General features: G+C 39.8%; 1 protein-coding gene across 5 annotated transcripts; it reads right to left on the bottom strand.

Moving 5' to 3' along the window:
* Window positions 1-22,955: 22,955 nt before the first annotated feature.
* Window positions 22,956-64,070, bottom strand: gabra1 (gamma-aminobutyric acid type A receptor subunit alpha1). Of its 5 annotated transcripts, none has more exons than XM_082141361.1 (10): window positions 63,932-64,070; window positions 61,011-61,111; window positions 58,073-58,179; window positions 45,165-45,232; window positions 41,103-41,323; window positions 40,451-40,533; window positions 39,867-40,010; window positions 36,090-36,242; window positions 30,890-31,092; window positions 22,956-25,137 (listed from the first exon to the last, which is right to left on the bottom strand). In XM_082141361.1, the coding sequence occupies exons 2-10, from the start codon at window positions 61,088-61,090 to the stop codon at window positions 24,820-24,822; spliced, it is 1,377 nt and encodes a 458-aa protein (XP_081997487.1). In that variant the 5' UTR covers window positions 61,091-61,111; window positions 63,932-64,070; the 3' UTR covers window positions 22,956-24,819. The 5 variants fall into 5 exon arrangements, with proteins under 5 accessions (XP_081997487.1, XP_081997483.1, XP_081997485.1 ...); XM_082141357.1 differs by lacking the exon at window positions 63,932-64,070 and adding an exon at window positions 63,345-63,906; XM_082141359.1 differs by lacking the exon at window positions 63,932-64,070 and adding an exon at window positions 62,603-63,088.
* Between the last annotated feature and the right edge of the window lie 8,019 nt (window positions 64,071-72,089).

The following is a 72,089-nucleotide window of genomic DNA, read 5'->3' as shown; positions in this document are numbered from 1 at the left end:
CATCGCCGCAGATGAGCGATCTATTCATCAAGCCGACATGCAAATCAAAGTGCAATTAAGTCGCAGACTCAACACACAATCATCTTCATTAAAAGTAAAGAAACAAAATGATCTTACCAGAGCTGTTGCCGCTTTCTCCTATTGTGGTCATGATTTTGAAATTAGATGATGATCAATAAATTGCAGTTTATATCTGTTGCTTTCTGTGATGTGAACTCCATTAAATCTGCATATAGCGCGGGAAATGAAGATTGGATTTATATCCGCTTTGCGAAAACACTTTTATGTGACCAGTTGTAAATATAATCATTTTGATAAATCAGATAGCTATCTGATCAGTAAAAAGACATGAAGTGACCAGGTGTAAACAGGCTCATAGGCGTTTATCCACATATAAACATTGATCAGCGAATATAAACAGAAGCTCAACCGGACCTGCGTGACGCATGAGAACAAACCTCTTGGCTCAATCTCTCTGGCTCAAAGGGCCTGTGTAACACACAAGAATGAACTTCATTAGTTCTCGCACGTCGAGTGAACATGCTTGAGCTTCTGTTTACCACAACTGATGTGTGAGTTGATGAATGTTTATGTGAATGTTTATATCCAGCTCTCTATGGAGGGACAGAAAGCTCATTTTTATTTCATCAAAAAGATCTTCATTTGTGTTCTGAAGAAGAACGAAAATCTTATGGGTTTGGAATGATATGAGGGTGAGTAATCAATGACAGAATTTTTGTGAGTACTATCTGAACCGCTAAGTTATCACAGAAATAGATTCCAGAGTCTCTTCATTTGTCTGGTGTACTGCTCTCACAGTGTTGATTTGACACCAATTAAGTCAAATTCTGCAGAGCCATTCTCGTCCAAAAAGTGGTGCTGCATCACCTTTTACTATATACAGGGGTTTTTGTTTTCTATAAACGTTTTGTATGTTTAACTTAACGCGCACTTTGATGACACCCTCTGCAGAAATCACTTTGCTTGTGTATGTCTTAAGGACAGTACTTGTGTTGCACAATCGAATATGGCTCAGTTAAAGGGTCATGACACCCTAAACCAACATTTCTGAGATTTTAACAGAGGTATGTGTGTTGAACACCATCGAAGACAATGTTAGCATCTGTTAGATTTAATAGTAGGGGGAAAATGGTTAAATTTGAGTTTTTATACGCTATTTTCGTCTTCCGGGTTTAAAATCTTCATCGTGTCCACGTCACAGGCTGTGACGTGGCAGAGCACAATAGTACTTTGATGACTCATCGGTGTCTCATAATTATTAATGAGACTGAGTTTTTTTATCCAATGAGAAGACACTGCCTCTTAATTATTCATGACACCACATGGATCTTTCCAATGACAGACATGTCAAACTGTGATATCGCGTAGTAGATGAGAGAGGTAATGATGGGACCGCGATGCTGCCAGGACTAGACTCCAGCCATCAACCACAGACACATCTAAACAATGTGTGTGTAGCAACCACTCAACTGGAGAGTGGTGGACTTCGGCCTTGTACAGCAATGCAGGTTTCGTCTTGCGAGTGATGCGGTCCCGAGGACTTTTCTATCGCTTCAGAGGTGTGTGTGTGTGTCTAAAATGTAACCCTGACCGTTTTACTTGCCTTTTGTTAAATAATCACTCGTTATTAAAATGTAGATATTTCAATAATACCTCAATTGTACGGAACGTATGCTTAATTTGTGCACATTTCTATGTCACTGTCCATCTTTATTATGTGGGTTTAGGGGGCCCTATGTACGGAACGTATTTTTTTTTTTTTTTTTTTGAATAATCTTCAAATATGTGACCCTGGACCACAAAACCAGTCTTATGGGTAATTTTGTTTAAATTGAGATTTATACATCATCTGAAAGCTGAATGCATAATATTTCCATTGATGTATGGTTTGTTAGGATAGGACAATATTTGGCCGAAATACAACTATTGAAAATCTGGAATCTGAGGGTACAGAAAAATCGAAATATTGAGAAAATCGCCTTTAAAGTTGTCCATTTCTATTGGCGATTGTGCTGCATCCATTCACAAAAATAAATATTTTATATATTTACGGTAGGAAATTTACAAAATATCTTCATGGAACATGATCTTTACTTAATATCCTAATGATTTTTGGCATAAAAGAAAAATCTATAATTTTGACCCATACAATGTTTTGTTGGCTATTGCCACAAATATACCCGTGCAACATAAGACTGGTTTTGTGATCCAGGGTCACATATATGCATTTATAGTGTGTATATAAACAAATATATATTTTATAATGACATAATTATACATATACATGTGCATTTATATGTTTTAAATAAAATTATAATTACTGTAGGCTAATATACAGTATGTAGCAGGGCATTCAGTTACTTTTGAAAGGACAAAAATAAGGTGTCAGTGTATTTCATTAGACTTTAACTTTGCCAGCTATAAAAAAATCTAGCATTTCCTCACGTTTTACCACTGATTTTTAGTGACAGTCGATATGCATGCATGGGCCACTGGCGACGACAGTTTCCACCCTCCCCTCTCCCCTGCCGTGCCATACCACACCCACTCCCCTCCCTTCTTCTCACAGCCACCACGCCCAATTAAGTTGCATTTTTCAAAAAGATTGTGAGCTAGACTTGAGCTGAAAGAGGGGGGGGGGGTGTCATGACCCTTTAAGCTCTGTACAGTTCTCTCGAAATGAGGGAAACCGCTGCTCCCTTTTCCACTCCCATGTCTCGCCAGCCCTTCAATTTTAGGTTTCACTTTCATCACTGATGACATTTAACTAGTTTAGTTTTGCATTATACTCACTCGTGTAGTACCATTAAGCTGGCCCGGATCTACCATACGGGCAATCTGGGCACGTGCCCAGGGGCCCTTGCACAGAGAGGGGCCCTCCGTGATGGGAGTTTTTGTTTTTTATATATATAAAAATAAGTTATTTTCATTCACCTTTATATATAAAGGTACGTTCAAAGTCGGGGGTCCCATCGAACGGCTATCCGGTAGGGGTTCCCCATGGGAACTCCTCACCCGAATTTTAGCTCTCTGGGTCTTTGCGTTGCCAAGATACGAGCGATTTTCTTCTGAGATCGTGACGTCACCGACATCCCGCTGGCGGCCGCCATTTTGAAGCGTGCCCGATGGTTTTCTCCTTGAAAACACCTCCACAAATTCTGAAGTTCTGGTGCCTCCTTTGGAGGGTGTGGTGTCAGGTAGGGGAGGGAGGCCCATGAGCTTCAGTGCCCAGGGGCCCCTGGGGGTACTAATCCAGCCTTACCATTAAGTACCGCAGTAAATTTTTGCAGTGTCAACACAGTATAAGTATCTGAGGTTGTGTCATCGTCACTTCTTTCTGCATTAAAGCAACAATAAATAACTTTTCCTCTTCCTACAGGTTGGAAGCGGAATTGTCCATTACCGCTCTTGTAAATAATTTAGCTTACCACAGCCTACTGTCGCACGCACGCTCGCTGTTTATCCAGCAGCACTGGCTTTGGAATGAACAATGTCCACAGACAAGGTAGAGTATGTTGCATGATTTTATGAAAGTATGATGTATTGCGACATCAGAAATGAAGAAAAACAAAATGATGACTATTGTGTACAGAAACACTACCTTATTTGGCGAACTTGCATAGTGCAATTACAGCAGATATAGGGCCGCAAAGCGAATGTAGAAGTGCCTTTCACCCTGTTACGACTTGATTAACCCCTGAAACGATTTTGGAAAGGTACATTTTAAGGTAAAAAAGTTCTTTAGTGTTCCTTTAACATCCACCTTATGAATTCGACTTTTCTTCATGGTCCTTATTTATCATGAATTTCCCCTTGACTGCTGGTTTGGATACTTTGTCACCAGTTTTCTTACTTTTACACATCTGTGAAATGTCCTCTCCTGCTACAATTGTGACAATGTGGCTCCATATAAAAACTTTCAATGTGGTAACAAAACTTACGTGGGACAGAGGTAAGTCTGCTGTGTATATACCTCCTGTCAGGCTAACTGAGTTGATTAACTGAACGTGCTCCTCCCATACTTTGTCAATAAAACATCAAACATTTTTAGCGTCTGAAAAACAACATTCAGCTTGGAGTGCCCTCCAGTGGCAAACAGGGAAGGTTGAATTATCCCAGAAACATGACATATTCATACATAAATAAGTTAAAGTAACAGTGTTTTAAAATATGAGATAATGTTTTCATGATGTTAGCAAACATTATCCTGATATCCATCTGATATATTGCGTCGCTGCTAACTGGGTACCTGTTCATGCATGTTACTTTCATGCAATAAATTAGAGAAGAATATATATAAACCGTCTAGATTCATCATTTCGTATTGACGGTAAAAGAATTGACTGTCTTACTGTAAGAAATTGTGGAATTCACAGTAATAAACTGGCAGCAAGTGACAAGTAACTTTCTGAAAAAAAAAAAAAACAAAAAAAAAAAAACAGTAACTAACTGGCAGCAAGTGACCAGTAACTTACTGTAAAATAAAAACACACTTATAAACTAGCAGCTATTGACAAGTAACTTACTGTAAAATATTCACAGTATTTAACTGGCAACAATTGTCAAGTAACTCACTGTAGAAGTAATAACCATAATTTTGCTGTTTTCATTTACAGTAACAACCATGTTACTGTAAAGTAAAACATACTAATTTGCAAGTACTGCTTTTTTAACGTTAATGGTGTTTTCCCTGTAAAATAAAACAGTAATTTCCAAATAGTGTATTTTTGGTTACAGTAGTAGTGTTCTAACTTTAAAATAAAATAGTTATTTCTGCTTTACTGTAAACAATTTTTTACTGTAAACTAGAAAGTTTAATTCTGTATTTTTAAGTTACAGTGCCAGTAATGTAACGCCTCAGTTACAACTGTAACCTTGGTTCCCAAAAGGGGGAACGAGATGCTGCGTGATTGACGCTGTGGGAAAGCTTTGCGTGATTTCACATGTGAAGCACATGTGAAATCAGTCCAATGGTGTGACGAAACGTCAGAGGCGGGTGACGTCACTAACTAGGACACTAAAAAGCCTGCCCAAACAATGTAACACTAGCTTCTAATAGGCTGACACTTTCAAGGGAACTCGCACTGCGTCGATTGACACTGTAGGAATGTATATACCCTCGCTGCCATAATTACCAGTTTCTGTCTAGTGTGAATTGTGAAGAAAGCACTAAGACGAGAGCACCTGAGCCTCAGGTGTAAAGCTCAAGTCCAGGTCATAAAAACTCACAAATGTGTGGCGTGAGGACCAGCCTGCCGCATCACAAACTTCTTGAAGTGAAATTCCTTACTCTAGAGCTTTAGTGGCTTACCATTTTCCTAGTTGAATGGGCCCGGACTGCCAAGGGGTAGGTAATCTGGCCGACTTCATAAGCAAGAGAGTTAGCCTTGACTATCCATTTGCTCATCCTCTTCTTAGATGCTGGGGACCCTTAGTTAAGGGATCCAAAACACACAAACAGTTGTTCAGATCTACACCTAAGGCAGCTCTGTGGACATAGGCATCTAATGCCATAACTGGACAAAGCAGATTATTTATTTCCTGCTCAGAATCCTGGAATGGAGGAGGACAGAAGGCCTCTAAACAATAGATCTAGACACCTTAGAGGGGACCTTAGGAATGTACCCTGGTCTAGGGTGAAGCAACGCCTTTACCATGCTGGGTGCAAAATCCAAGCACGAAGGGGCAAATGACAGAGCTTGCAAATCTCCTGGCCTTTCAAGAGATGTGATAGCTAGGAGGAACGTCTCGAGAGTCAGAAACTTGACTGGAACCTCTTCAATAGGCAAAAGGGAGCCAGGGATAGGTATTGGAGCACCATGGGCAAATACCATGCTGGTACCCTAGTGCTAACTGCAAGCCTCAGCCTCAAATTGCCACGGTGGAAACGTGTTACCAAGGGGTCTCTCCCTGAAGCCATACCACCCAAAGGAATGTGGTAAGCCGCTATGGCCGCCACATAAACCTTTAAATTGGACAGGGAGAACCCTGCAGCAATAACGACATCTTGATGCCGAAACGCTAGCTGATGCGACTGCACTAAAATCAACCAATCATCGATGTAGTTCAGAATGCGGATGCCTTGCAGACGCAGTGGTGCTAGTGCTGCATCCACACATTTGGTGAAAGTGCGAGGTGATGAAGCTTGGCCAATTGAAAGAACCCGATACTGGTATGCTTCGCCCCCGAATGTGAACCTCAGGAACTTCCTGTGTTTTGGAAGGATGGATACATGGTAGTCATGATAGTCATGATAGTCAAGATGGCGGCACGATAGCAGTTTCATGTGTGTCTTTGTTTTTTGGGAGTCCTGTCTTGGGTCTTATCTCAAGTGCTAAGCAGCTTTTAAATGTTCCTAAGTTCTGAGGGTTTTCTACAGAGATGGCGAATTGTAGTTTTTATTGATGTCTAGCAGTCGGGCAGCTTTACGGAGTAATTTCACCAGTTGAAGGATCGGCCAGGGCGACAACGTCAGGGCGACTGACTGGGCTCTTGAGGCTGGCCTCTGGTGTTTTTCGAGCAACCAATTCGGTGCCCTGAAGTGGCGCACCGGCAGGGAACAACCGAACTGGTAGCTCTTGGACCCTCCTCGGAGGGGGCAAGCATCCCAGTGCCACTACGTTTCCGGGCGGACAATGAGATCTGGGCTTGCCAGAGACCACTGCGCCCTGAAGCATCGAAGGGAAATGGGAATGTATACTGAGGTGTTGACCACTTCCCTCTAGAGGGGACTTCCCTCAGAGGTCTGGCGCCATAGGCATCAGGACTTATATCCAACGCGGCTCTGCAACTGCGTCAGGGCCAATTCCCCCGTCCTCAATCAGGTCTCCGAACACATCTGCCTGGTAGGCCTGCAGCACGCCCATAGTATGCAAATATGCTGCTGCCTGACCAGACGTAGAATATGCTTTGCCCACCAAAGCCGAAGTGATTCTGACCAGCTTGGTGGGCAGTGTCGGGGCCTTTAGGGACAATGCAGACTGAGGGGAGAGATAGCTGGCTAGCGTCTAGCATCGCCCCATAACCATGTTCTTTACGGGCAACTATAGAGGAGTAGTGTGATGTCTGTGCACTGTGTACTCTATAGGAGACTGGTTTCTTCCACAATCTCGACACCTCTGTGTGGAGATCGGGAAAAAACAGAAGGCCCCGATGCGGAGGTTGTGCTTGTGAAGGCAGGCAGCGATCATCTAATTTACTTTTGGGACGAACGTCCTACTTCTCAGCTGGCCAGTCAATGTTTAATCTGGCGACAACGCGAGACACAACCTCCACTTGTTCCTCATACGCTGAAGAGTGAGGTAGTGAGTCCTCAGCCTCTCCTGTGTCAATGCTTTCAATATCCAACTGCTCAGAGCTGGATATATGAAGCACAGGTGCCTCACCCAGTGTGGGAACTGCAGCGCATGCTTCCTGACACTGGGAAAAGGCACTGGATCAATCAGGTGAGGGCTGAGATAAGGCTGGGCCTGTGTCGAACCCCTCTAAAAGATCCATTTGTGATCCCCATGATCAGAACTGTGGGGAATGTGAGTCTGAGCGCTTTCCTCAAAGAGCGCCAGGCGCAAGCGGAGCATCCTTAGTGGAAGCTGTTCACAGTCTGCACAGCCAGCACCCTCCGGCTCTGACTGTGCATTCTCCACTCCCAAACAAAACAACAACTGCAGAAAGGGAGCAAACAATACTATTTATTCTTAATTGTTGAACATTAGCAAGCAAACATTTTTCTTGTCCTTAATGGGTGAGCATACCATGGCAACCACACACAGTATGATGATAGGAGATACACTTTGTGACACGCCTCCAGTGCAAAGAGAGGTTTTAAGCTGCCTCAAAACAAGATCACTAGAGATGGTGGAATATGGTTAACAAAAATATTTAATTTAAACAAAAAACATGAGAAGGAAGGAAATCTTGAACCGAGGTTCTTCCCGGTCTTCCTTCCACATGCCTAAACCAAAACTATGCCACCCTTCAAAAGTAAAGATAAGACTTTACAGAAGAGTTAGCAGGGATTACTTAGGCTTCACTCTCTTCAGCCAGTCACACTCTGGGCCATCCTCATCTTCAGCACCTAATCCTAGGCAATCTGTACCCAGAACAAACCAAACTTGAGTGCAACAGGGTTCCTGGTTTTATTGTGATGTCCATAGGCTATCATTGGCCACGTTTCGGAGGGTGAGCAGGTGGAAGTACTCATGATTTATATTTTCTCCTAGCCGAGACCTACTCCTATGCAGGCTATAGAAGTTTATGAATAAAATGTAACACTTTGTGTTGCAGAAGAGCACGGAAGAAGCGTTATGGTTTCTCATTTAGCTGCTGTAGGACATTGTTAAACATATGTAATGGGCACATACTACTGGTTACATTTGTGATTACTTATGTTTATTCAAACTAAAAACTGTCTAATATCAAAGCACCACAATCCAAAGTGTAATCTGTCAGCTTGGATTTGAAAATTCAGTTCAGCCAAAATCTCTGCCCCTCACTATTTGTGAAGTTATAGGCAAGACTATATTTCATATCTACAGAGCCCCACACATAACATGCAGGAAAAAAAATAGTAAGCTAATTCGTGTACACGATTTACTAATTTCTTCCCTCAATTTAGAAATCGTGCCTTATTTCTATATTGGTATATTCTTGATCACTCGAGCCTCACTTTACTGCATGATCAGCTGCGCTCAAATTATCTGCCCTTATATTGTTAAAGTTTGGTTATTTAAGAAATATCCCTCTTGATATGTGTGATTATATAATTTATTTAAACTGCAAAGTTAAAGCATAAATTAAAATTATTGTGACATGTGAAGGGGGAGGAGAATTTATACGTATGTCAGGTTTCTCAACAAGAAAGACTTCTGCATAGGATACACCTGCTCATAACTCCTCTGGAAGCTTCTGCATAGGATACACCCACTCATAACTCCTCTGGAAGCTTCTGCATAGGATACACCTGCTCATAACTCCTCTGGAAGCTTCTGCATAGGATACACCCAGTCATAACTCCTCTGGAAGCTTCTGCATAGAATACACCTGCTCATAACTCCTCTGGAAGCTTCTGCATAGGATACACCCACTCATAACTCCTCTGGAAGCTTCCTCACTCCTCGTTCCTCGCGGTGCAATTAAAGAATTGAGATGTCCTTCAAGATGGCTGAGCTCAATCGGTTTCTGGGTCATAGGATGGATGACGGAGGAGCGAGGAAACGAGGAGGGATATTGAGAAGCACCCCAAGTATAAATATCAGAGCATTAGCTAACTGTAGCCTCAGCTTGTTCCTCTCACACAGATTTGTTGGTAGCATTAGCAAGCCTCTCTACTACATTATATAGTAGGCGAAAAACAGTGACAAAAGAAGTATGTCCGAATTCACACTACTCATAAAAGAGTAGGCAAAAAGTACTCAAATGACCTACTTCCGGTGAGATTCTGAAGTGTGCATATGATGGACACTTTACTATCCCACAAGGCCACGGGAGAGGATTTGTGAATGGCAGTGAAGTGACGTAACTTACGCTGGTAGGTCACATGATAAGGGCAACATGACGAATATAGTACGTCCAGATTACATTCATACTACACACACACTCATACTTTATTGAACATACTTTTTTAACCGGTAGTGAAGTAATTGCTTATTCAAAATAAGGTATACTCAAGAGAGTATGTCATTTCGGACGCAGCTCTAGTTTCCTAATGTGTGCTTGTTTGTTCCCTCAGTTGCACTAACTTGGATTGGTTAAATGCAGAGGACAAATTCCGAGTATGGGTTGTTACTATACTTGGCCTTCACATGCCACTTTCATTTACACTTTACTGATTATCCTCACCTGTGTTTAATTGAGTTTGCTTGTGTATAACCCTGGTCCTGTTCAGATCTATGACGGTTCAAAACGGAATAGATTTTCTGACATGCGCACATTGCATGAATATACAGAGTTTCCCGCTGTTTGCGCATACTAACCATTCTCCTACATTGGTTCTTTATTCGTTTTAAACAGCAGACTTAATATTTATCTATTTCTGGTCATAATTGTGAGAGAATGAGCATATGAACCGTTGTGCTGTGCTACTTATATTTATCACGCAGTAAAAATGCCCCTCCCCACGCCCAAAACCGGTCTGTGGATGAGAATCTGAAACAAGGACTGGTGGGACGTTGTCCTGCTCCACTTCACAGAAGCTGAGTAAAAGGAGAATTTTAGAATGACGGGACACTCATTTTATATGACACTTTATTCAACAGGAAGAACAGCTCAATCCACGTGACATACATCATTGCACATGCACAGTGCTTTCAGTTTCGGTTTTCAATCCGATCAAGTGTTTACATGTTCTCTCGATCGGATTAGCAAAGGAATAAACCACCCCTATTTCATTCGGATCGAGCTCAGTCGCATTGATTAAGGTGTTTACATGAGGGCTTTTCAGTCCGATTGAGCCATCAATCCGATTACTAACGGATTATTTGTTTGTTTTTTTACATTGCTGATTACTGTGACTATCAAAGTCTTTCATTACTGCAATTTTGGACTAAATACACAGTATTCTACTGTGAACTTGTATACAGTAATTTCCTGTGCACAAACGGGTAGTTTTAATGTGAAACAAATGCAGCATTTCTCCGTTAGAAGTGAAAAAAATAAGAAAAAAGGAATCAGCCATTTTACAAAGGAGAGAGCTTTTGATTTAAAGCCTAAACATTTTAAAAGAGAGTAATAGAGTGAAAATAAAGAGTTTTAAGTTCTTTTCCAATCAAATCTGGGTGATATACTGTTAAAATAAAAGAATCAGAGTATTGATGACATGTATGTATGTATGACATACAGTTGTTTTATTTTGTGTTTGAAGCATACAATAATAATATAAGATATAATGTTTAATGTTAACTTATGTATAACTTATTCTACAAAGAAAATCTTTTACAAAGATTTTCTTTGTAAAATAAGTTAAGCAGTTGAAGAAAGAAAAGAGAAAGAGATCTGAAATGTCACAATGATTATATCTGTTGTCAAATCAGATAATGTGAATGAATGATAAGTTCTCTCCATTATGCAGTTTTTTTTTTTTCTTTTTTCTTTTTTTTTCTGTTGATGCATACTTCTTGAGTCGACCTTGGACTAGTGAACGGTGAGCCAACAGTGTCTAATTGATGTCGCAACGTGTCTTTCTCTGGAGCTAATTCAGTAGCCTTAATCTGTCTTCAATCCCTGGAGACAGATAAGAGAATACAACACCATACACTTCGGATGCCTTAAGTGAAACAGTTTTAAGGGTAGTAAATCTTTCTTCGGTCATGTGACTACTTCTACTTCTTCTATTTTTCTATTTTTTTATATATATATATATATATATATATTTTTTTTTTTTTTTTTTTTTTTAAGTTGTAGTGAAATTGCTGTCTCAAATCCTCCTTACGAACTTAGACGTTCAGTATAGTGTCATTCTACTGTACCCATTCAACCTGATCTGTTCATTTAGAACCCCAGTGTTAAAACGGATTTCATGGGGGTTTTTTTGCAGTGTATTTACTAATAACTATAAATAGCCCTAAACCAAACCCTATACCTACCCGGACCATATAGTAAGTACATGTAGTTAATCAATATTACTCAGTACTTAAATGTATAATCACACTGTGGGGACACATTAAAATAAAGTGTTAACCACTTTCAGAATGTCATTTATAAAGGGCATTAACTTTTATGTTGTGAGCAGTTAGACATGGCAGAGCTGAGGAAATATTGGTTTGTGATGTTAATTGAGAATTGTGGACTGGATGGGTACATTTTTTTTATTTTTTTTATTTTTTTATGTAACACTTTTATATTCTATCACACTCAAGGAGTCCAAAGCCATCCTTGGAGGTGATCTGCAGCCTGTATTTAGGTGGCAAAAAAGGAGGTTTGAAGAAATCTCTCAGGTAAAACCATATATTTGGGAATCAGACGGTTAAAAATAGCATGCTATAATGACACTAGGTAAACTTATGCTGTATTTTTTCCACAAAGAGGAAGAACCTTTCCATTACATACAGGTAACATGTACACGTCTGTGTAGTAGCTCATCAGGAAAAGTGACAGTTACCTCAAAAAAGGTAGTACTAAAGGTAACAGGCTCAAACTGAAAATTCATAAATGTTTTTTTAGGCAGATGAAACAAATATTTCACCCCTGGAGCTTGCACTGGAGAAGGCAGTGGTTCAGTGGTTCACAAAAAGTAGGTTTTGTTTGAGATGGTTGCTGCATCAGGCCAAGTAACATTTGATTTGTTTTGTGCTTTTTAATATTTATGATATTTCATTTGTGTTGTCATTATTGTTGAGCATATTTTTATTTATCCTCTTTTGTATTGTGTTATTTTTTATGTGTGTGATGTATCTGAAAGAAGTTCAGGTTTCTTGTGTCCTTTGCATGGAGAATGAAGAAGCTGCTGAGGCTCTGGAACAGTTATGCAGAGTTCAGAGAGCATGATGCTGTAGAGCCACTGATGTTTGTTTTTACATTTATGCAGGACATGCATATGTAGCAGGGTGGAATAACTCCACCTATTGGGAGATCGTGCGCATGCGTGTGGCTTATTGGCTGCCCTTGTATGGAGTATAAAAGAAGTGGGTTTTGGCGACCGGATATGCGTCTTGGTATTGCCGTGATGTCATGTCATCTGTTGCCGCCGAAGGTTTAGGCTGTGTCCTTGTCTTCCTGTCTGCCGTGCGCTCGCTGCCTACTTATCACAGGTATGTTCATTCAGCCTTATTATAACAGGTATGTTCATTCAGCCTTATTATAAACAAGTGTTGACTGTGTTTAGCTGCTATCTGTTCTATTTCCAGTAAATATTTATAGCATGTTATTTACAGCGGTATGTTTCGGATCGAGCGGCTGTATGTATTCCCACATGGTGTGCGATCATGAATGGTTTGTTTACGTTGACCATCCCGCAGTATGTATAATTATAGCTTTGTTGTTTAGTAATCTGTTACTCTCTTTTACATATTGTTGTTATGCTCTGCAGATCTGCGGGTCCTCCCTGCCTACTCAATGGGATTGAGCGTCAATATTAAATCGTGAAGCGTCTAAAGGCTGATTTATACTTCTGCGTCGGACCTACGCCGGAGCCTTTACGCTGTAGGCAACGCGTTGGTTTTCATTTATACTTCTGCGTCGTTGTCCGCGTTGACGCGCAATTACACTTGCAGAGGGAGCATGTGAAACCCGAGGGTGCGGTCCTAGCAGACCAATCACAGCGCTTGCGTCCGCGTAGAGTTGACGCGTTGTTAAATTTTTGGAGAGGTGCACGTCAGGGTACGCCGAAGGGTACGCGCGCTACACACAGCCTACGACGTAGCTACGGCGTGAGTTCGACGCAGAAGTAAAAATTGTATAATTTTATAATAATATATAATAATAATAAAATGTATAAAAGTATAATTGTGACTACGTTGCTGTTTTGCCTCTACGTCTAGTTTATAGTAACTGTGCGCACGTTGTTGCGGTGTCGTTATGCGCCTCGGTCGGGGCTGGTGCGGCTTGCTGGCTGGTCTGTCTTCACCAGCTGCCACCTGCTTGATCAATTACAATATCCTTATACAGATATATATATATATATATATATATATAATATTATATTAATAATATTATATTAACATAAATATAATATATTATTATACAAATATTTGTTGTCGTTACTGTGAATATATTTAAGAAAGCACTCCATGTTAATCATGCTACTTATTAAGGTTATTAATGGTGATATACTTTGAACAGTGCACATGTAGACATTTTATTTCATAAAAAAAAAAAAAAACTAATTTATCTTGAATGTAGTTACATAACCCTTTCATATTTTCAAGCGGAAGTTGTCATAGTTGGGTAAACTTCTATAGTGGTGAATGAGAGACTACATTAAATATATGTTTTGTCACAATAGTGTTTACACAAGAGGGAAAAAATAGAAAGAATTTGATACGATTACGATGCTGACCATTAATCAATTTCGATCTCTTGATTCACTATCAATTCACATGAATAGGCCTAATGTACTTACTTTTCTTGGGTTAAATTCAGTATTTTCTTGCATTAATTAATATTCACTTGTGTGTGCTTATACTAGTATCTTTTTAAAATGTATCATTTGAAAATCTAGTGTTTGATCATGTCTAAATATTTATTCAAATGCAAAACCTAAAAATAAGTAAGCAGTTATGACCTGCAATACTCTTTTGAACAACTAGACTAGATATATTTATTAGAGTACACTACACTACACTAATTGTATTAGCCTATACATAATAACGGAAAATAGGATACAATTCATAACAAAAACGGTGTCACATGCCTGTCCTGTCTTGTGCTGCACATGGGTGTTTTGTTATTTTGGGCCATGTGCTCATGTCATTGTCTGGTCCCTCCCCCTTGTTATCTGATTATTGTTTCAGTTCTCCCACCTGTTCCCCCTTGATTAGTTTCCCTTTATTAGTCCCCTCTTGTTTGCAGTCTGTGTCGGTTCGTTGTCTGATGTTTCCTGTACCCTGTGATTCCCTTGTGAGTTTATGTTCTGTTTTTGGCTTTTATTTTACTAGTTGTTTTCCCCCCTGTGGGTTTTGTTTTTGTATTTGTTTTTCTTTAATAAATATTGTCATTCTCCCGCACTTGAGTCCTCGCACCTTTTTGTATTTCGCCACCCCGTGACAGAACGAACCGACCACATGCGGACTCAGCGGAGAAGAGGGGCGCAACCAGTCTCCTGTCCGCAATGGGAGCGAATTCTCCAATTCAAGGAGCTAGTCTCCCTCCGTCAGCAGGGAACGGAGGTGAGAGAGTTTAGCCGGAGGTTCAGCAGCGCAGCTGAGGGGCTGAATCTGGATGAGGAGGCTCTTAAGGACTTGTTCAATCATGCGCTCGACGAACCGATGGACTGGCTGATCCGATCAGCATTTGATCGGGTCAGTCTTGAGACGATGGTGGAGGGTCTTCTGCGTCATCGGGAGAGAATTGCCAGGTCGGGGGTCCCATTTTCAGTGATCCCGAGTCCAAAGGTCCCAGTGCCGGTGGTCCCAGTGCCGGTGGTCCCGAAACGGAGGAGGAGAAGGAAGACTCCCTCCGTGACTGTCCCGAGTCCGGTGGTCCCGAGTCCGGTGGTCCCAGTTCCGGTGGTCCCGAGTCCGGTGGTCCCGAGACGGAGGAGGAGGAGAAACCCCTCCACAACGACTTGTCCGGTGGCTCCTGACCCAGAGACCATTCCGGAGGTGACTGCCATCCCTGACGCGTCGCTCAGGCGTCCTGCTCTGTCCGCGCCGCCCGAGCTGCTCGCCCTGCCGGCCCCGCCCGAGCTGCTCGCCCCGCCGGCCCCGCCCGAGCTGCTCGCCCCGCCCGAGCTGCTCGCCCTGCCGGCCCCGCCCGAGCTGCTCGCCCTGCCGGCCCCGCCCGAGCTGCTCGCCCTGCCGGCCCCGCCCGAGCTGCTCGCCCTGCCGGCCGATCCAGAGACTGTTCACGTCATGCCTGCCAAGCCTGTGTCTTCGGACAAGAGGGCCGCCGCCGAGCGTGTTCACGTCACGCCTGCCGAGCCTGTGTCTTCGGACAAGATGGCCGCCGCCGAGCCTGTTCACGTCACGCCTGCCGAGCCTGTGTCTTCGGACAAGATTGCCGCCGCCGAGCCTGTTCACGTCACGCCTGCCGAGCCTGTGTCTTCGGGCAAGATGGCCGCCGCCGAGCCTGTTCACGTCACGCCTGCCGAGCCTGTGTCCCCTGACAAGATGGCCGCCGTCGAGCCTGTGTCTGTTCCTGAGCCGGTGGTGTCTGTTCCTGAGCCTGAGCCGGTGGTGTCTGTTCCTGAGCCTGAGCCGGTGGTTCCTGTTCCTGAGCCGGTGTCTATTCCTGAGCAGCCGGTGCCTGTTCCTGAGTGGGTGCCTGTTCCGTGGCCGCCCGAGGGGTCGTCTCCGCCATGGCCGCCCGAAGGGTCATCTCCGCCATGGCCGCCCGATGGACTGTCTGCTCCACCCTGGCCGCCTGAGGGGTCGTCTCCGCCATGGCCGCCCGACGGGTCGTCTCCGCCATGGCCGCCCGACGGGTCGTCTCAGCCCTGGCTGCCTGCACGATCTTCTCCGCCCTGGCCGCCAGATGGACTGACATTTTTGCCCTGGCCTCCCGAACTCTGTGGTCCACCCTGGCCTCCCGAACTGTCCATTTCCTCTGCCCCGCCCTGGTCTGTCCCTCCCGTCCCGCCCGTCCCGCCCTAGTCTGTCCCTCCCGTCCCGCCCTGGTCTGTCCCTCCCGTCCCACTTCCGTCCCGTCCGGGTCTTATGGAGCGTCTGGTAGCCGCTCCGTAGGGAGGGGGTAATGTCACATGCCTGTCCTGTCTTGTGCTGCACATGGGTGTTTTGTTATTTTGGGCCATGTGCTCATGTCATTATCTGGTCCCTCCCCCTTGTTATCTGATTATTGTTTCAGTTCTCCCACCTGTTCCCCCTTGATTAGTTTCGGTTGTGTCGGTTCGTTGTCTGATGTTTCCTGTACCCTGTGATTCCCTTGTGAGTTTATGTTCTGTTTTTGGCTTTTATTTTACTAGTTGTTTTCCCACCCGTGGGTTTTGTTTTTGTATTTGTTTTTCTTTAATAAATATTGTCATTCTCCCGCACTTGAGTCCTCGCACCTTTTTGTATTTCGCCACCCCGTGACAAACGGTTGATCTGCATGTTTGTCTTCGGCGTAATAATCAATGCATGTGTGTCTCACGCACAATTCGTGAGAGTTAGCAACCCTGCTTTGTCATCGTTGACACAAAAAAAAGCCTTCACCTGATGAACATTTTCATCAGTAATAATGTCCTTAATTAAATTAACACTGTTTTTGAGCAGTTAAGGTTACTAGATTTAAGATTATTTGTTTAATTCAGAATGGGTGCAATGCTAGCTCCAAACAAGATTCTATTTTTCTCAGAATTACGTTAGATGGCTAATTACAACTAACAATCTGATAGTGAGCTAGCATCATAGGATTAAAAAAAACAACTATTGACAGACCAAGATTATAATAAAAGTGACTGTCCGATTCTAAGATAAACACTTTTTCAGTAGCAGTAAATTAGGTGTACCAAACAATCATAAAACAAAGAAATATTATCTTACCGTTTGAGGTAAAATAATGAGGAAGGATCACTCTGCCAGCCAATCACACAGCGACGTCGCGCCCGCAGTCTGTAAATTCCTTCAGAAAACAGCGTGTGGCGCACTTGAGCATATTTTCAGACGCACATCTAATTTGAAGTAGCTTTTTATGGGAGCGGCAGTGCAATGCTTTGATAAAAAAATATATAGGGCTATGTCAAATATTGTTTCTATTTTAGTTTTAATGAAAAACCAGGGGACTCCCCCAAGGTCATTTTTTTGGGCCTTATGGGGGGTCCCTTGATGCTTATGGGGGGTCCCGGACTGTGATATCCCACAATTCTGTGCTTTCCATTCTGTGACAGTTGAGCAAGAAAAAATAAAGATGGTGTCTGAAAGTTGCGGGTGGTTGTCAGTTTGTGTGTAAATGTACATTTTTGAACATCGTTTACCTCTTATGATGTCATTTCTGGCGAGAAATTACTATTGTAGTAATTACATATTCACTTAGTTTTCACCAAAGCTCGCACTATTTTGCTGTAGAAATATTATGTTGCTGTGAACAACCTCCAGGAGGGTGGTGGAGTGGAAAAGGTCCAGGGGGCGGGATGGGGGGCCAGGCCCGTGAATGGGAACTGGACCTGGATCATGGCATGGCAGTGGTCTTTGACTGTGGAGCAGTGGTGGGCCTGGACCGTGGAGCAGTGTATCATAGCGCATAGGTGGACCAGGGCCCTGGAGAAATGGCAGACCTGGGCAGTGGAGCAATGATGGACCTGGGCCATGGAGCAGAAGGTCCTGGTGCACTAGTGGACCTGGGTATGGAGCACTGGAGGTCCTGGGCCATTAAGTAGAAGGTCATGGGGCACTGGTGGACCTGGGGCATGGAACAAAGCAAAGGTGAGTCTAGACCGTGAAGCAGTGGTGGGCCTGGTCCGTGGAGCAGTGGCCAGGATAGCGCAGGCTGGGTAGGTAGGGCAGACGACCTCCAGGGCGGAGCAGAATATCACCATGGTATATCAGATGAGACAGAAGACCACCATACTAGATCAGAAGAGACACAAGACCCCCAGGGCATATCTAGTGGAACAGGCAAGGCTAGGTCAGGCAAAACTGAAACACAAAGCACAGAGGGGTTAGCAATAGTCACATGGGCCATGACAAAACAGGCAGACAGCTCGAGGGTGTCCTCCATGGACATAACTGGATCAACAAGGTGTCTCTAGTTTTCAGGAAGTCTGTGTACAACCTCTGCAGTTGTGTCGAGGCAAACAGGAAGTTCAGGTATGATCTCTGCGGTTGTGTCGAGGCAAACAGGAAGTTCAGGTATGACCTCCGTGGCCGTTTTAAGGCATGGTGGCCATCTTGGCTGGAGACCTTGGTGTGGCGGCCATCTTGGCTAGAGACTCAGGCTTGGCGGCCATGTCGTAAAGAGATTCAAGCTTGGCATCCATGACGTGGAGAGGCTCAGGCTGCGCGGCCATGACGTGAAGAGGCTCTAGCTTGGTATAAATTACTTGAACAGGTCCTAGCTTGGTAGACAAGATGTGAACAGGCTCTGGCTTTGACAGGCATGATGTGAATAACTCCTGACATGACAGTAGGGGCATGGAGACACTCTGGTGAGATGGGTACTGTAGGATTGCGGGTCTCCCCATCCTCAATTCCAACAGTAAATGAGGCTCCACTTACCAGAGGGGCATGGTCTATGTATTCCCTTTGGCATCCATGAGCGAACGGGTTCGTTAGCAGAGTTAGCAGATGGCTCCAGCCCCTGAGCACAGTCCAGTGTCTGTTCAAGTGAGTAACAATTCTCTAATCCAGCAGAGAGTAATTGCTTCCGTCGTCTACTCTCTCAGTGATGGCTACTTCCAATATGTGTGTTTGGGCTGCACAACCTTTTCCAGTTTCCATTGAGGTGATGAATCTATTTCAGATCCCTTTGAAGCAGCAGCATCCGTGCATGAATCCCCTGTAGGTCCAGTTATGTCCAGGAAGGCCATCAATGTATCCATCGCTTTGCCGTTCACCTCTGAACTCATTGACTGTCCTGTCTCGGCAGGAGAGGTCGCTATAATGTTCCCCGACTTAGCTAAGAGAGTCGAGTCAGAAATATGTATGTGTTCTATGTTTGCCGAGGAGGCCATTCTAGAGTTATTTTTACTGTTACGCTGTTGATACTCAGCTCTATATTTCTTTGTGCCCTGATGAAACATACATAAAGACAAAATTAACGGAATGCATAGTTGACATAAAAAATGGGATGATTAGTAATTTCCTACTAGATTTTCTAGAATTTCCTAGAGATTCTAATTATTGGACCAAAAGCCACTAGAATACTGTCTAACACTTGATGACTGCTCTGTCAAGTCTTCGTCTTCAGTTAGGAACCTGGGTGTGCTCTTTGATACCAATCTTTCATTTGAAAAAACCACATTCTTCCATCCTAAAATGTATATCTAAATTACGACATTTGCTCTCAATGACAAATGCATAAAAGTTAGTTCATGTGTTCATGACCTCAAGGCTAGATTATGGTAATGCTCTACCTGGGTGGTTACCCTGCATGCTAGTTAGAGTTCTTACTAGAACCTGGAAGTATGACCATATTCGCCTGGTTCTGTCAACACTGCATTGGCTCCCTATTGAACATTGTATACATTTTAATATGTTAATAATTACTTATAAAACACTAAGAGGTTTAACTCCTCAGAACTTGAGCAAGTTCTTAACGCATTATAGTCCTTCACGTCTATTGCGATCTCAAAATTCTGGCCAGTTGATACTCTGGAACAGTCTTCCTAGCCTTTTTTGAGAAGCAGACACATTGTACGTTTAAATCTAGACTAAAACACATTTGTTTAACCAGGCATACACATAACACATTATCAATTTCTACTATTCAAATCAGTTAAATAATTGTTAGGCTGCATAAATTGGGTCAACCAGAACCGGGAACACCTCCTATAACACCAATTGTACTTGTTACATTGTAACAAGAATGGCATCTACGGTAATATTAGTCTATCTCATAATTATCCCAAGGTTACCGTAGTCAGTCGGATCTGGTTCATATCCAGATCATAGGTGGACCTGCACCTAGACACAACCTGCTACTAATCCTGATCTGAATTCTGACTTGTGATGAAGCCTGAATCATAATCACACCATTGTTAGAGGAGTACTAGCCCCCTGACTGAGCATAGTTTCTCCCAAGATGTTTTTTCTCCCTTCTGTCACCTGATGGAGTTTGCGTTCCTTGCAACTGTGGCCTCTGGCTTGCTAAGTTGGGGACACTTAATATTCAACAATATTATTGATCTGACTGTACTGACGCTTTTGTATAAGAACTGAACTGAGCTGGACGATGACATAATTTCTTTTTTTTGCAGAACTGCTTTATAGATATTACTTTATAGATTTATAGATTATATTATAGATGTAACTAATTTAATAATTGATGATCTTTACAGCGAAACTGAATCAACACTGAACTGACTTCAGCTGAACAACAGCCAAAATGCATTATTTTCCTGTTATCACTGTAAAGCTTTAAAGAGATATATTAATAGTGACTTGACTTATGACCTTTTGAATGGACTGTAAATGGTAATGAAATACAGTGGTCTAAGAGCTTCAATTAAAGTATATTGATGACTTTAGTTCACCTTGAATTATTATTACTTATGATATGTTGCAACTGATTGTAAAACAGCAGAGCCAGTGTTATCACGTGTCAGTGTATGTTTGGACTTTCAGTTTGTGTTCTGATTTGTTCCTGTTTTCCTTTGTTCTTTTCCCGCCACTCCTTCGTTTCTATGGATACTGTCATCGTCAGTTCAGTTGTATCACCTGTTTAGTCATCATTGTCATCTGGATCATGTGTTCTGTAAATCAGTGTAATCTGTGTTTGTATTTAAGTTCTGTCTGTTCTGTCAGTATTCGTCCGATCTCAGTTATATTTAGTGCATGTTGCTGCCTGTTCTGCCATCGTGTTTAATTAACAATGAACCTTCATTTTGGAATGATATCCTCGTCTCCGTTTGCCTTCCTGCAACCACCCGTGACAGGTGTGTTGTAGCCATTAAAGAAAACATACTCAGTTTAGTGTTGATGTTTAAATATTTAAATATTATTTGTTTAACATTCCATTTATTAACATTTATGTTAATTATGAAAGTAGACCATGATTGATATGTCATGAGGCTGCGGCTAATGGAGTGAACAGCAAAAAAATGCTACGAGACATGGAATGGGTGAGATGCGTTTTTTTGATCACTTCATTTGACTTTGTTTCTTTCGGAAAGCTTTTCTTTAAAGTGAATTTTGGTTTGTATTAATTGTATTGTGATTTCAATTAATGTACTAATATTTGTATTGGAAAACAAGACAAAAATATGGATTAAGCAAACAAAAATGACAATCTATGGATTTCTTTTTTTTATTTAATTTTTTTATTGTATGGCTAATGAAGATAATCAAATTATACAGGGCTATAACATTAAGACAGCAAACCTTTACGAAGACAATAGCCATTTCCCAGTATACAGTGCAGAATAAATCATTCTTCCCTCTTGACAAAGTTGTTTGTGCCAATGACTTCATCCTTTAAAGTTAGTAGTCACTTCAACTTTTGCCAAGCACAAATGTAGTTTTTTTAATTTATTATTTTTTTATTACAGCATGTGTTGAATTTCTCCAGTACACTGCAAAATCAAAAATAAAATCACGTTCATAATCTGGTATGCATATGAAATGCTATAATCTCCCATAAAAAAAATACAAATTCTTAATTCATAACACATTAAAAATATATATTATTAGATGCAACAAAACAATCCAAATGTATCTATTGATTGATGTGTAAATAATATAAATACACTAACTGAATTATTTTGAATCCATATTTTTTATTGCAACATTACCATATCTTTGAATTTGTTTATTCCAAAACTGAACAACCCATTTTTAGATTTTCTGAATGACAAACAGTCCTACAGCTAAATAGGGTGCACAGTTTATAACTGACTTTTTACAATATATATATTGAAAACGACAGTGATGAGGGGTGGGAAGCTAATTAATATGGTTTAAAGCTATCCTTGCATAGCACAAAGCTAACCACATAAATATCAAATATGCCTATAATGTGCAAAATGCATAACAACAGGTTGGTACAAATAAAACGCTGCATCTTTAGAAGTATCATCATGGATATCGTTTTATATATACTGTTTCAACATGATATTAAACATCAATTCAAGATATTGAGTTGAAACCTCAATTAATTTAATTTAATTTACCGCATTCACAAAAGTCTAGCCCCATAGGACACAATGACTTTGCATGTGCATACTGTTTCCACACATATCCCAGAGTAAACTTTCGGTCTTTGCTTGATCTGGCACAAACTCAGCAAATTCCCAGGTACTATCAAAAATGTTTTTAAATTGGGGTAACATGACATTTATCTGCATCATCAAGTGCAGATAATGTGTCAGAAATATACTTATTCAGTGACATACACCAACAACATCCAATCAAAAGTTTTGAAAAAGAAAAAAAAAAAGTATATTTTAAACAAAGAAAGTAACAAATTGACAAAACCGAGGAGCACTGCCAATTTAGGCATACATTAAAATACCAAGAATAGCAATTCAAATTGATTATAAAGGTGTGCCTTTTATCACTTCAATCACAAAAAAGCCCTTACTAATCTATATTGCTACATCAAAGTAAAGTATGATTATGTCCAAGTTCCTCATTTAAAAGAACTTTTCTCTCTCTCCCTCTCTCTCAATCCAAAAATAGAGAGTATACTCCTTTATAATTTTTTTTTATTTTATTTTTTATTTTTTATAGGTGCTTGAGCAACTGACATGCCACAAACATAAAAAAAAATGTGGCATTGTTATAGCATTGCAAGACATATTTATATGTAGAACAGTGTATTCACATACATGGATAATATCTAGAAATGTTTTCTTTTAGTTTGCATTAACAAGCAGGGACAAACATGTCTGTAATGGATTATGTTGGATTATGTTTATATGCTTACTATGACATGTGAGACAAAAGGCAGTGTGGCTGATACTTTCTTCAGTGATGTTTTTAAAAGGTTGCCCATAAAATTAAAACAAATAAGTAGACCACCTTCTAAGAAAGTACCCTTTCAACTTGCAAATATATACAAGGCACTACTCTTGAACCATTCTGACTTGATCGCACTAAAGTGATGTTAGCAAGTAACTGCACACAAGTGATAACCCTAGTGCCATAATTGTGCACCACCCACAATGTTTCAAAAACCATCTACCAAAATAAAGACTAAAGAGTATTTTAATGTTAATATAAAATTGCATTCTGACATCAACAGAAGATTACATTTTTTTTCTCTAAGTATCTACTGTAGTCTCTCCTCTTAAACTTTATAAACTGTGCAACTGCACACATATACTTTCATTTATATATTATTATCATGAAAAAGTAAATCCAAAGTAGTGTCTAGTAGATCTAGTAGATCTAGAAAAAAAAAGAAAATAAATCCATAGCCAAATTTTCTCAATGATCTGCACAAATCGAAACACAAAGCTCTCTTTCTGGCAAGCACTGAGTTTGTACCTTGTAGTTACATTTAGCAAAGCTCAAAATTAATATTGACATCTCTAACACTTTATATTTACATGAAAACTAAATAAATAGTATGCTTTATGATATACACATTAATCTTTTTTAAGTTCTCTTCAATTTTTTATATCCATGAGTATTTTTTTTTTCTCCACTGAGACATGTTTTATTGCTGTTAATGGAACCCTAGTAGAATATAAAGTCAAATAACAAAAGATTCAAAACACAGGCTAAAGTAAACAGAGAAACACATGACTCTTTTAAATCAAGCTGTTGATTGGGTATAGAAAAGCTTCACCCATGCAAACTTATTCCATGTACATTGCTAATGCAATGCAAAAACATAGTATTTAAATGTTGAAATAAACATCTAAAGAATAGTTCACCCAATTTACTCAAACTGTAGGCTTTTTTTTTCTGGAACACAGAAGTAGAATATTTTATTCATTTTTTATTTTGCACGTACACCTACATAGTCACCACATAAAAAAAAAAAAAAAAGCACAAAAAAACAAAAACACCATACAAATATTCTATACAAAATCTATACTGTAAATCTTCTAAAGCCATATGGTAGTGTCATGTGAAGAATGGGACTTTAGAAGACTTGGAATAAAGTGTATGGTATATTTTTACTTTTATGGTGCTTGTTATTGGTGTTTTTGTCCTTTTCAGGTCTCGACAGACATAGTCACTAACCTGCCATTGTAACAAAAAGAACAAAGTGTCTCATTTTGTGTTCTACAAGATCATACATTGGAACAACATGAAGAAGAGTACATAATGACAGAAAATGTATTTATGGGTGAACTATTCCTTAAGGAAATTAGTTTTAAACTATTATTCTGTTACACTATTTCGATGGTCCATTTTAAACACTCTACTAACAATAAGTAACTTTGCAATCATATAGGAATATACAGTATGTTACATATGTTGACACAAACTTGAAAGTGGGAACTTGACTAACATTGAAACAAATTTGAGACAAATTGTTTCTTTTCACTTTTTTGTAATTGTTTAGAAACATAAGGAGAAAAAAAAGATAGAGGAGATAGACTTAGTGTGGTTGCACGGCACCCTGTAATTTGGGTTTTTTATTCAAGTAAGTTGCCCAATACACTAAGTTAAAGGTTCCGAATAGCAACGGGAAGGCTATTCTGGCAATCCTATCGATCTTGCTCACGCTGTTGAAGGTCTTTTTTGCCTCAGGAGCTTTGGGTTTTGGCTCTTCCTTGGGCTCAGTTGGGGGAGGGGGGGCACTTTTAGCAATAGTTGCCAAACCAGGGTCTCTGGCAATGTTTGGAGCAAAAGCTGTTGCTGTTGCAGCAGTGTAGGTGTTGTTCTTTTTCAGCAATGACTCCTTCTTCTTCTTTTGCTGTAAAGGAGGTCAACAGTAAGTATGTCATCAGCTGTTACTACCACTGGGTTTTGCTCTAAACCTAACTATAGAGTATTTAAGATAATTCTTCATATACGTATTATTTGTCTACTACACCCAGGTTTTTAAAGAAGTTAACCAAAAAAACCCCCCAAAAAACAATGAAAATTCTGTCATCAAAAGAATTAACTGAACTGCTTAGCTCAAAGTAAAAACAACAACAAAACACCCTAAAATCAATTATAGTGCAGTATATTCCGAGTTAGTGATTTTATGTGAAGAACAGACATCTTTCTCATAATTATGAGGAAGTTTCTCAGTATTATGAGATACCAAGTTATCCAAGAAATAATCATATTTTTCTACTCAACTGTGGCAGAAATAGGCTTCCCTCTCGGTTAGTCACTTCGACGTGGAGTAAATGTGATGACACTAGGGGTTACACTTGGGAGCCCCAAACACCTCTGATACTTCAGAAAAGGCCAATGAGAATTGGTGAGTGACATTTGCATGTGCCACTCCCCCGGACATACGGGTATATAAAGGAGGCAGTGCACATCCACTCTTTCACATTTGTTCTTCAGAGCCGAGTGGATGTCAGCAGACAAACACTCATTTCCATTCACTCTACTTGCTTTACAGGGAAATTTATGCCACATTGCAGTGGTCTCTCCATCCCACGCATGGATAAATATAGCAAGTTTCCCCTGGGTGCTTCAGCAAAAGAGGATTCTTTTCAAGGATGCATTTCCGATTGTGTTCTCATTTGGGGCTCCAGATGAGGGCGATGTTTCAATAGTAGAATTTGGGGGTGGGCTTTCACCTTATGATGCTGAAGACTCGGCTGGGATCTAACGTTCTGAGTTGGCAGCCATGCTTGCCCAGGCCAACGCAAGCATTGGACTAGGGTGGAATCCTTCGCCCTGTCCTGAGCGCTCGCGGATGGATGATTGGTATCTGGGCTCGGAGCGCAATTCACAGTGCCTTTTTTCCAGGAGGTCTGCCAGGTCCCGCTTTGTAACAGTGGGGCAGACAGGGGGTACATGGAGTTTCCCCAGGTGGAGCGGAAAATTGCGGTGCATTTATGCCCGCAGAACACTGGCACCTGGAAGAATCGTCTCCGACTCTCATCCAGGATCTGGAAGTTAACTTCATCCCTAGTGCCCAACAGGCCACCTCTACATTGCAGTTAGTTGTTTGGGTTAGTTCTGAGCCGGGATTAATGCAGTAACTGCGTTTGGCAACTGATTTAGCTTTCAGAGTGACTAAAGTCATGGTGCGGGCTCTCTGCCAGGCGATGTCCATCATGGTGGAACACCATCTCTGGTTTAACCTTGGTGAGATGAGGGACGCTGCTAAAATTAGCTTTGAACTAGGGGTAAAGTTAAAGTGCCCATTTGGAGACTAAATGATTGGTAAACAATTGTAATTTTTTGGCCTGCGATCTATTGCACCTCCTATGGCAACCTATTTGGATGGGCCTTTGTCCACATACCTACTACATTGCCTTCCTCTATGCCCCTATCTCGCAGGGTGGCCTCTTCAGTGACACCGTCGAGGACTTTGCCCGGCAGTTCTCTGCAGTCAAGAAGCAGACAAAGGCTATTAAACACATCCTGCCTTGGCGCAACTCCAGTGCCACCTACAGAACAAGAGGGCTGGCAACCCAGGGATGGCAGAGACTGTTATTTTCCAGCAGTTTCCTCCTTCCCTGGGTTAAACATTTCATGGCATGAGCATGCCTGACGCGAGTACCCCACCTGGGATACACAAAGCAAGGTAGGTGCCTATATGCACCCACATTCACAGATCTGGGACGCTATGAGAAAGATGCTCCTGTCCTGAATGCAGAAATTGCAGTCCTCTTGGTGAAGGAAGTGGTGGGTTGAGACCAATCCTAGACCTGCGTGTTCTAAATCGGGCCCTACACAGGCTCCCGTTCAAGATGTAGATGCAGAAATGCATTTTTGACATGTGCTTGCTTACATAATTGGTTCACGGTGATAGACCTGAAGGTTCCTCTACTTCCATGTCTCGATTCTACCTCGACACAGACTATTTCTTTGGTTTGCTTTTGAGGGTCAGGCATATCAGTGCTTTCAGGCTGTCGCTGTCACCTCGCATCTTCAAGAAAGTCTCGATGATTGGCTAATCCTAATGCACTCTCGAGATTTATTGTGTGCACACAGGGACCTGGTGCTCAGACGCCTAGGCTGTTTGGGGCTTCAGGTCAACCAGGAAAAGAGTAAGCTCATTTCAGTGCAGAGCATCTCTTTTCTCAGAATGGAGTTGAACATGACAGCACATCTTACAAACAGATGTGCCCAATCAGTGCTAAACTGTCTGAAGACGTTCAGGGGGAGAACAGTGGTTCCACTAAAGCAATTTCTGAGGCTCCTGGGGCATATTGCATTGTCCGCGGCAGTAACGCCGCTAGGGTTGATGCATATGAGACCGCTTCAGATTCGAGTCCCGAGATGGTGCTGCGTCACACAAAGCGTGATCATTAAACAGATCTGTCGCCGTACATTCAGCCCTTGGAAAAACCTTGCATTTCTATAGCAGGGATTCCTTTAGAGCAAGTGTCCAGGCACGTTGTTGTCAAAACAGATGCCTCCAAGTCGGGCTGGGGCGCTGAATGAAATTGGTACATCAATTGCCTTGCGTTGCTGGCAGTATTGCTAGCCCTGCAGAGGTTTCAGCCGCTGATCCAAGGCAAGCATGTGTTGGTCTGGACGGACGGCATCGCGACTGTTGCTTGTTTAAACTGTCAGTGCAGTTTTTTCACTCATGTAGCAATGGCGCAACTCGGCCGCCATCTCCTCCGGAGTCAGCAGTGTCTGTTCGCTAACTGGTGTGCTTCATGAAGGAAAGACCCTCAAAGATGTGCAATCTGGGTCAGTGCTTTCCTTCTTGAAGGAAAGCCTGGAGGGTCGGCTGTCCCCTTCCACCTTGAAAGTTTATGTGGCCACTATAGCAGCACATCGCGATGCAGTAGATGGTAGGTTGTTAGGGAAACACGACTTGATCATCAGTTTCCTTAGAGGAACCAGGAGGTTGAATCCTCCTAAGCCTTGGTTTATTCCCTCACGAGATCTCTCTGTAGTCTAGCTGGATGCCCTATCACTGAAGACGCCACTCCTGACCACACTTACCTCCATCAAGAGGGTCGGGGACCTGCAGGCATTCTCTGTCAGCGAAACGTGCCTTGAGTCCGGGGCGGCATGCTATCAGATTGTGAGACCCTGGCTGGGGTTTGTGTCCAAATTTCCCACTACCCCTTTTAGGGACCAAGTGGTGAATTAGAAAAGAGGGAGACCAGCCATATAGTTGCTGTGTCCAGTACGCGCCCTGCACATTCATCTGCACCACACGCAGAGCTTCATAAGCTCTAAGCAGCTCGTTGTTATGGGGGATAGCTGTCAGCAAACAGAGGTTGGCCCACTGGATCTTGGATGCTATAGCCTTGGAATATCAAGCGCAAGGTGTGCCATGCCCCTTTGGTGTACAAGCACACTCTACTAGGAGTGTTGCGTCGTCCTGGGAATTAGCCAAAGGCGCCTCTCTAACAGACGTCTGCAGAGCCATAGGCTGGGCAACATCTAATACCGTTGTGAGATTTTACAATCTCCTGGTTGAGCCAGTTTCTTCCCGTGTGTTGTCAGGTACGAGCAGGTAAAACTGCGGGCAACTTCCCGGGTGTACGACTTGGCACCACCTTTTCCATCCCTGAGGTGATAACTTGCACTTTTTTTGTCCATTTGAGTTTCCTAGACCGCTGAGCCCTTGATGTATTTCGCCTTTCAGCCCCTGAGGCAGTCAAATTCAGCTGAGGAATTCAACGCCAGGCCTGACTCATGATGCATGCCATTTTAGGTCAGTCTGTATACTATGGTATATTGTATACCTGGTGCTCCATATGTTGTGATTTCCTAATGGTAATTCCATATGATGTATTGCCCATGATACGGTTTTCCTAATGGTAAACCTGTGTCTTCTCCATGGCAGAGCTCCGTCTATGCCGCCAATCGCTGTGTTTGTAGTAGTCCTACCGCAAGGACTTCTGTCTACGTGTGGTACTTCCTGGAAGGTAAGTCCATGTGATGTATTTTCCACATGTGAACCTCCCTTCGGGCAGGATGTGGCAGGATTCTTTCTCCCACCTGGGAGGAATCTTTCTGAAAATTCTGTAGATATTTCCTTGAAAACAAAACCGAAAAACGGAAAAGGTCAAAAGGAAATCCAGCTGAAGCAACCTATTCCCATTGTAACTACTCTCCTTTCGATCCCTGAGTGGTACAATGGACTAGATAGCTTATGTGGGGCGCTGGGTAGGGTATATTGTCGCAAGTGGACCGTTTACCGGCACACAGTTGTTTGCCGACATCTGCATCACCAGGACCTCATTGTGGAGTTTTCCATAGGTACCCCTAGTGTTATCACATCAAAACCACGTCAAAGTGACTGACAGATAGGGAATGTCTCGTTACTGTTGTAACCTCCGTTCCCTGGGCAGGTATAAAATGCCTCTTTTATACCCATATGTCTGGGGGAGTGGTGAATGCAAATTCCACTCGCCTATTTTCACTGGCCTTTTCTGAAATATCAGAGGTGTTTGGGGCTCCCAAGTGCGACATCGCGTCTCGTTCCCTCCATCAGGGAACGAAGGTTACAACAGTAACCAAGACGTTCTGAAGTTTGATCATGACCACTCAAGTTTTGTTCCCTTTCAGTCGGTCACATTCAACTTATGTCTCTGTTCCCTCCTTTGGGGAATGAGGGTTACATATGTAACCAAGACGTTTTTCTTTTCAAGCTTGAATCTAAATGTCATCTAACTAATGATTCCTGGGCCTTACAATTTTTTTGTCATGACAATGCTGATAACACAACAAGAACATGAACATGTACAGTCCTAGACCATTCACTATCAATTATCTGAGCATCAAAATAATTGATTTCATCACATTACACATTAGTGAATTCCCGTAAATAGATGGTTAGATGGCATTTAGATTGATTCCATCACATTAAACATTAGTGAATGCCCGTAAATGGAGAAAGACTTTTCGCAGCCAAAAGGTATAGTTATGAAATCTATCAGTTAACTGAGCAAACTGGACCATGCAAAACAGCTGAACTGGACAATTCCAAACAGCCAAACTTTGACCCCTTGGATGCAATACATGTAAAAGTGTTTTAATATGCACAAGCAAAAATTAGATTATTTTTTTTCAAAGGGCCAAATTAGTGTGAGACTGTAATCTCATAAAAGTGCCAATGCAAGTGAAAAGTTCTGCGGGTGATCTACTGACAGTTAGACAATTAAAGAACACAGACACAGCCAGCTCATTTCCATTATGAGCAAAACTATCTATCAAGAGCAGCACAAATTAATGTAGGGTCGCAAACAAGTGGAGCCGATGATAATCAGGTGTGAGTGATCTACTAACAACTCAGGCGCAGCAAATTAAAAATAATGTGGCTTGGCAAATAATATGTTCAGATAACGTCTTCCTCTAGCACTGCAAAATGACCTAAAGTTGAGAGAATTTTTCAGTGTATCGAAAGTACCAAACACTTTCAGTGTATGGAAAACAGCAGCATTAAAATATCATATGAAACACAGTAACATGAGTGAGAAAATGATGACAGAATTTTCATTTTTTTCTCTCCTTTAATTAAATTTATCTCTATTTGTGTAAAAGTTTTTTTGTTTTCCTTTTATTTGAAAACTGAAAGGCTTTACCTTTTCTGGCACCACACTTTTCCCATCCCAAGCGTAACCCCTCTTTGTGAAGTAGTTAACCGTAGCAAACTCTATGAGAGCCGAGAAGACAAAGGCATAACAAACAGCAATGAACCAGTCCATGGCTGTGGCATATGCCACCTTGGGTAGAGAGTTTCTCGCGCTGATACTTAGGGTAGTCATGGTAAGGACAGTGGTCACTCCTGCAAAGAAAAAAACATATGGAAAGCGCCTGCATTAAGCAAGTATATGTCAGGTTTTTATCAGTCTGCCAGAAAACAAAATAGTGTTTAAATACTATTAAATTGATTGCTGGATTTGTTTTCTAGGTTAGTAGCTTCTTTAGAGATTTAGAATTTTGTTTGAAGCACAAAGTAGTAAGCAAAGTCAATATCTACTTGGAGAATTCTCTTGAACCCTTATTTAACTGACAAAAGTATAAAGAAAAAAGTATTTTATTTTATTTTATTCTGGACAAAGTTTTTTTTTTACAAATAAACACATTTTGATTGTGATGGCTGCACACACTCCAAATAAGTTGGGACAGAGGCTAAATAAAAGTGAAAATATTGTTTAAACTTTTAAACGTTTAGAAACAGTCCACAATTAGCAGGTGAATTGGTAATAGGTAAAGGTATCGTGAACCGAAAATAACATCCACCAAAAGCACAGACTTTGCAATCATAGATGAGTCATGGCTCACTACTTTGTGCCAAATTTCATGTCAGAATTGTCAAACAATTTAAAAGTAAGATTCAAGGTCAGATGAGTCCACATTTCAGCTTGTTTTTGGGGAATAAAAATGGATAATGAGTTCTCAGACCCAAAGATGAAAAGGACCATGCAGACTTTCATCAGAGACTGATGCAAAAACATCTGTCATGGTATGGGGGTACATCAGTTGCACTGCGAGTTTTTAACTGGGCCCTTCACTGGCCCCCGTTCAAGATGCTAAGGAAGAAATGCATTTTCAAATGCATCCATTTCTGAGATTGGTTTGCAGCGATCAACGCTGCAAGGGCAAGATCCCAATTCGTCAGATCACGTCTAACATTCCCTCATTACATACTTGACTGAGACATTTGAGCTGCTAGAATTTTTTTTAGGAAATGTCAGTTTCATGTAATTTGTCTTTATGTCGTTAAAGGGAAGCTCAAGTTATTACAATGTGTGTATGGTGGGGTGGGAGTTGTATTAATAGTTCTGACAGCTTGTAGCCATAATTAATAAGCAACACTATTAACACTACCCCAACCCTTACTACCTAACTACAGTATATTGAACCTGCTGATCAATAAAGGTGTCCTCGAAGGACTAGAAAAGGAAGCCCTGCATAATTTGAGCATTATAACAATATGTGTCAACCTGTCCCATCAATGAGGGGACAGTGGAACGCCACATCCTATTTCAACTATAGGCCTACTGAATACAAGTTTAACACTTTATTCCAACTATTAAAAACATATTAAGCAATTTTCCACTTTTTGATATTTTCTGAATTTCTTAATTAAAATAAATGTGTCTCAGAACTGATATGTGAATCAGAAAAGGAAAAAGAAAAGGATTGGAATAGGGCCCATTCTTACTCTCCACATTAAAGTTCCAGTTACCAGCTTGGTTTCTTTTGTAATTCTGTCTGGCTCACTCAGACAATGGTGGGTGAAGTTAGTGCAAGTAGTTTTTGTCAACAAAATTAAGCGTAGCATCAGTTCTGGCAGGTCACGTTAGTCAACTCGCGTCAGCTGACTCTCAGCTGATACACGTCTACCTATAGGAATACGACACCTATCACTATAAACAAATATAAGCTCCTTCAGTATTAGCAGCAGCTATAGCGTTTCTCAGGAGCGAATTACCCTCCTCCCTCCCCAGCTCCTCTCGTCAGTCAGGATTTGGCATTCTGATTCCACCTGAATCAGACTAAATTCTTGAATTATGTTATAAATTAAAATATTGAATTAATGATATCTGCAATTCATGATGGTTCTGTTCTGTTTAACCTAAGCGGGGTTATTGCTGCTCTTATCCATGCTGGACTGCATGGATGCACAGGGAGTTCTTGCCCAGAACAGAACCATACCGCAAATCCTAACTGTATGCTAATTGTCAATCGTATTTGACGATAGTGGTTCTGACAGAAATATTTTTTTTTATTTTTTTATTTTTTTTTTAATTTAATTTAATTTAATTTTATTTTATTTTATTTTATTTTATTTTATAGGTCCAAACACAAAACTGAGTGTTGCATATTTGACCCATTAGTCATTTTTCAATCAAAAGTGCATTTGTAGAATAAAAGTTCATAAAATTGAGAACACGAATATAGTTTTCCAAGGCTGCTGTAAAGCTACCCAGCAAGAAGTAAGGCACAGACAGCTCTCAGATGCAACTTTTTGTTTGTCTGAGATGTAAACGCTTGGGAATTCAGAGTGCCCAGTCAGGAGACTTCAAGCAAGGGTAGCCCAACAAGCTGACAGAAGAGCAAAATCTTTCCTCTCTGATATGTGTTATATAATACATTACACAGACAAACAGAATTCCCCTGGCACAGTTTAAAACTTAAATTAAGTATTTATGATTTTGCAGTTTGCAGGCTTCTCCTAAAAGAACTAACAACCAATGCATGCAACCTTTTAATAAAGTATTTAAAACTATTGAGGACAAAACTTAAGAATTTGACTAAAACATGTTATTAAAAATAAAGTACTTTTCAAGACCAAATAAGAAATAGAAAAATGTTAGATTTTTTTTATGCAAAATTATAGCAAGAACCCCAAACCCCATTTCATTGCCTGGTGAGCTGCCAACCTAGAAAGCATTTTAGGCCACCATAGTCATGCTTTCTACTCAGAGTCTGTTTCAAAAAGTACGTAGCACAATTATTGGGAACGTGCAGAAGTTGAATACCTTATTAAAAAAGGAATTGATAATGACTTCAAAACAAATAGCAATTTCTAATTAAGAATATTAATAATAATAAAAAATAAAAAATAATAATAAAATAAAAACATTAGATGCTGTCACTCTTTGTGCTTGCTGGATAACTGGTGAGCCAAGTGACAGCACAATGTTTTAGACGCATCTAAAATTACAATGCAATACTGAGTGCATGAAATGAATGGGTAAAATTTCTATGAATGAAAATGAGCACAGCATGATCAAATAGCCATGTTACAGTTTATGATGTGCAACAGCAAGCTTATTAATTTGTCATGGCAACCAGATACATTTACACTAATTTACTACAAGGGCAGCACTGAAAATATAGCTAGAAGCGTAGAGATATGCAAGTAGCCTCATTCGTTAAGGTGTACATATAGGAGCATACTGTTACACGCCTGTTCTCACACACACATGAGTGAGGCAGCAGTTATCATCAGATCTGTTTAAACTGGCCGACCATTTGACCGACTCTGGTGCAAATGTATGAATTAAATTATGAGAATGTGGGATTGGTGCTATTTCTGTGTGCTATACATGGATTCAAGCTATTTTGTTCATGGCTTTCAAAAAGTGATAGAGACAAAATCAAATCAAACAATTGTGGGGACACATCCCACACACAAATGAAACCTAAGTACTCTACTAAAGAACTTTCCCCCCTTTTTATTTACCATTTAGTATTATTGTTAAAAAATAATAATTGTATGAATAATTTAATAATTTTGCCATTGCTACAGATACAGATACAGATGCAAAGGTACTTCGCTGTACACCTCTGTGTGTCTCATGAGGAACACTGTTTTTGTGGTGTAAGGAGCTGCTGCTTAGGTAAGCCCCTTTCACACAGCGCGTTGATCCCGGGAAATTGCAGTAAAATTGCTAGAGTGCCTTCTGTGTGAACGCAAACAGCCGGGATCGATGCCAGGATGGGGACCTAGTAATATTGCCGGGATCAGTCCCGGAACGCGCCCTGTGTGAACAAAAGCCAGGACCAATGGCGTAAGGGGTGTGTCGCAGTGATGATGCACGTTAGGGCTGTCAAAAAAATGATTAGAATTTCGAATTTTCGTCAAAAAAAAACACAAAAAACATTCGAATGCAAAAACCGTGCATTCAAATTTTTGGTGTGTCAAGAGGTGTGTGAGACATGGTGATGACGTAACTGATGCAGGTTTTTTTCTGTTAGCTTATACAGTAGTACACAGCACGGTGCGGTTGCGTTGTTTATTTGATAAATGGTGGGAAAAGGCTTGCTGCTGACGAAACACCTCTCGGTTGGTGGCAAAAATCATGCGGCATGTATGCACATATTGCACGGCTGGCAAAGACATACTAGACCACACCTGGAACCGGTCAGAGCTGAGTGTGTGTTTTCATCAGCTGGAAACATTGCTAACAAAAAGCGCACGGCACTCGCTGCAGATCAAGTTGAGCTTCTGGTGGTTTTGATGAACAATATGTAGATGTAGTGAGTGCAAGTGGATTGTTTCTGAATGGCAGTTTTGATATTTTTGCTATTTTGTGTTGATGTAGATCATTACGCTGTCTGTTGAAGCGTGTTTTCTCAGTTACTGATGCTCGAACACAGTTTCATGCACTATTGTAGCCTAATTGTCCTTGCATGCACATTGTCATTAAGGAAATTATATTTTATTTAAGAACAATTGTTTGACAAGTTAATGCACTTTAAAAAGTGAATATAATTTAATTTCAATAAAAGATGCGATGCTTGATTTGGTTTAGGCTATATTTGTTTATTGCGTTCGGTTGCGTCCTCTTGTGAGTGTAGGAGACAATACAGTACTTTTTTCCTCTACGGTTAAGTATTGCCTTTAGAATTCGAATGTAATTCAAATTTTGCTAATATTTAAGAAAGAAATTCGAATTTAGCTTTTCAGCCATTTTGACAGCCCTAACGCACGTGCCATCGCAATGACATCCTGACGCCACTTGTCTTTACGGGATTTTTACGTGATGTGTGTGAACGCATTCACAGAATGAACCAAAATCAAAAGATCCCGGGATTATCCGTGTATTTTCCAGAATCTCTGTGTGAAAGGGGCTGCAGATTATTCAAAAGCAACAATTTATGAGATTTCATTTCATGCAGAATGCTGATTTAGAAAGTAGGTACGTAGACAGTAAAACAGCTCACTAGATTTGAAGATTTTGGAAAAGAGCTGTTGAAGAGTTGGATACTGCTGTAGAGTGATAGTAACATTGAATGGTTAACTTAAATAACAATTTGAACACTCACCAAACACAGTTCTGGCAGGGACAGATTCCCTGTTTAGCCAGAAGGACACCTGGGACAGGATCACGGTCATGATACATGGCAAATACGTCTGGATGACAAAGTAACCAATCTTCCTTTTGAGATGGAAATGTGTTTTCATGACAACATACTCTCCTGAAAGTGCAGAGAAAGAGATTGAAGTGAGAAAGTTTTGAAAGAAGGACTATAAACATGAATTGGTGTGTATATTAGAACAGTAAATTTAACATGTTATTTTACCATGGGTTACTATAAAGAAATGAACATGAAATGAATGCAATTAATCATGCCCCCCGATCCATACATAAATCGTTATAAGGGATTTCCGTATCCCCTGAATATATATATATTTTTTTACTCTTCAAGTTGCACCATTGGTTCTCCATCAGGGGGCCGTGGTCCACTAGGGGAGCTCAGCAAACTTCCAAGATGACTTAAATTTTTAAGTTTGATATTAAAAAATAATTTTAAAACCGTCAAACTCAACTGTAAGATGGAAATCTGTGGACTATAGCCCAGTGATAGACTTGTGTTTAACTATATGAAAAAGAATGAGGGAAAAACTATCAATTTACCTCAAAAGTAATTGTATAACTATTCAATGATTTACTCATCTTCTATAACAATACATTTGAAATATATTTGAGGGACTTTTCTCTGCAATTATTGATATGCATGATTAATTATAATTAATCTGAACAGAAGCCATATGTTATTTTTGAATGTGTGTCTGCAATCCTCCATTGTGTTGTGTGTCTGTGAAATCAGTCAGGATTTGTCAGTCAGGACTCGCACCAGTTCTGCTCGGTTCAACTGCAGCGTGGCAACTCCGGTCATGGAGATCGCAGGTTGAGTTGGCAGAAAGAGAGTTTGAGACACACTCTCCGCAGACATTTTTTATCTCGAAGTTCGCTCTGGGAATTCTTCAGACCAAAACGTGGAACTCATGCTTTCTGCATCTAATCCTGAAGGGACTGGATTTGGATAAGCAGGCGAGTGCTTCAACTGAGAAAATTCCTCAGTTTGACACTTTTGAAGAGCTGCTTGAGGTTGTTACTTGTGCAGTGGCCAAATTAAATCTGGATTGGCCCAAAGAGAGAAAATGGATGTAAACTAGATGACCACTTCCTCATATCAACGTGAGTACAGCCTCCTCACCGCCATATCACATTCTTTCCCGATCTTCACACTGAGGTGTCAAGATTGTGGAAGGATCCATCCTCCGCTCATGTTCATACGCAAGCGTCATCAACCTCCTTGCCCCATCTTCGCTCACAAGCAAATCATTCTTGTGGTCAGTCCGAGTGTTCCCTGCCAGTCCGCTGCTTCAGGGCATCAAACAGACAAATTCAAAAAAAAAAAAAAAAAAAGATTCCTCTGTCAGACTTTGTGACAGTGTGGCAACTTCTGCCCGAGGTCTGTAACAAAAGGTTACAGGATTCAGATTGTCTACCGTCCACCTCGTTTCCAAGGAGTAATGGTAACGAAAGTGCGCCAGGTAGGAGACAAAGTCTTCCTCAAACAAGAACTGTACTCTGGTGAAAGGGGCCATAGAACATGCACCCCTTCCAGAAAGAGACAAAAGATTTTACTGTTGATATTTTATAGTACCCAACAAAGATGGGGGTCTGCGTACAATTTTAGATCTAAGGGGCCTGAACCGTACTATTCGGACATACAGGTGCAAGATGCTAACGATGCAATTTGAGGAATTATTTGTGACTATAGATTAAAAGGACGCATATTTTCACATCGAGATCATGCCAGAACACAGGACGTTTATCAGGTTTGCTTTCGGGGGCGAAGCTTACCAATATCGAGAACTTCCTTTCGGCCTAGCTCTGTCCCCACACATGTTCACCAAGGGCATGGATCCTGCTCTGCGACTCCAGGACATCCGTGTACTCAATTATATCGATGACTGGTTGATATTAGCCCAGTCAGAAGAGCTAGCAACACAACCTTGAGATCTTGTGCTCGCTCATATGAAGCATTTGGGGCTCAGGCTAAACCTCAAGAAGAGTGTGCTTTCTCCAAAACAGAGAACCACTTTTCTAGGAATAGTGTGAGAATCGACCATAATGCAGGCACATCTGTCACCTGCACATGTAAATTCAATCCTAACTGTGAGAGACTATCAAGCTAGGCCAATAGGTCTCTCACAGGCTGAGGCACGGTTCCCGTGGCCTTTGGGTCAGCCCTCATACCTCATGGCACATAAACTGCCTTGAGATGAGATCAGTGTTTCTAGCTTAGAAACACTTCCTCCCACAGTTGAAGGGACACCGCATGTTAGTCCGCACGGACAACACCTCGGTGGTCTCTTATACTGTATCAATCACCAGGGCAGGCTGCGTTCGGAACCCATTTTCAGGCAGGTGCATCAGATCCTGCTCTGGGCAGAGAACAAATTCCTGTCTTTGAGAGTAGTTTATATTCTGGGGGTTATAAGACCAAGATACAAGCAGTTGCCATATCAGGGAAAAGCAACATGATGTGGATCCATTTAACTGCCCTGTCGGTCCAGGACTGGAGTTCCTTCAAGAGGATCTCGCAGCAGGGATGGCTCCTGCTACCTTAAAGGTGTATGTAGCAGCCATTTCTGCTAGCCACACATCTCTGAACAGATCTTCTGCAGGCAGGCACCCCATAGTTTCTCAGTTCTTGCATGGTGCCAGATGGATGTGGCCTATCTGTTGGTCACGAGTTTCATCCTGGTACCTAGAATTGGTCCTGGGAGCCTTAACAGAGGCCACGCTTGAGGCCTTGGAATCAGTCCCAGACATTACTCTAGAGAATAGGAGACCTGCAGGCCCTTTCAGTAGCCTCCTCCTGCTAAGACTTTGCTTCAGGTGATGTCAGAGCTATACTACACCCTAGACCGGACTATATCCCAAAAGTTCCTTCTATGGCTGGTTAGCAAGTTGTCTTGCAGGCTTTCTTCCCTCCACCTCAAGAGACGCAATGTATGTCCACCGCTCAGGCTCGTGGCATTGATCCTCTGTGCTTCTAGTTTCTTTCAGTGGTCACAGTGGAGGAAATACGGTCACCAAGCAGTGCATCTTGCATTGGATTACTGATGCTATCACCCTCTCCAACAAGGCGTTTGGTATGCCTTCACCTGTAGAGGTCAGGGGTCACTTCACTAGGAGTCTTCCAAGGCCTTTGCTGAGGGTGCATCACTTCACGATGTATGTGCTGTTGGTCCTCTCGGCAAATATTCATCAGGTTTTACAGTTTAGATTCAATCCCAGGTTCTCAGAAACTGAACAGAACTGAACATAAACTGAAGCTAAATATTACAAAGTGTTTATATTTATGGTAGATTATGCATTGTTCATTCAATTCTACACTTTTATGTTTCATGTTTTGTCATGAATTGCCCATATTATTGTGTATAGAAAACAATGTTGCTTTATGCACTTTATGTTTGATGCTGCTATTTTGCACCTGAATTTCGCTCATGGGAACAAATAACCACTTATTGCTCATATGTTGGCAAGAAATCTATCTGCTATGTGTTTTCATCTGGAAGCTGTGATATGTAGAGCATTTGTTAATGTGTAAAACTGTTCACATATCATATTAGTTTATGATTTAGAATGTATATGCATTCTGGTCAAATGGCCAATAAAAAAGAGAACAGAATAAATCAACAAGAAAAATTATGGACATGATACTTTGAAGTAAACTTGCAAAAATAAAATCACAGAATGAAAAATAAATATTATTTAACTTAATTTAAGGTATAAAACGCACCAGTGCTGGATTGCACCACACCCGAGTCGACAGTCTGTCCCATCAAGTCATACTGGTTGAGGCGCGAGCCGTCATCAGCCACAACCACAGATTGCGCTGCCCCTCGTGTCCATACATACACCACTTCAGCCCTTGTGTATGCATCTGGTGCAAACAAACAAAACACAAAATAAACTGTTTAAAGTGAAGAAGTCACTCGTCAGCTGTCAGTGCTTTCTGGGGTCATATACTGCAGTGGATTCTCAAGCACAGCAGAGACGTAGCAGACACTGAAATATTTAGAGCCTTGTGGCTTTGAGTCTCAAGCTTGTTTTTTATTCATGTTTCTTTTCCTCCTGATTCTTTCTCTGGCGTAGACACAGCTGTTCTTTCTTTTCAATGATTAGTTGGTCAGGGTAGAGCTGGCTAAATCTGTCCGGCTGGTTGTTTGAACTCACTTATGTGAGGTGCTATGTCAGAGATGATCTCTACACTATGTAGACCTATGAGAAAGTCACCGTTTGCTCACAGGTACTCAGTTAAGAGACTTTGTGTAGGATCTGAACTTTCTACGGAACAAAAATGTAAAAAAGCACAGCACTTACAACTGCCAAATTTGAGAGGGCAAGCATGGGCATCCATTGGGAAGTCCTCTAAGTGCATCGGACATTCAGCTCTGACTGTAAGCCTGAGACACAAGAGAGAAGGTGGGATACAATATTTAGACCCCTTGACAGTTAATTACAATTTTACCCAGTTACAACATACTCTTTCAAAATGATAGAAATACAGTTGGTATTATTTGTATGTTATTAAGCGGTGTAATTAGATGCATTGATATGGAATTCACCTGATATGCAGTCACTGCTCATCCATTCCGAATTTAGAGATGTACATTCGATACATTTCACTTTTTTGTGTTTAATATATTTAACTAGATTATCCAAAAATTGGAATTACCACAATGTTATTTAATATATACACCTTTGTTGTTGTTTTAATATTTAATATATTTATATCCAACCATCTATCCTATTCATTCCCAAACAGCTTACCCTATGTAGGGTCAAGCCACAGACAGGGAAACACCCTGGACAGTCAGGCCACCGACCCTTATTGATATAAATTACTACTGCTCGGTTCTCAAGTGCAATCACTTGAGATAAAACACCAACATTAAAAGGAAACAGCATGAAAAGGTCACCAAATGCACCTCCTGTTCTTGCTAAGCAGATGAAAAACAAGTAGCAGCTTCACCTCATGGTGTAAAGCAGAGTTCCTTCCTCTGTGATCCGTAGAAGTTTGTTAGGCATGGTCATATTATGGGCGACTGACTTCTTGCCATTGTGGAAAAATGTGTCGGGGGTCCAGATTTTACTAGCCATGAGATTGTTGAGACGAAGCACTGCCATGGGACCTTTGAATTTCAGCCTCTCATCCTTCCAGCTCTGCCTGAAGAACACATCTATGGTGTACTCCTGCAAGACCACATATTTTCAGTTTCATTTTGATAATATTTTCAAATGTATCCTAAATCCATGTGTAGTTTTAGTTTCAAGAAATAATTAGTTAGTAACAGTATTTTGTTTAAAAAAAAAAAATTACACTCGTCACTGAATGTGACAAAACAAGCTTCTTCTCAAATACTTTAAAGGATTCTAATTGATACTTGTAGAGTAGATGCTGTGCAGTAATTTCAGTAAAACTGCAGTCACAGGAGGAGCCATGAGCTTTCTGAAGCATTGGTGGCTATAATTAGTGGCATGAATCATTCTAACAACTACTGATTGTCATAGCTGTGGGCCCCCCCCCCACATTTTCACATGATCATCCATTATGACACTGATTAGTGTTGAGTAAGTTACTCAAAAAAATTATTAATTAATTGTTACTAATTACATCTTCAACACTGTATTTAGATTACTATACTAATTACTCTGTCTAAAAAGTATTGCGTTACTAATTTATTTTCTAAATAACATATCAACTTCGACCTGTTGAACAAGAATAGACATGAAATTGCTCTTTTAATTCTTTCAAATAAATAATATAAAATTGCATAAATTATTCTTGAACTGACCAAAGTATTTAAAACGTGAAGGTTTCATTAATAACAAACATTTTTTAACATTAGACGTTAAATTCTGATGTTAAATCCACTATTGCTTTTAGAATTGTTTTATAGCCTATACAGTATTTAATGCAATTACATCAGAAGTAACTGTAATTAAATTATAGGGAATTAAGAGTAATCCCTTACTTTACTTTTTCAAGGGAAAAGTACTTATATTATAGTAATTAATTACTTAGGAATGCATTACACCTAAAACTGATACTGGTACAGCCGGTTGTTCTAGGTCCACGGTTGTCAAACTGGGGTACGTGTACCCCCAGGGATACGTGGACTGATTTTAGGGGGTACGCGAAAAAAGATCTAAGGCCGGCGACACACTGGCTGCGTGGCGCAAGCGTCTCAGCTGTGTGGCGTGTCCGTTTTTATTTCGGGTCCCATGTTAACAGGTTAGAGTTTGCACACTGCCTGTGTGACACACGCGTCTCAGGCGCGGCACGAGCCGCGCGGAAAACGCGTGCATGCAAAAAATAGAACCGACGCCTATTTTTCACGCGACACGCAAGCGTGTTGGAAGCGTCCAGGCAAAATAGAGTAGGAAAATATGTTTATATGTCATTTTGACACGAATACATATTAATAAATGTCATTTTGATGTTTGAAAGTGTCTAGGGTTTGACATAAATGCAAATATTTTGTAATGTAAAAAAATATTATCGATTTTCAAATACTGCACCTGTCAGTACAGAACGAAATATATTCAATAGCCTATTTTGCCGTCAACATATATAACATACATCTTTTCCTACTCTATTTTGCCTGGAAACGCTTCCAACACGCTTGCATGTCGCGTGAAAAATAGGCGTCGGTTCTATTTATTAAGACCAAGTATGGTACAGACTGTTTGTGGAAAATGATCTAAGACTGAAACTGTCCCCAATTCGGCCTAACATCGCTGCATTATTTAAGAACATCAGGCACATCCCTAACATTGATTAAACTGGTGATGTGGATGGAGAGGTGGTAGGCCTATTCTGTGTGGTTTACTAAAATTTAGTTTACTGTTTACTATTTAGTTTACTATTGTTAATGTGTTCTCTTTTTTATTATTATTTTACAGCAGAGAAGTTAAGAAAATATACAATGTTATCATATGTGAAAAGCAATACTTATCAGTATGTGAAAAGTTAACAATAGGTTTAATGAGATGTTGGATATGTGTTGTAGGCCTCTTGTGTGTGAGATTGGGTGCATCTGTTTAAAATCATTATATTCAGCACATTTGTATCATATGTTGACTTTTGATGAGATTTGTATCATATGTTTATGATTCTATTCACTATTCTCGACAAAATTGATAAAAATAAATATTAATACAATTTTAAAAAACTTGTTGACAATTGGTGTTGGGGGTACTCCGGAAAATCTATAATGTCTCAGGGGGTACATGCCTGTTAAAAGTTTGGGAATCACTGTTCTAGGTAAACTTACATAACTGGTAAAAAAATAAAATAAAAATAGACCTGATTTACAGGCATGCAAGGACAATATGCAGAATTGCTTTCTGAAGGAACTTTGAAATAAGAAATGTGATATGATAATATATTTTAATATCTAATATTAAAGATTTAGCATTTTTAGAACTTATTATCTGATACTGTATGTCTGCAGGATGTTTAATTATGCAAATTATATTATGCAATTAATAATTAAAAACCAGTACATTCCCATAATGTCACTTTTTTTTTTTTCTGAGTTTGAGTTTTGTTTGAGATGTTTTCTGAGTTGGTTTTGCACTGTTTCCTGTTCAGATTCCTGTGTTTGCATTTGTTGCTCTGGTTGTTCATTGTTTGATTAAGTTGCCACACATGTTTCTTGTTTCCTCTCTTTGATTATCCTTTGTATATACAGCCTTTCTAGAGTTCTTTGTCTGATCTTGTCTGTATTAGTGGTTGTTCTGTTTGCCGAGTTCTCTTACGAGAGGTCTCTCGTACTGCGTAAGATATCTTACGCTAGGGGAAAATCCTTTTTCCGCGAGATATTGAAGCCAAAAATTATCCTTAATTTTGTAATAATGCAAAACGCGTTGCGGCAGCATGCAGACAAAGGCGAGGCAGCTCGCGCGCCTATTGGCTGCTCTGCGGCAACTGCAGCAGCCTATCGAGCGAGGCCTGGCGTGACGCCAGACCCAATGAGGATGCTTCGCGCCCGCTGCGTCACGTCCCGCCGAAATGGGCGTGGTCTAGGCCTATAAATACCGCTCGCAGGCAGCTATTATCTGATTTTTCATCCTTCAAGCGAAGCATACGCATCGCTGGAGCTGGAGAAGAAGCCACGCCGTCTGAGAGAGACCAGATAATAGCTGCCTGCGAGCGATATTTATAGGCCTAGACCACGCCCATTTCGGCGGGACGTGACGCAGCGGGCGCAAAGCACCCTCATTGTCACGCCAGGCCTCGCTCGATAGGCTGCTGCAGTTGCCGCAGAGCAGTCAATAGGCGCGCGAGCTACCTCGCCTATGTCTGCATGCTGCCGCAACGCGTTTTGCATTATTACAAAATTAAGGATCATTTTTGGCTTCAATATCTTGCGGAAAAAGGATTTTCCCCTAGCGTAAGATATCTTACGCAGTACTCGTTCCCTCTTCTAGAGAGAACCGAGGTTACGTTAGTAACCGAGTACGTTTTTGTATTCTGAGAATCTGAGAAGTGTTATTGAGTTTAATATTTTTTTTTAAATAAAAATCAACTGCTTGCGATTAGATTCAGCCTCTACTAATCCTTGCTGCAACCCTAGAGTGACACATAATCATATTAAGCTGTTAACCCGTGGGAGGATGCCGGCATCCTGAAGCGTTCTTTGTTTACATTAGTTCAAAGTTACTGTAAGTTTTAAAGCAAAATAATATAATTATTGGCAAACAATACATCATTAAAAAGGTCTAAGACTCCAGCTTCAATTTTTGACCTCTGATCATATCAGCTGCTTCCAGGAGCAATTATGTTTTATGACTATTTTTGAAAAGTAAATACCAATGGAATGTTTTTTTCCGCTTTTTTATAAGGACATTTGATACAAGTCAAAGAAGGTGAAATTACAAGTTTTATCAAAGAAATTAGGTATTAAAACGAATAGAAAGTCGTCAGTAAGTATAATAAAGACAAAATAATAACATTTAGAGCCATATCCCAGCTGGAGGGTTAAATGTGTGTGATCTTTTTAAAAATATATGAAAAAAAAGGTTTTACCATGTCATGGTCCGATACTGGTCCAATACTCGTCACGAAAATGTCAGTCTTGACTTCAGTTACACGCTCTGTTGAAGCAAGAAATTAGGAGTTTGAGTGTCAATCAGAGTTGGTCATTAGTTTAAACAACCCTTTAATCCAGAGGTTCAACCTGGCTGTCTTTGATCTAATCGAGGTTCAGCAAACTCTCCACACTCAAACTGCATGAGTTCTACAGTATCTCTCTCTGATTCCTGGGATATTTTGGTCCAGTTTTCTTTTCTTTTCTTTTCTTTTCTTTTCTTTTCTTTTCTTTTCTTTTCTTTTCTTTTCTTTTCTTATCTTTTCACAAAAGTACTTACATTTAAAATCACATCAAGTAAAAACCTCACTATAGCGTTCCGCATAGTTTGGTGTTAATGCAGATATTAACCTTACTATCTTGCCTCCAAGAAAAACAGTGTCTATCTGTCATGTAATAATGACTGATGTTGATGGAAGTTGTTAGTCTATCAGGTATTGGGAGTAAGGCCAAACAAACACATTGAAAATAAAAAATATATATATATGCCACATGTGTGAAGACATTCTTGCCAACTTTATTAATTAGTCAGTTCTGCTCAAAGCTAATTCATGACATTTTTGACAAGGAATGTTTCTGCATTAAATATCTAATGTTTTTCAAATTAAACTGATGATACTTGTATCATAAAAAAAAAAAAATCGCATGCTTTCATTACAGTTATGCATATATTTTTAATATGTTACATATTTATTAAACATTTGGTTTATCACCACAGTACACAGCAATGTGATCTTTATTTATCCTTTTTGTTCTTTTAACATTCAGTTCATTCAATAGCAAACAATGCAAGATATGTTTCAAATGACCTTGTTGCTGAAATAAAGATGTTACAGTACTTTTTTAGAAAACAGGTACTGTTTTCACAAGTTGTACATTTTCCATCCTCTTAGTACAAAAATCCAAGCGGATCACATTTGGAACACAGCTAGTTCACCTCATTTTTTTCAAAACCTGCTTTCATGCTTTAATTACATGCTTTCATTACAGTTATACATATTTTTGGTCCACATAATCATTGTTTCAATGCAATATTATTGCAATTTGTAATGAGTACATTTGGTTTAATCATCAAATCACAACAGTGTGGTCTTCTTTCAATATAGTACCTTTAACAATCAGTTCATTCATTTGCAAACAATGCAAGTTACATGTTTAAAATCACATTGTTTGTGAATTAAAGATGGTACAGTACTAGAGTCTACAGTTGTCAGATTAGACAATACACTAACGTTTAGTGACATAATTGACATAAAATGTATAATGTTTCTATCCAGTGTGTTATCAAAAGGTTTGGTGACACTTTATAATAAGTATATAGTAACAAAAAAAAAAAAAAAAAAAAAATCATTTGCAAACAATCAGTTTATAGTTAACTAATAGTTTATAAATTGTAGTCTTTCTATTATTATTGTTATTATAATAACAGCAAAATAGTTCTTCATTCAATGTCACTGTAATTAACAAAGTATTACTTTGTTAATTACAGTTATTAAAACAATAATTAAAAAACAATAATTAAAATTATTGTTACAAAAAAATTGTTACATTTGCACTTAAGCCTTTGCTCCTAGCAGGTTGGAATTGCCACATTTTCGCGTTATTTACACTTAATTGCCCGACCGAAACAGCTGTACTCACTCAAGCGGTGAAAGCATTATCCTATATCTTTGTAATTTGCGCGCTGTCGCGGAAGCGTCAGCGGAAGCGTTCAGCTCTCGTGTTCAGCCTCCTCGTGTGAAGACCGACTCGGGAAAAGACCAGCGACTCTACCTGCGCGACTCCACCGCGCAAGGACACCAGAAAGGCACTTACGTATCTCCTCTTCCCTTTCTCTTCCCTCTACTTACCTTATTGTTCACCTTAATCAACATGTGCTTTCAATACATTCCTGTTATCTCTCGGCACAGTCCTTTCATCACGCGCAATAGGCAGCGCAATACTGCCAATCTGCGTCCCATCCCCACATCCTCACATACTCCTCTCTCTCTTTCCGTGGGTCTATGGAATTGTCAGTCAGCAGTCAATAAAGCTGACTTCATTCCAGCCTTTGCATCTCATTCTACTCTTAGTATCTTGGGGCTGACTGAGACCTGGATTCGTCCAGAAGACTCAGCAACCCCTGCTGCTCTCTCTAGCAATTTCTCCTTCTCCCACTCCCCTCGCCAGTCTGGGAGAGGTGGGGGTACAGGGCTTCTCGTTTCTAACAATTGCAAATACTCCACGCTCTCTTCTCTATGCAACAACAACTCATTTGAATATCATGCTATTACACTTACAACCCCCATTAAAATCCATATTGTAGTCATTTATCGCCCCCCAGGTCAGCTGGGTAACTTTGTAGATGAGCTGGATGTGCTGCTGTCCACTTTCCCTGAGGACGGCACCCCACTTCTAGTCTTCGGTGACTTCAACATTCATCTCGAAAAGCCACATGCAACAGACTTCACCTCTCTCCTAGCCTCTTTCGATCTCAAACGACTCATCACCACAGCTACTCACAAATCAGGCAACCAACTGGACCTGGTTTACACACGCAACTGCACCACAGAAAACATCCTGGTGACACCTCTCCACGTTTCAGATCATTTCCTCATTACTTTCAGTCTACAACTCTCTACCCCTGCACCCCCACCCCCACCACCTGTCACTTTCAGACGAAACCTGCGCTCACTTTCCCCCTCCCATCTCTCCTCTGCCGTGTCATCCTCTCTTCCCCCACCCTCACAATTCTCATCTCTGGATGTGAATACCGCAACGGACACCTTATGCTCCACTCTAATCTCTTCTCTAGACATTATCTGCCCTCTCTCCTCCAGGCCAGCACGCACTACTCCCTCTAACCCCTGGTTATCTGAGGTTCTTCGGGAACACCGGACCAAACTCAGGGCAGCGGAGAGGAAATGGCACAAATCAAAAGACGCATCTGACCTGAGTATGTATCAATCTCTCCTCTCCTCCTTTTCTGTTGATGTTCATGCTGCAAAATCTTCATACTTCCACAACAAGATCAACAGCTCCTCCAACACACGATTACTCTTCAAGACATTCAACTCTCTCCTCTGTCCACCTCCACCACCTCCCGCCTCCTCCTTAACTGCTGACGATTTTGCGACCTTCTTCACCAACAAAACAACAGCTATCAGCAGTCAGTTCTCAGCTCCACACACACAGGAACCCAGACCGACCCCTTCCACAGCCAATACCCCTCTGTCCTCCTTTTCTTCGCTAACCGAGGAAGAAGTATCTACACTTCTCCTCTCCAGTCACCCTACCACCTGCACGCTTGACCCCATCCCCTCACACCTTCTACAAGCCATCTCTCCCACACTTCTACCATCACTCACACACATCATCAACTCATCCCTCCACACTGGCACCTTCCCTACAGCATTCAAGCAGGCTCGGGTTACTCCACTGCTCAAAAAACCAACGCTAAACACATCATTGGTAGAGAATTACAGACCTATCTCTCTCCTACCATTCATTGCGAAGACACTTGAAAGAGCTGTCTTCAACCAACTAACATCCTTCTTGTCTCTAAACAACCAGCTGGATGTCAACCAATCTGGCTTCAAGAAAGGACATTCAACTGAGACTGCATTACTGTCAGTGACAGAAGCCCTACGGATCGCAAAAGCTGCTTCCAAATCTTCAGTCCTCATTCTCCTGGATCTGTCTGCTGCCTTCGACACGGTGAATCATCAGATCCTTCTGTCCACCCTCTCATCACTGGGCATCACAGGAACTTCACTCCACTGGTTTGAGTCCTATCTCACAGGTAGGTCCTTCAAGGTCGCATGGAGAGGCGAGGTATCCAGAGCACATCAGCTGACCACAGGGGTTCCCCAGGGTTCAGTTCTTGGTCCCCTCCTCTTCTCCATCTACACCACATCACTGGGACACATCATACAGGCACACGGTTTTTCCTACCACTGCTATGCTGATGACACACAGCTCTTCCTCTCCTTTCAACCAGATGATCCCACAGTAGCTGCACGGGTCTCAAGCTGTCTGGCGGACATCTCCACATGGATGAAGGAACACCACCTGCAGCTCAACCTGGCAAAGACTGAGCTTCTCGTCCTCCCTGCCAATCCGTCTCTACAGCACGACTTCACCATCCAGCTAGAGTCATCATTAATCACCCCATCAAGATCGGTCAGAAATCTTGGAGTAACGTTTGATGACCAGCTGACCTTCACAGATCACATTTCAAAGACAGCTCGATCATGCAGGTTTGCACTGCACAACATCAGGAAGATCAGGCCTTTCCTAACTGAGCATGCAACACAACTTATCGTCCAGGCCCTGGTCATCTCTAGGCTTGACTACTGCAATGCCCTTCTGGCTGGACTCCCAGCATGTGCGACCAAACCCCTACAGATGATCCAGAATGCTGCAGCTCGTCTTGTCTTCAACGAGCCCAAGAGGGCCCACGTCACTCCTCTGTTCATCTCTCTGCACTGGCTACCTCTAGCTGCTCGCATCAAGTTCAAGGCACTGACGCTTGCTTACAGAACTATCACAGGCTCAGCTCCCTCCTACTTTCACTCACTCCTACGAGTCTACATCCCTACCAGACACCTACGATCGGTCAACGAGCGACGTCTCGTGGTTCCATCACAGAAAGCCACAAAATCACTTTCCAGAACATTCTCATTTACAGTTCCATGCTGGTGGAACGCTCTCCCCACCCTCATCCGGAATGCAGAATCCCTGACAACATTCAAAAAACAGCTGAAAACCAATCTCTTCCGTGAGCACTTAACCTTATAAAAAAAAAAAAAAAAAAAAAAAAAAAAAAATCCTTTCCCTTTGAAACATCACTTATCAGGCTTATGCTACTCTGAATAATACCAGAACTTCGTATTTTGAGCACTTCCTGCGTTGTTGTTGCTTTTGCCTCTTTATGATGACTCGCTGAACTTAGTCCTAATTTGTAAGTCGCTTTGGATAAGGGCGTCTGCTAAATGACTAAATGTAAATGTAAATTACTGTTTAATAAGCTCATATGTAAAGAGTCCATGATGTATTTTAATGCTTTATTAAAATCTTGTTATTCATACCTATTATGCAGTTACATTTTAAACTTGTAGTAAAGGATTTGTCAATGATAATTCAGAGTAAATAGTTCCCACTTAGATAATTGAAAATACAAAATTGCCATCAATTAAGTGCTTTAAACCTTTATTTATCTTTATTAGACATTAATAGTAAGTGTTCTTAACATGTTTATAAATACATTAAGTTTAACTGTGTATTATTTTACTTTATACATAAACCTTCATATATATATATCAACACCATATATATATTATTAACCTTAAAGTCCCCCTGTAGTCAATAACTGTATCCCCTAAAACTCATCTTTGATCACAAAAATTACATTTATAAAATTTTTCCTTGGAAAAAAAATTTCTTTATGCTTTAAAATAGCTTCAAAGTTACTCTACACCCTTGCCTCATTTAGTATACACAGTTCTATGAATATGCAAATGAGCCACGCCTCCACTCACTCACACCAGCTCAGAGATCCAATAATTACAAGGTAGTTTATGACGTCAGAAACACCAGTGATTTCAAACCGTGTTTTTGAGACTGTTTTTGGTTCACTGCAGTTTTAAGGAGAACATACTCAGGTGTTGACATATTAAATGGTGTTGACTCATGCATTTGCATTTAATTTTAAAGCATATTAAAAACACCACATAGACATATAAACAACATTAAAAGCTTGATTTTCAACATAGGTTTAAAGCACTTAATTAATTTGAAAACAAAGCATGATTTAATTCTGTATATATGAGCTAATTAAACAATAATAATTTGTTAATTACAGTGACAATGTATGAATAACTCATTGTTTGTATATAGTCCATTAACGCATTAACTATAGTTTATAAACTATTAATTAAATATAAACTAATAGTTTGCAAATGATTTGTAAACACTTTATTACTGTAATCTTATTATAAAATGTTACTAAAGGGGGTATGAAAAAATTAAAGAGGGTATGAACAAATGCCCGATCACTGTGCTGTGAAATTAACCAAGCGAGCTTGGCTGTAGCCAAAAGCTACAATACAGCGCACTGAGTGACCAAGAGCTTAGGTGCCTGAGGTGAGGGGTCCACAGCTCAATACCCTCCCTTCCTTACTTACCTGTAGGGATGGGACGATTACCGGTTTCACTATAAACCACGATAAAATGTACTGACGGTTAGTATTATCGTTCAAAATTTTATTATCATTAAAACCGTGTTTGATTATCGCGATTTTAATAACTCACTGTAAATCCTGTCCAGCCAGCAACAGTCTGACGCAGGCGCAGCGCGCAATGTTGTTTTTATTCGAGAAGGAATGGTGGAAGGCAGTGACCGTGCTCGGGAGATTTTTCAGCGTTTTAAGAGGACCAAATCTGAGGTGTGGTCATATTTTGGCTTTTACAAAGTCCTGAGTGAAACTTAATCGAGGATGGTCACTACAATAGGGGGGAAACACTTCAAATCTGCCGAGTCCTCTTGTGTGACCATCACCCACTGTTTATAGCAAGTTAACTTACCAAAAACTACGTCTGGGAAATAATTGGGCACAAACTGTTGTTTTGAGTTGAAATATTTTATCTCACTCACTTGAAATAAACGTGAAGCTTCCGCGAAGAAAAGTTTGCAGCAAGTGGCTTTGAGCCAAAGACGAACGAACAAGTTCAAACAAGACTATCATTGTACACTTATTACACCGATTTTTTTTTTTTTACCACACAATTACGGGGACATATTGAATTGAGATTAATGTTTTAAATCTTACCTGTTTATAAATCCATTTTGTACAGCGTATAAACAATCGCCCAAGAACGGAGACGCAAGACGGTAAGTTGTATTTGAATGAAACGAGAGAGCGCGTGCACGTCCGTTGCGATACATGGATGTGCGCTGTGTTATGATGCGTTGCTATTGACGACGGTCATTATAAGGAAGGAAATGCCACAGAATATAATCTTGCTTAAAAAAGTGCACAGAGCTGCTTGTTTTATTTGTTGTTTGTTGATTTTCAAATATTAAACTGTTTTTAGTGTGAGCATCAGTTCTTTTTGAACACTTTCATCTCGTTTTAACAAAACCGTGATAATATTGATAATCACGATAATTTTGGTCACTATAATCGTGATATGAAATTTTCATACCGTCCCATCCCTACTTACCTGTATAACTGTCCCGGGCGCCGAGCTAGCTAGGGAGGCAGCAGCTTCACTGTGTCCACCAGCAACTCCAAATTAGAAGAGGGCAGATCAAAGTACTGCTACTCCGACCATAACGATCCCTCGGCTATAAGCTCTAAAGGGCAACCTAACCAAAGGGAGCATGTAATTAAGCATCCAGTCCTTAAGGATTAGAAGAGGCCTCAGGAGTGAGCAGTGCAATCTCAACTGTTTGCCCTACCCTCAAGTCTCCTCAAGGAAAAATAGCAAAAGTACCCTTGGGAGATCTGGCGAGAGAGCACCAAGAGTGGAACCCATACGCCAGCTCTACACTTCCATACTCTCCATTGCCGATCATCAAAGAATCATGCCGACAAAGCTAGTCGCTGCCTGCTACTTCCGCGGCTAGAGAGGGCCACACAGTAGGAGCGACACCCACTGCGATTTCTCTGAAGTGCCCTATTGCCAAAAGAATGTCACTGCTGAGCCCCAAGAGAAGCACTCTACCTGTTAGTCAGGTCTCCTAAGGAAATGAGCCAATGTATTCCCATCAAGCTTCAACATCCAGTGTAAACCGGAAGGAGGCTACTGAGCTATAGCGCCACTCTCAACTACTCTTTACCAACTGGCCCTCATCGGCTATTGGTTGCCCATTCTTACAGTTCTAGCGAGGAGGCTCAGATGCATATCCACCTCTGGTCAAAGTGCTGAAGGGGAGGACAGTGGACTCTGTCCACGTATTTATGCAGCATCATTCCATTACTCCTCACGAACAGTTAGGAAATGTGTTAACAGCTCCACCACTATGTCCACATTATCACCTCCAGGTTCATGCTGGAGGTACGACAGATCAGGGAGTGAAACTCCTCTTCTGTACAGCCCATTCTTATGTTATTACATGAGGAAGCACATTAATGCAACCTCTGTATCCATTGCATCAGAGGGGGCAGTAGATGGAAGTAGGACGCTACTAGCGGTCATGCCCACTCTTCCTACTCTGTGAACAGCCCCTTCCCTCGCACATCATATGGCGAAGTGCAAACATACTTTCCACACTCCACACTTTCCAACATAGTTTCCACACTCCATGTATTGGCCATATGAATGTGATTCCATAGGAAGAGTGACGCCCATTGACGCTTCCTCCATACTCCAAGTGCCAGAGAGGGCGACAGATGAGAAAGTGGGATGCGAGTGGTGGTATTGCCCTTTCACCTCCTCTTTAACAGCCCATTTATATGTGATTACAGAGGGAGCACATTGCTTCCACCTCCATACTTCCAGTACCGGAAAGGGCGACAGATGAGGAAGTGGGACCTGAGTGTCGGTATTGCCCTAATACCGTAATTGCTCCTAATACCGACAGACAAAAGAGTAGAACACAAGTGGCGGCACTGCCCAATCTTTTAATTTGTACCCACCATAAATATGTGGTAGAAGGGAAGCACATCAATACCAACTCCAAATTCCTAGTACTGGAGAGGTGATGGAGCGGAATGCTTATAGCGATAAAATCCGCTTTGTCATCTGAGAACACACTTACTGTATACTGTCTCCATCATATAAATGAAGAAGGCACCATATAAGAACAGTGGGGCAGTGATGCAAATGAGGTCACTTTCTTTTCATTAAAGCCTATAGTGTATGGGTATGAGATGTGATTACAAATGAAGAACATAATCTCTACTGATGTACTCCTGAGAAGGGCTTTTCCCGGAGTTTGTGGGGCTTTTTCCGCTGCCACTTGTTTCAACTGAAGCAGTTATTTGCGTCTGTTATAAAGAAAACACAATCGTAATACCTCCACACTCAGAAGGAGGGACAAACGATGAGAGAGAACAGGGGCAACTGTTGCCTACGAGCTGCAATGTAGTTTGGGGGGGCTTAGATGGCAAGGTGCAAGCCTTCCAGGAGGATGCCACGGCAGGAGAGAGATCGCTCGCAACACCTCATCATGGAAATCAGGAACAAACGCAAGGCTCATGGGTGAAAAGTGTTTATGTCCTGGGAGGAATCGCTCATCTAATCTGCCTGGAGCAGCTCTCAACTCCCGTCACGTCTAACCAAAGTCCCTTTCAAGAAAAGTCTGTTCACTCGGCGGCAATATTTGCAATACCTACGGGCAGCTATTTCAGGCATCCAAGACCAAGTCTTATCTATTTGAATCCAGACATCTCAAAAACTGCTTGCCGAACTCACAATTAAATAACATATTTCAAATCAGCAACACAATCTGACATGAACTGTCCCATAAATGTTGTTTCTTATGCTCAAATAGTATGAAAGAATCTTATTTTTTAGGCTAGACCAGCAAATGAGCATGTGCAGTCCTAAGTGCAAGTCTTCTAACGGCAGCAGTAGGGAAGCAATGACTTTGCCAATCAGAAATTGGCTCTTTTACTTAGAAGGCAGGACGTATTCTGCCATATTGTGCGTTGCAGTTTCTCCAATTCATAAGTAATAGAAGTGAACCGTCTTTCTATATAGTCTTTGGTCTAACTCAGTAGAACAATAACGAGCTCTCTGCTAGATCGGAAGAAGCGGCCAAGCGAGCTTCCAGATCAGGCATGAGAGCGGCTAAACTAGTGGGTGAAGTTGGAGAAAGGGATAGACCCGTCTCTAACTCCTCCGCAAGTTCCATTTGCAAAACACATGATCTAAGTCACTGTGCCGCCTCGGCAGCAACGGGACAGGAACCACAGGGTGCAGACACCTGGCTCTTATCCCCCTTAAAGAAAGCCAGGTGGAAGTAAAGCTTCATCACTGTAAAACAGTTACAGTGAACACAGCCAGCCCCCTTTGAGAGCTGACCGTGCATATGCTCCGCTCCAAGACAGATGACACACATCTCGTGTGTATCCTCTACTTGTAATGAAACGAGGTCAGGGCATGATACATTTTCTAACCCAATTTTTCTTTTCATGCTGCATGACACTTTTCAAACACAGAGAAACACATGTTCAGATTTCACATGCACACACTCATACAGAGTGGCTTCCTGAAGACAAAAGAGCTGATGACATTTCCTTCTGGCATCCTCTTATAGCCTGTCGGTGTGTCTGTGATGTCACCCAACTGCCGTAGTCAATCAAAATTGCCATGTATTCACACGTATTTTAGGCACCGGTACACCGGAGTGTTCCCACATATCATCAACACCACGACGCAGCGTCGAAGTTCCACTTCGGAACACTGTGGTTATTATCTGAGATAAATTGCTTATACTATTTATATTTTATTTGGTTTTCTGTTTCGGAAATTGCAAACCAGTTCTATAGAACCTACATCTATAAACATCTTTTGATAATTTGTTAATGGTACAATGCATTAATAATAGTATTAAACTGAACAAGAAGACATGCAAATGAAACATTTGATAGTAATGGCATAATGAAAGGCAGTTTTGAATGAAAGATTAACATAGATGAAACACTTGTGTAGTAAAAAATATACTTTTTATAGATTTAGACATTATAGAAAATGTTGAAATGCTTGGCGAAAAAAAAGAAGCATTTTTGATGATATTTTGTAAGATTAATACTAAGAGTTTTGAAAATGTACCATTTGCTTGTGAAAATTGTACCCAAGCAATTAAAAACAATTACCATTGTATGAAGTGCCCGAAGCCGAATACCTTATCCGTAAAGGCATGGATAATGGCTTCAAAACAAATAATGAATTCTATCGAATAATAGGAAGAATATTTTCGGCTGGGGATAGCACAAAATTATACATAAACCTCTAACATCACTATGCAATAATGAGTGTGTGAAGTGAATGAGTGTAAACTGAATATGATCGCAGATAATAGCCATGAGTAATATAAACTAAAATACTACATCATACAAATACACTACCTGATATGTCTATTTAAATGTTTTAAACCTTGTACAACAAGACACATGATATGTGTCTTTGTCTCACTCTCTCCCGGTAATGGCAAGCATTTATGTATTAGGCCTTTAATTTGTAAAGATTTGCATTTCGTATGAATATTAAAATTTGTTTTAGCAATTTTCAACTACTGAACATCTTCTATCAACTTGAATGTTCTCTAATCAGGTTTTTTTTATTTAATTCTTTTATCAACATTTTCTTTGATTTAACATTTAATATTGTTTTAACAAGAAGACATTTAAATATTTATTTATCGGGATCGGGAAAAGTCCACTTTGGTCACCCAAAGCACAACCGCACTACATGTCGTAGTACAGCTAACGAGACTATCGATTCCAATAATTAGAAGAAATGTTATAATTATAATTCTGCCAGGACCACTATCGTCAAATATGATTGACCATTAGCATACAGTTTGGATTGGCGGTTCTGTTCTGGGCAAGAACTCCCGGCGCATCCATGCAGTCTATGGATAAGAGCAGCAATGAATGTATGCAGATATCATTAATTCAAGATTTTAAAGTACAACATAATTCAAGAATCTATTCTGATTCAAGGGGATTTGTAAAGATTTGCATTTTGTATGAATATTAAAATTTGTTTTAGCAATTTTCAACTACTGAATATCTTCTATCAACTTGAATGCTCTCTAATCAGAGTCCAATAAAATATATTTTTTTTAAATGAACTTTTTTATTATTATTAAATTATATTTTTTAACGTAATCTACCTATAGGAATACGACGTTGTATTTAACGTCATATTCCTATAGGTAGATGTGGATCAGTTGAGAGTCACTGATGCGAGCTTGACAAACGTGACCTGCCAGAACTGATATTACGCCGATTTCAAGGCATATTTGTTAAATGATTACTATGAAGGGAACAGAATTACAATTAAAACAGTCTTCTCAAGTAATTTAACAAAATCTGTTTAAAGCTCCGCCCATATCTAGGTTTTATCCGGATACAGATACAAATATTTTTGAGATTGTAACAGATACAGATATTGGTTTCACTGCACACCCCTAGTATAAAGGACATGTTTGCCACTTTAAAAAGTCTCTTATCATGATTTAATTGTGATGGAAAAATGCATTTGGCAAGTAAATAAAATTGAGCTACTGGCCAGTGAAAATTTTTAAGTGTTTTTTTTTGGTGCAATAAATAACTTAGAAAAGCTTACATGGTTTAAATCCTAATAAAATAATAACAGCGTGACCCTCTGTCATGGGTAGCATGTACCTAAATCCAAAGATGAGATGTGTGACGCAGAATGATGATGAAACAATAAACTTTAATAAACACGGAGAACGATAGCACACTACACATCTAACATCAACTTTAACGTGGAACAGAGATAAAAGAAAACAGAAGGCTTAAATACACGTAGATAATTAAAGAAACAGATAACAGGTGTGTAACTAATCAAACCATGGAAACCAACTAGAAACAAGAACTCAAGCAAATAGGAACAGGGAGAACAGAACATGACAATGAAACTATTAAACTAAACAAGTCAAGATCATGACACCCTCGCTGACGTGAGTGCGTCAAATCAGAGAGATAAAAACAGACTAGACATAAATGGTGAATGGTATGTGTTTGTGAAAACTTTTTCCCCTAGACTACATTTACCACCAGAAGATTATCTGGAAAGCCATTTTCTTTTACCGTTAAAACCAAAGAACTCCCACATGGCTGAAAACTGGGACACATGTATAAAGCATTAGTGAAACTTCTGTACCTACCTCCTAGACCAGGCCTAAGACGGTTGTCATAGCCATCGAGGAGGCTGTCCAGAATCCTGGTGAAAACTGTGGTGTTGTCTTTCTGCTCATCTGCATTCTGATTGGAGCTGACAATGCAAAACAGCAGATGTTTAATTCAAAACCCAACAAAAGCAATAATCAACAGCAAAGGGTGGCTAGAACACACCCTGTTGTGTTAAATCACACACCCTCCTCGGGGTAATTTTCAAACATCCAGCCTGTTTAAAGAGAATTTGCAATGTATTAGCCTGAAGACAAAAAACAAGTCTCCTTCCATCTTAGGAGCAAAGGGGGATATTCAGAAGAAACAATGCATTATTAATTAGCTAAAATACTGTTTTATATGCAAATTTCCATGTGGATATTCTGAGTTCTGGCATCATGAAGCCAAATGTTAAAAAGACACACTTATGACTGCAAAAAGAATGAACTCTGTTAACATCTTTGCTCATAAGTATTTCAGACAAATGATTATGAGCAAAATGCAGTTTAATCATATAGTGTAAAATGCTACTTTATGATTAAGAGCTTGTAAGGATGGTGAACAATTTGTCATCCCCTAAAAACCATCACCGGTGGTCGTTCATACGTAATTGCTTGCTTTTTTGGTAATCATTGACATTCTTTTCCTGCTAAAAGGTACTGGACGACAAGTGCGGCTGCAGACTGTTCGGTGTTTCAAAAATAAGCTTGGCATGGAAACAGATTTGAAGTAGAGGATGAGGTCATCGTGATTAGTGATGGACCACGGATCGGAGTGTTTTGACATGGCAAAGATAGAGGGAGAGAGCACGACAGAAAGAAAGAAACACAGACCCCAAAAAAGAGAGACATCACACGCATTCGTAATGCAGGTTATCCTTGTATCTCGTTGTTTCATATCTGTTATTGCACATAATTTCACTAGGAATATTCACCTACATAGACAAATGATAACTATCGATTCAAAGCAGTTAAATTAAATTAGCTGAGAAGAAGGGTGCACACGTCGTGCACTTGTTTTATGTACTCATCTCAGGCAGTCTCCTTGCACAATTTCCTTTGTCACAAAGAACGTATTTTATGAGGTCTATGCGGTTTAAAAGTCAGAACTTTGAAAGTCTGAACAGTTTCACTTTGAAAATCTGGGATTTTAACTGTTTTCAAAGAAACGTTGTGATTGGTTATGACTGGCCAATACTGACAATTTTAATCACTATTTCATTGCCTCAATTACAGCAAACATTTTAAAATCATGCTGGTTTATACAAACAGCATTCTCTCAATATGTTGGTATTAAATTCTGATTATTTTCTCCTGTTTTCATTTTATTCGGTTACATTTTATTTTAAGGTGACGTAGTTACATTGTACTTAAACAAGTGCTGAGTAATATTACCTACACGTACTTACCATACAATTAGGGTTATGGTTTGGTTTATCTTTACTGTTATTACTGTAATAAGAACATGTAATAATGTCACCTAAAATAATGTGCTAACTTTTTAATCTATTATAAAAATGCAAAATAGAGGGTTTTTTATTTATTTTTTTACAAGTGGTCTCACAACTTTGGAACTCACTGAATTCAACAACAGACTGCCACAAAAACAACGAGAAAATTAAAATGAGAATACTTCCACCCTTCCCCCATCGGCGCAGAGAGACATACACGCACATGCACACAGACTCTATGAGCGACACTGAAAAGGGGTCATGAGAGGAAAACGTAGTCTCATATATTACGCATACAACACTCACAGCATACTGGTAATGTCAGCCTGACCTAAAATTACATATCCGCTGTTATCTCTGTTAATAATAATAATAATAATAATAATAATAAAAATAGAATGCACAAAATTCGGAGTCAGAGAAAAATCGCAGCAGACTACTATGCGTGTATATACAGTATATATATTGGTACATTCGGTGGTATTTGGGTGAATGAGAAACCATGCAGTGATGAATAACACAATGTAAAATCCATGTGCTTATGAGCAGAAAACAGATCTCCATTAAACATTGTACAGCAACCCCATCTACAGGTCATATAGACAGCAACAGTGCTCTCTGCTCTCACACACACAGCTTACAAATAAAATATTGTATGCCTATGGCATTTTTAAAGTATTGTTATAAAATATTAATGGGAATGAATGCAATACTGTGACTGTCACCTGTCTAAACGTATAATATATATCTAAGGCAAGCAAAACGTGGCATGACATTTGTGTTGCAATGATTCTTTTATAATCATGATTACTGATCTGTGCAAAAAATGGAATTATATGCATCATTAAAACACTGTTTTTGTTGTCGTTGTTTTTCCTAAACCGCCGCATAATTCTCTGCTAATAGTCGCAGAAAAATCCAAGCTGCATTGATAAAACGTAACAGTAATTTAAAAATAAAAACTCGATCAGATCGAACAAGGACGTACACTCTTTGAAGCCACATCCTCCCAGAGCTTTGATTACAAACCTCTGCATTTATCCTCAATATTCAAAGAAGCTTTTAAAAAAAATCTATCTTACTATATGTTTTTGTCTTGTTCCAACTAAATAAACGAATTCAGTGATATTGCTTAAGGATGATGGACTCACGTATAATCTTGTTTTCTTACTTCACAATGTATGTCAGAAAAAAATCACTGAATAATAATGAATAACCCACCATGAGCCACGCAGTATAACAGTAAAAGCAAGTAACAGCAGGATGAAAATATTAATGAAAGCTTCATTAGCATAACATCCTCTTTGAAGTCAGAGGTTCTGATCCTTGGTCTAAGTAACATCATAGGTTAGATCAAAGACCTAGATTTAGATCAAAGTCATTACATATAAAAAAAACTGAGAGTGATCTGCAAAAGTAGAGAATATGTTAATCATTCCAAGATATGAGTACAATATGTACCAAAATCAGGTGCATTAACATACCTTTTTCCAGCCAGGACACTGGTCACCAGTAAACAGGCCCGAATCCAAAGCCAAGCTGCTCCCCTTCCACCCCACATCATTCTCCAAAGAATGAATCCTCACTAAAGAAGAGAAAATACAAAGTTAAGGTAATAATCTGATTCATAAAAAGCAAAGCTTTGTGATTACATGGAGTGAATCAATTTTCATTTGGAACATGCTTAAAAATCTGATTACATTTTTAGACAAAAAACAAAAAATGTTTTTCAAAGTAGATCTTTAGCGTAACTCACAGTTAACAAAGTCTGTCTATGGACAGCAACTTTGTTATGTGATTTGTTGATTCACAATAAGGTCATTTGACATGCTGCATATAACATTATCTGGTAACACTTTACAATAAGGTTTCATTAGTTAACATTAGTTTACTAACATGAACTAACAATGAACAAAACATTTGTTGCAGTATTTATTCATCTTTGTTAATGTTAGGGAATAAAAATACAGTCATTCATTGTTTGTGAATGTTAGTTCACAGTGCACAAACTAATGTTAACACATACAAACGTTGATTTTAATAATGTATTAGTAAATGTTGAAATTAACATTCAATCTACATTGAACAATTAACAATCTACATAATAAATGCTGTAGAAGTATTATTCATTCTTAACACAAGTTAACTCAAAGTAGTAACTAATGTTAACTAATTACAATCTAAAAGCAAATCCTTTAATTGCACAATATCCTTTATGGTAGTTTAACAAGTACTAAACAAAATGTTCATATTTCCTCGTTTTAACCCTCTATCTAATTTAAAGCCTGAGCATATTCATAAATACTGCGCGTTCATGTGAATCGGTGCTTTGTGGTGGTCCAAGCCCCCGTTACAGCTTATGTATAGTATAGATTAATTCTACAGCAATTATATGCATTATCAGGATAATGATTAAATAAATATCAAAGTTGTGCATGCCAAAATACGGCAGTCATTCCGCATATGAAGAAGCCACAAGCCCTCTACGCAAATACTAAATGTTTAATCGCACTTACACCTTTTAGACTATTATTTTGTGCTCATACACATATCAGGCTGTGCATCATATGAACAGAGTTCTATACATAGGCTATAAAATATAGGCAAGAGCAGTGTGCTTTCATTCCGACGGTCGGCGCTACGCATTTACGCAAATCATTACACACACGATCGGTGCTCTAATCCTACATAAACATCATGCAAAATGATTTACAGCTTAATGCAAAAACCTTGATCACACTTCCATGATGCACGCATTAAAATTGTACGTGATATATCTGGGCGAAATTACCTGACTTCACATAGATTATAATGCGTACACCGTCCATAACATTCACACTTTTAGAGTTCTGTCGCGAGAGCGCATCGTCAAAAGCATGTCTCTCAAGGTATCTCAGAATTAGTATTGGGCGTGCGCCACGGGGTTCTTCCTAAACGTGTAGTAATTAAATTGGAGTAATTAAGCAAACAGTGCACTACTATAGCCAAGTTCGCAGCAAACATGCACACCATAAACATCCTACATAATAAAAAGTAGCTCATAATCAATTTAAAATTTCCAGGAATATGGCACTACCTTTTAATGCCGTCGTGATCCCCCAACCACTGGTTTTAACAATTTCCAAGACACAACCATCAAGTCATATAGGCTACACTTACGTCAAATAGATTGCACCTTATCGTCAAACTTTTGCAAACGTCTTTTATGTCTGGATGCGAGGAGATGATGCTCTGAGATGCGAGCTGTTCTGAATTTGAGCTCGAGGCTGCTGCTACTGCTGCTGATGATGATGATGCTGAGCGCGCGCAGCTCTCGCGCACTCTTCATCGAAACTCTTCCCGGTTTACAGCAAATTAGTCATATACCAGACCCAAATCCACAACAATAAAGCTTTACTATAGCAGAGCAGCAACTGTGCTATACCTCTGAAATGAGATCACTTGAGTACATGGCGATTGTGTTACAGAATGGAAGGTACCAATCTCACATCGAAAGACCAATCCGTCCTATTTTTATATGCAGCACAATTTCACTTGCACTGCTGTCGACTTAATCTCTTTCAGTGGTTGGGGATCAAATCCTCTTACATTTTAGCCGGATTTCGCCTCTTTCTCGCTCTCTTCCGTTGCGTTGGAACAATAACACAAAGCGCATCATCTCCATCACAATTAGCATGCTATTAATTATTACACCAACGATATTGAGCACTGCCACGTAAAAGGCATGTCAGACATACATGCATGCAAAAATATGCATGCCAAACCGCAGTGCATGCATGCATACACCCAAAATAAAGTGGAATGCATGCATTTCTCACCGAAAAATCCCGATGACTCGAATCTTTCTCCCAAAAAAATTCACCTCGAAGCAGTCTCTACAAACCCTCTTCTCACTGACTCACCCACCGCCTGGAATATTGCACTGATATTTTTAAACAAACGCTTAAGGAAGATCCGCAGTCCTTACAGCGCATCTGCAGAGGAGCTTTTTTGATAATTTGCGTAGTGAGCACACAAACTAAAAACCGGAGGGTGTTTTAAACGTGACATTAACGAGGAAAATAGCGCATCTTATTAGAGGCCACGTCGCGAGCTTCCATTTCAATCTGCTGAGTGTTAGAGAGCGATGACGGAACGGATTGAAACATTAAGTAAAGCATTCATACAAACTCCACAGCGTCTTGACGTTCATGTACATGTGCATGTTCATGCATGCGCGAGACAGGATTTATCTCAATAAACGATGAGTAGTAGCTCGCGCTCGCTGTCATTAGCAGACTATAGTTCAACTTAAACCTGATGCAACAGCTGCAACGCAAACACTTCTAGTTTTAAAGTTTTAAACTGAATGTCAGTTTATAATGTCTTGTATCTTAAAGTCACCGTGTTCTCATCCTGGGAATACCTGAGCATAGAAGTCGGATCTCGAGAATCACGTTTCGCACGTGACTGTGCAGATGGTGTCATGTGCATCAGGAAAGTTTTTATTTGCTGAGCGTACCCTTCATCTAATAAGTAACTCATAAATGATTCACATTTAGAGAGTGGCATTAATTCTAAAGCACGATCCGTATGACTTTGCCCGTTTCGCTTCAGCACCATGGACAGCCACGAGACAACAGACAGCTTTAAAAAGCTCTCCAGAATGAGGTTTCTTACAGCAAGCACGTGCACTGGAGGCTTTTGCACAGCAGAGGTCTACTTGATGAAACCTCTGAATCACTGATTAAGCATGATATTGGATATAAGACATCATGTTGTTTCCAAATAAATAAATCAATGAAAATGTCAATCATTTTACAACAACAACAGCAACAACAAACATTTATTTTGGTCTTCACACATAATTTTCCAAAGTAAAAAAAAAAAAAAAGAAAGAAAGAAAGAAAGAAAGAAAGAAAGAAAGAAAAAAAAATATTATATATATATTTACATTATATATATATATATATATATATATATATATATATATATATAAATAATAGGCTGAAGCCTATGCTCAATATGCCTACCCTTTATAAATAGTTATTTAATGAGCGTCACTTTCCTCTCTGGATTTGATCCATTAAAAATAAACAAACAGTTACATAAGACAATTTCCAAGATATACATACATGATTACAAAGGTACACATATCAGATATTATTTCAATAGTTTACATATGACGTACACAAATTATTAATATTGAGTTATATAATTATTTATCACCTTGTTTTTAAACATTTTCTTGAATTTACAGAGTGAAGTACACAATTTTAATTCCATAGTTCAGTCAGGTCCACTTCGCCAAGTATATACATTTATTAACATTATAGCATACAGTTAGTGTTGGCGCTATGGTTCTGTTCTGGGCAAAACTCCTACGCCTGTCCATGCAGCTCTGCCTGGATAGAGCGGGGAGAGCAGCAAGTCAAACCCCCCTGGGGTACAGAACAGAACCAGTACATGCATACATAATTACAATTCTCAATTACATGAGTTGTGAAAATACAAATACATGATAGAAAAGCTTGCAATGTATTGAATTGTATGGGAAAAACTAAATAGTCAGAATGACTATGAATGACAGGTTCGGTTGGGTGGAGTTGGGGTTGGATGAGGGAGTTTAAATGTGAGCAGCGATGCTATGGAGGAATGGGAGGAATGGAATGGGAGTTTATATGCCGCTGTGATAGATGTCGACACTGGATTGGAACATGTCAGGAACAGCTGGCTATCAGCTGATGCGAGCTTGGCTGACGTGGCCTGCCTTATGGGGCGCCGTTTGTAAAGCGGCTCACGCTGAAAATAACAGCAACATTTTGTCACATTTAGCTTCAAACAATGTTTAAAAAACTGGTATGATTTGGTATGAACTGGTATCATTTACAACAATATTTGTCAACTTAGAGATATTTTAAATAGTTAAATCTAAATATTAAATGTTACACCTAAATGTTAAATGTTAAATCTCAATGCTAAATCTAAATCTAAATGTTAAATCTAAATGTTAAATCTAAATGTTAAATCTAAATCTAAATCTAAATGTTAAATCTAAACATTAAATCTAAATCTAAATCTAAATCTAAATGTTAAATCTAAATCTAAATCTAAATCTAAATCTAAATCTAAATCTAAATGTTAAATGTTAAATCTAAATCTAAATGTTAAATCTAAATGTTAAATCTAAATCTAAATGTTACATCTAAATCTAAATGTTAAATCTAAATCTAAATCTAAATGTTAAATCTAAATCTAAATGTTAAATCTAAATCTAAATCTAAATGTCAAATCTAAATGTTAAATCTAAATCTAAATCTAAATGTTAAATCTAAATCTAAATCTAAATGTTAAATCTAAATGTTAAATCTAAATCTAAATCTAAATGTTAAATCTAAATCTAAATGTTGAATCTAAATGTTAAATCTAAATCTAAATGTTAAATCTAAATCTAAATGTTAAATCTAAATCTAAATGTTGAATCTAAATGTTAAATCTAAATCTAAATGTTAAATCTAAATCTAAATCTAAATGTTAAATCTAAATATTAAATCTAAATCTAAATGTTAAATCTAAATCTAAATCTAAATGTTGAATCTAAATGTTAAATCTAAATCTAAATCTAAATGTTGAATCTAAATGTTAAATCTAAATCTAAATGTTAAATCTAAATATTAAATCTAAATCTAAATGTTAAATCTAAATGTTGAATCTAAATGTTAAATCTAAATCTAAATGTTAAATCTTAATCTAAATCTAAATGTTAAATCTAAATGTTAAATCTAAATCTAAATGGTAAATCTAAATATTAAATCTAAATCTAAATGTTAAATCTAAATGTTAAATCTAAATCTAAATCTAAATGTTGAATCTAAATGTTAAATCTAAATCTAAATCTAAATGTTGAATCTAAATGTTAAATCTAAATCTAAATGTTAAATCTTTTTAGATTTAGATTTAGATTTAACATTTAGATTTAACATTTAGATTTAACATTTAGATTTAGATTTAACATTTAGATTTAACATTTAGATTTAACATTTAGATTTAGACTTAGATTTAATATTTAGATTTAACATTTAGATTTAGATTTAACATTTAGATTTAACATTTAACATTTAGGTGTAACATTTAATATTTAGATTTAACTATTTAAAATATCTCTAAGTTGACAAATATTGTTGTAAATGTGCTAAAAAGTGAGCGTCAAAAATTCATACCAGTTTTTAAACATTGTTTGAAGCTAAATGTGACAAAATGTTGCTGTTATTTTCAACGTGAGCCGCTTTACAAATGGCGCCCCATACGCCAGAACTAACGCAATGCTTGACGTTTACCCCTTTAGATATACATCTATTTTTTGTATTAGTTCTTGCTCTTACTTTTTTAAACATATACATTCATCTCAGTTTATACTGACTTTCTCTTATTTCGAACAGACTCTGAACACAATTTTGGAAATAAATTATTATATACTTTATACATAATCTGTGCAGTATAAAGGTCAACTAAATCAACAATTTTTAAAGCTTGTAAATTAATAAATAATATATTTGTTGGTTCATAATAGTCAGCCTTTTTTACAGTCCTTATTGCTTTCTTTTGTAACATATATTTTGAATGTGTATTAGTTTAATATGTATGACCCCACACCTCCACACAATAAGTAATGTATGGAACTAATGAGCGAACAATAAAATAATGATTTTTCGTTCAAAATGTTTTATTTTATTTAATATTGCAATGGATTTAGACATTTTTGTTTTTCCATTATTTATATGTGATTTCCAGCATAATTTATGATCTATTATAACACCCACAAATTTATATTCATAAACTCTTTCTATTTCCTCATTACTAATCCTAATTTTAGATTTGCTATTACTTTGTGGATTGCTAAATATTACGAACTTTTTTTTACTCAAATTCAGTGAAAGTCGAATAATCATCAAATCATCTTTTTAAGACCATCAATTAAATTTCAACTGTATTTAGAAGCTGTTCCAATTTTTTTTTCCTGAACAGTATAAATTTGTGTCATCAGCAAACAATACAATTTTTTTTATATTTTAGACACTTTACAAATATCATCTATATACAATACAAAAAATTTGGGACCTAACACCGAACCTTCTGGAACTCCACAAGTAACTTTCATTTGATCAGATTTAATATTATTTATTTGTACAAACTGATATCTATCCTCAAGGTAACTTCTTGACCAAGAGAAGGCTTTTCCTCTTATGCCATATCTCTCCAATTTCCTCATTAATAAACTGTGACCAATAGTGTCAAAAGCTTCTTCTTTTTTTCTTTTTTATCTAGGAACACCCCCACAGTATATTCATTATTATCTATAGAAGCGGCTGGGATGAGAATCAGCACCTCCAAGTCCGAGGCCATGGTTCTCAGTCGGAAAAGGGTGGCTTGCTCACTTCAAGTTGGTGGAGAGTTCCTGCCTCAAGTGGAGGAGTTCAGGTATCTTGGGTTCTTGTTCACGATTGAGGGAAGGATGGAATGGGAGATTGACAGACGGATCGGTGCAGCTTCTGCAGTAATGCGGTCAATGTACCGGTCTGTCGTGGTGAAGAAAGAGCTGAGCTGCAAGGCGAAGCTCTCGATTTACTGGTCAATCTACGTTCCTACTCTCACCTATGGTCATGAGCTTTGGGTCATGACCGAAAGGACAAGATCCCGGATACAGGCGGCCGAAATTAGCTTTTTTCCGCAGGGTGGCTGGGCGCTCCCTTAGAGATAGGGTGAGGAGCTCAGTCACTCAGGAGGAGCTCAGAATAGAGCCGCTGCTCCTCCAAATCGAGAGGGGCCAGCTGAGGTGGCTCGGGCATCTGTTCTGGATCCTCCTGGACTCCTTCCCGGGAAGGTGTTCCGGGCATGTCCGTCCGGGAGGAGACCCCGGGGAAGACCTAGGACACGCTGGAGGGATTATGTCTCCCGGCTGACCTGGGAACGCCTCGGTGTCTCCCCGGAAAAGCTGGAAGAAGTGTCTGGGGAGAGGGACGTCTGGGCATCTCTGCTTAGACTGCTGCCCTTGTGACCCGGCCCCGGATAAGCGGAAGAAGATGATGATGATGATGATGATGGTTTTCTGGGTCAATATCATTTTCAATAACATACATTTTATAATCTGTGTGATTGAAAGTACTGTACAGTACTGAGTTTATAAGTGGTCAGACACACAGTCCTTATGAATATTAACAAACTCACCATCGTCAATATCTCTGAATGGGAACAAAAAAATCCTTTTCAATGTCCATCATTTATTTTGGTGATATATGAGTCCATATGATATTCCTCTTCACAGTCCTCACTTGTAACACAATCCACAGTTGTTGTTTATCATGGACATTCCTCCACATACAGTAGTCTTCACTTATCCGTACTGGTCCAATTCTTTGCGTTCTCTTATTGTGAGTACTTTGGCTTCTTCAGGTGTTCCATTTAGCCGTATCATCACTTTGCAATTCCTTGTCCATATAGCTTGTATCTTGTTCTGTTTCCTCAGAATGCATGCACATCTAGCAATATCGGCATTCTTCTTGGTAAGATGTTCATTCATGTTCATGTTCGACCCCCCTTTTTTTGAGAGCAAAAATATTTTCTTGCACCCACATATAGACACTCTCAGACATGACCTTGCTTGCAAAATCCTATAGGTGTCACGATCCACCTGTCGCCCCAGCACTACACTTCACAATCCTTCCTGACCCCCACCTGCACATACACCACCTGTACCTGCAATCAATCACCCTCATCAGCTCCACTCCTTAAAAGCCTGCACCACATGCACTATCATTGTCTAGTCTCAACTAGGACTCACCCAAGTTGTGGATGTTCCTTACCTGAGTCATCTACTTAGTTCTATACTCAGCATTATACTGGTTTGTTGGGTGCTTGTGGTGCAACATACCTGTGTTCTACTGCTTCATCTTCATCATCTTCTTGCAATATACTTACCATTTACCTGTGTAGAATAAACTAGCTTATTGTTACTCACTACTTCTGCAAGTCTGTTTTCCTGACAGAAGACCAGAGATAACTGATTGCAGCATGAACATACTTCACCGCCTGATTGATCAGCTCACTCAAAATGGCCATATAGTTGAGGAGTATGCTGAGGATTTCCTGGAGCTGGCTTCTACAGTTTACCTGGAGGATGATATGCTCCTGTCAATTTTCCATGGAGGTTTGGAGAAGCCATTGCATTCTAGGGTGCTGTGGGATGTGTATGGCTGCACATTGAAGCAATATATTCTCTCTCCTGTGAGTTAACTCCAAAATTTGCTCCAGTCCTAGAATCAGATCGAGAATGTTCTATTCTAACCATGAGTTAGCTCAAGAGCCTGCTCACGCTCCAGAGTTCAGTCAAGAGTCCGGTCCAGAATCTGATCACTACCCTGAGCACACCAGAAGCCCACTCACTTCCCCGAACTCAGCAAGGAGCCCGCTCACTTCCCCAAACTCATCCAGGAGCCTGCTCACTTCCCAGAGCTCAGCCCAGTGCCTGTTCTAATCCCAGAGCTCAGCCTAGTGCTGTCCAGTGTCGGCTCCACCCACTGTGCACAGTCCAGTGTGATTGTGAAAAATTATTTTCTCTCCGTTCCAGTGAGAGAAATTCCTAAGTCCATTCCAGTGAGAGAGATTCCCAAGTCCTTTCCAGTGAGAGAAATTCTCGAGTCCATTCCCGTGTGTAAAATCCTGAAATCTGTTTCAGAAAAGATTATCCAAGAGTCTGTTCCATGAAGTAACTTTCCTGTGTCTGTTCCTGAGAAAATAATCCTCAAGTCTGTTTCAGAAAGTAAAATCCACGATCCCATTCCTGAGAATGAAGTCCCCGAGTCTGTTCCATAGAAGGAAATCCCTGAATCAACTCCAGTGAGTGAGATTGTCAAGTTCATTCTCCTCCTGCCGGGCACCGCCCTGGTCACCTGCTCCATTTCCTCCCTAATGCCTTATGACGATATATGCCTTGCCATATTTTCTTGTCTACACTGGACGCAACAAAGTGAACATTGCAAATCCATTAAGGCATGAGTTGTCTTGTGTGCGGGGTGTGGTGTTTGGATCCCGGCAATTCGGTCTAGTTTGGTTTCGGTTCTGTGTCAGGATTCGGACATTCATGTTCTATGTGTTTCTGTCTCATACGTTCTATATTGTTGTGTAAGCATTCGGTTTCGAGTTCGCTTGGGCCGTAAGCTCTTCTGTCTGTATGTGTTGTTATGTTCTGTGTAGCACGTGGTTTGTGTTTACATTGGTCGTGTGCTTTCATGTTATGTTTTGACTTGTGCTGCTTTCATGTTGTCATGTTTTGTGTGAACATTTTGAGTGTTTCATTAGCTGCGTGTTCATATCTTGTTTTGTTTGATCGCATGGCTTGATGTGTGTTTCCTTTTGCCATGTACTCTCCTGTCTATTGTCTTAACACCACCCATCTTGTTACTTGATAATTGGTTCATTTGCCACAACTATCCTCCCTCATTACCTGCCTTGTTTGCTACCTATTTATTCCCTATTTGCACATGCAGTTGCACATGTCCCCTTATGTGTGTTTCCCTGCTTTCTGTCAAGTCAAGTCAAGTCAAAGCCAAGTCCTGTTTTCCCCCGTGGGTAGTTTTTTTTATTTTATTTTTTTATTTTTTATAAAAAGTCCATTGTTTTCTTGCATCTTGAGTACTCACCTCATCCCTGAAAGGTTAATCAGGTCTTGCTGGTTTAGTGTGAGTAGGCCAGCTGTCTGTATGATAGCCGTGTTGTTTATCTTGTATATTTCTATATTTAACACATTAATGATGTAAAGGAAAAACAATATAAGGTTAAACCAAATGATTAATTGAAACATATGATTATAAATTTGTAATTTTTTTGCTCCCTCTTCTTAAAGTAGAATTGAAAGTCTTGATTGTTTTAGTTATATTATTATTAACCAATGTCACTGTTAAACTGGTTAAACATTTCAAAGCATCAAAGAAGTTATCACCTGTTTCAAATCTGTTTTGGTGGCGAATGGGTGGTGATGGCAGGGCGAGGTAAAGCGATGGTGATGGCAGGCAGTGGCGGATTTAGCAAATCGGGGGCCCAAGGCGAAGGTAGGTAGGCTATGGGCCCCTCCCCATCCAATCTTTAAAAGAGAACGAAAAAAATATGTACCGACTGAATGGTGGATAGGCAGGTAAAGCTAATCTACAGGGAAGTAAAGGTTAGAGAGGAGAAAAAAACGTCCCCTTTAACCCTGCATACACTTCTTTACTCCTAAACAGAAACATGTTACAATGTTTACATGGTACAATATCTGGTAAGCTATGTTTTTTTTTTTGTTTTTTTTTTGCTTGACAAATTTCACCATTTCGATTCAATTCTTGTGATTTGATTCAATATTGACTCATTTGGAAAAATATTAGGTAACATTTCACAAGATAGGCGTTACTTTTTCTCAAGAAAAAAAAAAAAGCCCTATCAGCTGGTATAATTTAAGATTAAAATAAGTAATATAGTACACATATTTAGCCAAATACTCTCAATAGCTCTTTTTTTTTCTAGCCAATTAAATGGCTTTCCTGAGGTAAATG

This window comes from Leuciscus leuciscus, assembly GCF_965113295.1.
Source record: "Leuciscus leuciscus genome assembly, chromosome: 16".
Classification (NCBI taxonomy): domain Eukaryota; kingdom Metazoa; phylum Chordata; class Actinopteri; order Cypriniformes; family Leuciscidae; genus Leuciscus; species Leuciscus leuciscus.
The sequence above is the reverse complement of the archived record's forward strand: the minus strand, read 5'-3'. Positions and strand labels throughout refer to the sequence as shown.

What these genes read in the sequence shown, in the direction of transcription:
- gabra1 (XM_082141361.1), bottom strand. Translation starts at nt 61,090, where the DNA reads ATGATGTGGGGTGGAAGGGGAGCAGCTTGGCTTTGGATTCGGGCCTGT. An exon ending in AGTGTCCTGGCTGGAAAAAG is followed by an intron (nt 58,180 to 61,010) that starts GTATGTTAATGC and finishes TTGCATTGTCAG; the next exon opens with CTCCAATCAGAATGCAGATG. An exon ending in CAGTATCGGACCATGACATG is followed by an intron (nt 41,324 to 45,164) that starts GTAAAACCTTTT and finishes GTGGTCTTGCAG; the next exon opens with GAGTACACCATAGATGTGTT.